We start from the raw sequence: 53,038 nt of genomic DNA on the forward strand, positions 1-53,038 counted from the left end.
GGCTTAAAAGTCCTGTCTTTGTCTTTATGTCTCTTTAACCCACAATTCTGTTCTTCTATACTACACAGAGTTTTCCATGCTTTGGTGTTAGATAGACGAGCAAAATGCTTCAGCGAAGCTTTAAAGAAATGGTCACATGATGCACTAAACTGATGGAAAGCTAGGCCTTTTTATGAAGCGGACAATTCAAAATTCAGCGGAGAATACTGGTGTCCAGCCGTCTTCCTGTGTTTTTCTCACAGTGTAAAAACAAGTCGTTTTCTTGAGTTTGTGGTCCCTGATTATAAAAACCCGGGACAGCTTCACGGGGAGCTTGCTGTACTCTGTGTGTAACATGTTAATGCTATTGGATTATAGCTTATTGTGTTTCCATTGTCTTTACAAGATGATAAATGGGGAATATTATCTCCCTTGCTTTTAAGGAAAGCAATAAAACCCTGGACTTTCCCCATTATTTATTTCACATATATACACCGTCCATCCACCGGTTATATGTTTGTTTGTGTGTGCGTCCAAATAGCAGGCCTGGGTTTTCCCAACAGTGTGGTCAGCATGTCTTGATTTATTCTAGATGGAAGAATAGTCACCTATCATTACCACTCAGCCCGTCTGCCTTCCTGTCGCACCTCCTCTGTGGTTTTGCTCTCTCTCTCTCCCTGTGTGCTGTGTGTGTGTATATGTGTGTGTGTGTGTATATGTATGTGTATATGTGTGTGCATGTGCCCGCACTGACAACACTTGTCTGTCCTACATCATCTTAAGTATCTTTGACAGCTCACCACAGGTCACTCACCATGAGCATAAGGTGTGTGTGTGTGTGTGCGTGTGTGCGTGTGTGTGTGTGTGTAGGTATGTGCAGCAGTTAAAGGGTGCTTTCAGAAGGCTCCAGCGGGAACAAGCCGGCTCTCATAACCTGTAATGGCAAATATTGATGTTACACGTGCTTTAACGTGCTTAAAAGACCACGCGGTGTGTTCTTGATTGACTTATATGGCATAAAGTGAGATGTCTGCAATCTGTTTTAAAGCAGAACAAAGTTTCAGTGCGGCCGACTGAACGCCTCAAAGTTACTGCAGAACAAACCATTACATCACAAATAAGAATCAAGTCTCTTTTTTTCTCTCTTTTTTTTTTTTTTTTTTGCTTTGCGCATTTTAAGAAGACACTTGTCAGATCAGTCACATACAAATTATAATCGTCAATAATAATCAATAGTCACTCTTTGGCTTCTCTATTAAATGGATTAATCTTGAAAGAGATGCAAAACTTTTCATATGTAACTCACAGAGGCTACGTTTTACTCACAGGCCCACAAGATAAAGATATTTCTATAACTTAATATCTAATATGATAAAAAGAAAATGAAACAAAGCCAATTGGAAATGTTTAATATTAACATTCAAAATCAGTTATTAAAATAAAGACATGTACTGTCCGTCTGTTTGGTGACACTTGTCACTGGCGCAGGAGCACTGCTCTAAAAAAAATGAGAGACTGTACATATACTGGACCTGTCATAAGCTTGTGCTTTTCTGTGCAAATGCTGCCTCACTGTGGTGCCAAGGGGGAAATTATATGTTTGCTACTGAGGGTGTGTACACTAGTCCAGAGCTTAAGCTTTAGGTAATTATCAGGTAATAAAACTAAATACAAAACTAAAAGAAGATGTTTGTTTTTTTTACCTAATTGAAATAAAAATACAATAAGAAAATGTGTGTTAAACAAAATTAAACAGATGGAATATACTGTATATAATAAAAATAATGACTCAATCAATCAATACATACATGTACAGGAAATGTCTACCAAAGCCACCTGTAGTTCCTTTGTCTGTCTTCCGTGGTTCACTGTGGCTTTGACAGAAATATAGATAAATTAAATTGTGTCACCTGTACAGAGCACAAGAATAAAGAACTCATTTCAAATGTTTTTAAATGGCCTATGTAACTATTACTGAGCTATCATGAATTTAAACAAATAAATTTACATTGCTTGTTTTGATTCCCAAAAACCACAAACACAAGTAAGAAGAGGAACAAGGAGAAGACCCATCATGGAAAGGCAGGTTTCTGCACGCACCACAGGCAGATAAAAGAAATGGATGGCATCCAGAAATCCTACCAGTGGCTGGACAAAGCTGGACTGAAAGACAGCACAGAGGCACTAATCATGGCAGCACAAGAACAAGCTCTGAGCACAAGATCCATAGAGGCTGGGGTCTATCACACCAGGCAAGACCCCAGGTGCAGGCTGTGTAAAGTTGCCTCTGAGCCAATCCAGCACATAACAGCAGGGTGCTAACAGGAAGGGCATACACGGAACGCCATAACCAAGTGGCTGACATAGTATACAGAAACATCTATGCCGAATATGGCCTGGAAGTCCCGAGGTTCTGGTGATGGCTTTCCAATGGACATAGTAGTGGTGGACAAGCAGAAGAAGACGGCCGTAGTGAGAGACGTAACGATACTGAATGACAGCAACATCAGGAAGAAGGAACACGAGCTGAAGAAGTACCAAGGGCTCAGAGAAGAGCTCAAGAAGATGTGGAGAATGAAGGTAACAGTGGTCCCAGTGGTAAACAGAGAGCTCAGTGCAGTGATTCCCGAGCTAGGCGATTGGCTCCAGCAGATCCCTGGAACAACATCCAAGAGCGCCGTCCTAGGATAAGCAAAGTTACTGTGCAAGAACCTTAAGCTCCCAGGTCTCTGGTAGAGGACCTGACCTTGAAGGATAAAGACCCCCCGCAGGGCAAGGGTGTAATTTGATATAAATATAGATTTCATAATCTCTATATAAAATATGACAAAATCACAAATCAGGGGAAAAAAACAACAACTGTGCTTTAGTTGGTTTAATTTCTTTAACAACCTTTGTTGAGTGATATCACCAAAAACCAGCTGTTAAGCCAGCCTTGTTCATGCCTATGTAAAGCCTGTGTAAATGCTTCTGCTTTGATGTGAGCACAGCGTGTATGTGTTAAGTCTGAAAAGTGAGTACTGACTGCAGAGATGAGGAACTGCTGCCATCTCTGCACTGAGATGAAAAGAAAACAGATTATCCACAGAAATATGCAACTAAGTGAGCAGACTAACCAGTGGATTTCCAGTGTGAAAAGTTTACAGGCCGAACCGTGAGCTGAAGTTGGGAGATTTTATGCTACACAGCAAGAAGTGCATCATCTTACTTCTAATATGAAATTCAGAACTGAAGTGTTGAAGCTCTGGATGACAGTGCAGCATTTTGGACTGAAGAGGAAGAAGTATCACACTGACTGGATGGCAATACACCTCAGCAGTTCAGCTAATGGGAGTTCTACTTTAGCTTAGAGTTGCTATGATTAAGTGCAGTTTAATATTTATGCAATCATCCATCAGTGTGTTATTTGTAACTCTGTGTGCGTGTGTGTAGTTTGCACTGTGTGCAGTATGTTTACAGTTTTCTGTAAAGAGTTGGTCAGTGCCTGAGGTCTTTATGTGGTCTAATCCCACAGCCTCTTTCTGGAAAACACGAGTAGCAGTGGAACCACTGACTCAAATTTTGGATCTCATTCTCATGACCAAGCAATTGTGTGAGTTTCAGAGCGCTCTGAAGCTATAAAAGAGGGCAATATGAGCACATACACGTTACATTATTGTAGATATTTCAAGGGAGGCTAAACAGTGAAGCACAGTCGGTCCCAAGATGGGCAGGGTGAGTAGAACAACATTTAGATCTGGCATGTAAAATCATTAATACCAGGTTATCACTCACATACAATCCCCGCCAGATCATCTTCTACGAGGACAAGAACTTCCAGGGTCGCAGGTACGAATGCGACAGCGACTGCACCGACTTCCACTCCTATCTGAGTTGCTGCAACTCGGCCCGTGTGGAGAGCGGGACCTGGGTCATCTATGAGAGACCAAACTACTTGGGTTACCAGTACGTCCTGAAGAGAGGGGAATACCCCAACTACCACAGCTGGAACGGCCTCAATGACAGAGTCAGCTCTTGCAAGATGATTCACTTTGTAAGCCATCTCAACACATCAGGTGCCTCGTACCAAGAGGTCAAAGACACTGTGGTTAGTGGGAAAGTGGCTGTGTAAGATCCTACACATCTCAGGGGACGTTGGGGAATTTTATAGCATTTTAAAAACGCCACTTCATTTTCACATAAATGAATCTTGAAATCTGGATCGGTGGAATAAATCCATGATAAGAAACAACGTATTTTGTAGTGACATCAATCAAACCTAGCTTCATTGTTTTCCCAACCCCCTCCCCTCTACCTACCATCTTCTTCTGTATCCCGCTTCACTCAGGCCCCTGGAGACCCCTACAAGATCCAGCTGTATGGCAAAGCCGATTTCTCCGGTCAGGTGTTTGAAGCGAGCGAGGACTGCGCCTCTGTGCTGGAGACGTTTCACTGGAGAGAGGTGCACTCCTGCAGGGTCCTGGGAGGCTGGTGGGTCTTCTACGAGCACCCCAACTACAAGGGCCGCCAGTACCTACTGGAGAAAGGCGAGTACTGCAGGCCTGTGGACTGGGGCGCTGTCTGCCCCACTGTGCAGTCGTTCAGACGGCTGACTGAGTAAAAGAATTCCAATTATTATTATTTTTTTAACCTTTTCTTTGGCTTTCGATTAGCTAATAATTTGCATCAATGCAGCTGCTAAATAGCTAAAATAAAAACTGGATGATGAGGCATTGCGCAGTTGTTTCATCCCTGTGTGTTAGTGTGGTGCTTTAAAGTGTGGAGATAAAAAAGTCTACCCTGTGTGACCACAGCTAAATTATTTAAAGCTGTATTAAAGAAGTTATTAAAAGGGACTCGGGGGTCTAGTTGAGGGGGTTGTGGGTGCTGTAACACCATTTAACGGATTTTATGTTCACAGATTTTCCCAAATTAAAAACATAAGGCACCACTTTGGTGTTTATGCAAAATTCAAGCTATTTTAAATCAGGGCTAAACTTGGCAAAGTATGCTCATGTCCTTTAGAAAGCTCCAATCATTGATTTTGCATGAGTTGTGTAAGAGCTGCATTCATTTTCAGTCAGTCTAACATTACTGCTGTGTGTTGCACACCTTTCAAATCATTTTACAGACTGGTATCCTAACAGAAACCAGTGCTAGCACAGTAAAAGGAGAAAAAACATGCTTTTAGTATACACTTAGAAGTCTTTCCTTTATATGATTGACTGTAAATAAATCAAATGAAACTGTAAAACAAACGTTTATTCTCAGATCTTCTTGAAGGTGCTCATGATAACAGTTTCCAACAGTTTAAAATCAACATATTTACATTGTAACCCGCATGCCAAACTTTGTCATGCAGTAGGATGTGTGGCATGCTGCTCCTGTCTCTTAGTCGAGTGTCCCAGTCTTCCTGTGTGCTCACATCGAGGACTGTCCCTCATCTACGAGGCTAAGCTGGGTGGTGTGCTCCCCCCACTCCACCCTCTGCAGGTCCAGGAGGGGCTCTCGGGAACGTGACGCCATGCTGGAGGTTTGGAGAGAAATCTGAGGCTGGATGTCAGACTGGGAAAGGGAATGAGGATAAGACTGGGACATGAAGTGGGTCTCTGACTGGAGGTGGGACTCAGAATGGGATTGGAGTGGGAAGTGGAGCCGAAGCCGTGATTGCGGCTCTGATAAATCCACCAGAAGGGGAGTGATGGATAATGGGTGGCTTGATGAAGAAAGAGAAGGGATGGAGGTGGAAGAGGAGGGATGTGGCACGATTGTGTGCTCGTGGGGAGAGCTGTTGAGCGAAGGGGGAGCCGAGCGGTGAGAGACCGGGGGAGTGGTACTGGTTTGGTGAGAGAATGGAGGACTATGGGGGGAAGGAGAAGAAGAAAGTGGATCGAACTCTCCTTGAAACACCTTGGTCATGCTCAGCTGTGGAGAGGGCGGTTCATGCATCATGGACGACGGAGGATTTTGATCATCAGGACAGTGCACAGGTGCATGCTGGGTATTGAGGTGTAGGGCCAGAGAGCAGCTGAGTGGGGACACGCTGGGCGAGGGAGTCACGGCACTGGGAGTCAGCAGTGTGGACGGGTTGTGAAAGAGAGGCCTGAGAAGTCGCGTCATTTCCTGCAGCTCCTGACTCACAATGGATACTTGATGGGAGAGGACAGACATCTAGAGGACGAGATGAAAGGATGTGAAAGCAAAAATAATATTACTGGTAATCCCATATAAATACAGCATTTCTCAGTAACACATAATTACAAGAAGCTTTTATCCCAGACACTCGTGTCGAGATAACCCTGCAGGGATTTGTGTCTCCTCCTTGAAGGGAACCGAGGATCTCATGCTCACTGGCCAAACGTGTAAGCTCCTCTAAAATGGCTTATAACTGTTTCTTAATATATTCATTGGTCAGTGTCACAAATAATTATGAAGAATGATGTCATTCATTCATTCATTTGTTCTTTCATTTGGTCTAATTAACTCCCTGCCCTAATGAGTCTTATTAAAACCAGTAGCAAGTGATTAATTTTTACTGTCATCATGCAACACAAGTTACACCAAATTATATACAGATGAAGTCTCTTTATGTCTCTAACAAATCATAAATAATAAAGCAAATAACAAATAAAAAGAGCTGATGAATTCCATCATCTCACCGCCCGAGAAAAGAAACTCTTCTCCAAATCCAAATCCACACTGTCAAAGTCTATTTATTTAAAATTGTGAAACAAATAATTAGGCAAACAGGAAAAAACCTTATGCCTCAAGCTTAAAAACAAGTACTGAAATATCCATATTCATACGTGTTTCACATTTTGAAATCCCTGAAGCGCACAAAGGTGCTTAAAGTAAGTAAAGTTGTAGAGCTAGCTTACTTTTTTTTAAACAAACCAATCTCAACCTGGGGCTATGGTAGGTATTTGGTGGGGTGGGGGTGGGGGAATGATTTGGCCCAGATTTTTGCTGGATGTACTCCCTCTAGGAGTACACTAGCTTGTGCCCCAGGGACCATTCACATGTCAGGGGACTGTGGTTTGATCACATAATGTAGTGTATTTAAAAATAACAAGGAAAAACGACACACATGCAGTGCATGAAATGTACCTTTCTAGCATTTGGAGTCATCGACTGGATTGATCCCTTTAATTATCACAGAACTGCTTCTTTGTTAAAGCCACAAAGAAACTGAATAAAGTTTTGATGGACAATTTTTTTTGCCCTGAAGTAATAAACAAAATCTCTTGACAAACAGCTACATCTTAGGCCCCTGAAGGTTCTTATCTACATCACGTTATGACATCATCACGTTGTTTGTCGACCACCTACCAACGACCTGTTCTTAACCTTTAAGCACCTAATATCTAATGAAAGAATTACATAACTTTCATGTAATGGCAGTCAAATCTGTTGAAGCTGAATTATACAAGATATATTATAATGTCACCATGTTACCTAGCAACTGCCTAGCAACAGGCTTAAATCATCAATTTTTAGGATTTGGTGCACCTAGAACACTTTATCGAAGAATTGCATTATTTTCATGGGGATGTACTACTACTACTACAACTACTACTACTACTACTTCTACTACTACTAATACTACTACTACTACTACTAATAATAATAATAATATTAATTACTAACTTCATGCAGTTCTTAGCATTAATAGATTCATATCTTAAAGTGTTGGCAAAGTCTGAACCTGAACCAACTGAGCCACTTTACATGCATTTTGTTGAGACTGTCCTTAGAAACAACAAGTTAGACAGAAAGTTAAACTCTTACAGCTGCACAACCGTGTTCTACATGGTTGTGTAATAAATCATTAGCTGCCACAAGTGCCCAGTAAAATAATGTGGATGTAACCACAGATTAAGAGCCTGCTGAAAAAAATGTTTTGTTTTTCATGACACTATAACAAGCCTTACCTCATATTTAAGCTTTGTAATGGTTTGCATGGTTTCATCGCGGGCCCCTGTGGACACACAGATATACACACTTACACACAATGCGTTAATTCTGAGTGAATCAGGACTTTGGAAGCTGGTATGAAGGATGATGTAAAAATGTGGCCTTCAGAAGTCTGATACCCACTGAGCTGGACACAATAACAAAAACATCCACCATATAAACGAATGTTGTTCAGTAGCAACATAATATTCACAAAGGCTCTATCCATCAAAAAACTTCAGTATTACTGTGCATTAGTTTTTACCGGCTCTTCCTGCTCTTTACCTGAGGTGGCTGAATCCGGGCCGGGCAGAAAGCTCTGGGTTGCACTGGGAGAAAAATCAAATCTCGGAATTGAACCGCTCTGGTTTTCTGTCTCGATCCCATCCACAAACCTGAGGGAAGACGGGGAGGCGGTGAGAGTGCATTTCACGCAAGACAACAAGATAACACAATAAAATTGGATTTACCATTTACAGATAATTGCCAGTTAGTATAATAAGAGACTCCAGAAAAAAAGGGGGCAGTTTGGGGAACTATTTTATCTGAATGTGGGAATTCAGCTATCAAAACCTGCTGGTTAATGACACAGAGACACCACATGGTGGCAGCAGACTCTGCCAACAAACTGCAATACTGGGTAAAAATGACACATTAAAAGCTGCAGTTATACATCCAGGCAGGTATACTGGAAATGACTTTTACTTGTTTAAGACAACATACGAGATCCCTCCTTCCTTATGTAAATTGACATTATACATAATGTAAATTTACATGAGCAAGTTCCAACAAAATAAATCATTCGTTGAGTCCAGAAAATCTTTTATTATATCACACAGAACTCCTTTAGAGTTTCCAGGAGTGTGATTAAGGCACTCCCCAAAACCTTTCAGTTATTTTATATTCTTAACAGCAAACACTTTCTTTTCAGAGTAGAGTAGTCGACAAGATTCATTAGCCTGGGAGGCACGAACCTGCTCAATAAAAAGTTGTTATTATTTTCCTATTAGGATCTAAAATATGCATGAAAGTGGTGCATGAGAAAAGATCGAGCTGTGCCCTGTCCTCTGAGGTGCGTGCATTTGCTCAGTGAATTTCAAAGTGAGTGGAACCTGGATGACAAACCAAAAATCCGTAGGCAGCATGCAAAAATAAGTATAAATGTAATAAGCGCCATCGATTTAAAGTCTATAGTTTTGTAGTTGAGTTCTTTTATGGGAAACTTACAACCAATCAAAAATGATCAAAGCGTCCTCGCTCCACACTGCTGTCTGTTCTGAGAGTGCTTCAGCTCTGAGAGGAAAGTCTCTCGGATCTATTATCTGCTAGACTCCTGCAGATCCCAGACCTCCATCTGCTTTCTACAAAGCCCGCAAAATTCACAGAGATGTCAAAGGCTCACCACGCCTCTCCAAGAACTCATCGTTATAAAGAGGGTTTATGGAAAGGCTGCCCAGCTGTCAACAGTCAGTGGGTCAAAGGTCGTGCTCAGTGTGAGCAGATGACGGAGAGAGGCTGCGCACCTGTGTACTAATTACACTCCTGCTCACGCACAATCATACACAGAGTGTGTGACTGTAAGCGCTCCCTCATTCACTCATCTGCTATTTACTCCTGCTAGGAATTTGAGTTTTTGGACGCTAATGAGTCACCACCGACAGATGTAGTATTGCATAACGCTAATGTGCGTGCCTATTATCTCACGAGGTAGGAGGAAAGTAGCGTTACATTGTGGGATCTTTAGCAAAATGAGGTGTAAGGTGAAACTTACTTTTTTTTTTAGGACTTTATGTAGAAATTGGACACAAACTACCAAAAACAGAAGCGTGGATTGAATCAAAATAAGGTTTTTTATGTGGATATAATGTAAGCAGTCCGAGAGCGCAAACCACCATGGTGGCTCATTCTCCGGGGTGTCATTTCCTAAATGTTGCCAATATAAACAAAGGCAGCAGAATTTTAAGTTTTAAAGATAAAAGACATATTACGTTTGACCTTATTTGACCTTGAAGAAGAGGTCAGAGTTTAAAAAATAACATGATATTTTAAACTATATACAGTACTTTGTATATGTTGACACACACCACACTTGCAAGAATCATAGTTTCTAAATTCCAAGTAATTCAATGATTTATTGGTCAATTTTTGACCAATAAATCATTGAGTTGACCTTGAAGACCTTGGTAGATGTGAACCAATTTTAATGGACTGTTAACACGACCCCGCTCTACACCCCTACAAAGTTTCATCAGAATTCATTCAAAAGCTTTCCAGCTATCACGGTTACAAACAGAAAGACATTCAAATGCTACCAAAAACATAACCTCCTCCTCGACAAGTTTGCGACAGTTGCTTAGACATGATCTTACTTCCTGTTCAACAGCTTCGTCCTTTCTATAAAAACCTCAAATCCATCTGCCAGCTTTTTGTGAGACATAGTCGAAAGATTAACAGCGCCCATTCTGGTGAAGATTAAAAAAAAAAAAAAACATCCTTTGAAGTAATTTGGTGAAGTTACATTGGACATGACACATCTCAGCTTTGGGACTTCCCATAGCATTACCAGACACTTCAGTCCCCAAATCCAATTACCATGTTCTTCCTCTAAGCATGTGGTGTTATTTATTCATCTAATTTTGGTGAGTTTCCCAGTTTTGAAGATATTGGCTGTAGAGATGTCTGCCTTCTCTTGAATATAATTAAACTAAACAGCGCTTAGATGGAATTGAAAGGATGAAAAAGGATGACTGGGAAAAAAAAATCAGCAGCAGCATCTCATTTCAGAAATCATGACCCACTTATTCAAAATAAAATATGCGAACTTTGTTGGGAGCAGTTTCATATAAGAACTATTCTCTTTGCTACGTCCATCAGTCATATTGCTCTGCAGTGCAGACCCGTGAAGAGAGCTGCGTGCTTGTAATAGGATGTATTAAAGGCAAGAATTGAAACCCGCCTCAGTTGGACTGTAATGTTAGGTAGAGTATATACGCCAAAACATAGAGAATTCCTCCAAAAAACAAGAGCACGCATAGAGAGATTGTGTGATTTCGTTCTTGGATAAGTCTCTACTTTATGAAAGCCATTTCTGAAACCACTCTGAGACTCTGCCTTTATATAAAACACAGAGGGACAACTAGACTTTTTCCTCTTCGATATTAAAAAAAAAAAATCTTCTGAAAGAAAGCATTTTGAGAATCTGCATACATTTAAAATTTGTAACATCACTTTAGCTACACACAAACGACTTTTAAAGCAGTAATATACAACACCACCGTAGCGTCACTGACAAAAGAGAGGGGGGAAATTTTTCAACCCCTTATTTTAAGAAACCCATATGAAATGAAGACAGAAACATTTTGAAAGGAAGTGCTTAGATGCAGAAAATGAACAAATGCAAGTATGTAGTGTAGCTCTAATGACAGCTGGGGTACCCCACCATCCTTTCTGTGGTCGGGATCCAACCACAAAATTTCATCAACATCACAAAGGATTTTATTCCCTCACCAGGCAGCATGGGAAATATGCCCTGGTGTGTCTAATCCAGCCTTGAATATCCTCTATGGAAGCATCCCTATCGGCCTCTTTCATGGAATTTAAGAGGTTTTCTATTGAGGGATTTCTGTCAGAAATCTTCCACTGCTATGATGAGAAAAATTCCACTACTCTGCAGTGAGGTGCAAAGGATGTGAGGGTCAGGGCAAAAAAGATTTGTCAATGTGAGGTGGTCATAGAACCAAGCAAAACCCGAGCAGACTGACGGAAACCAACATCTTAACACATGATAATGTACTTTTCACTGCTTTTGTCGTCTTCTATTTTCTTGACAGAAAGTGTGGACAGTCCATGGAACAGTGAAGGCACTTAAAGTGTAGATGCACTGTTTGTCCACCTTCCTCATTTTCTTTACTTCTTTCACTTTCAGTTTATTTATTTATACAGTTCCAAATCACAGCAACAGTCACCTCAAGTCGCTTAATATTGCAAGGTAGACCCTACAATAATACAACAGAGAAACCCCAACAATCATATGACCCCCTGTGAGCAAGCATTTTGGCAACAGTTGGAAGGAAAAACTCCCTTTTAACAGGAAGAAACCTCCAGCAGAACCAGGCTCAGGGAGAGGTGCACATCTTCTACTGGCAGACCTTCCTTCCTCATTCTCACTGGCCCATCATTCACCATCATCTGTTAACAAATGCCCCAATTTATAGGGATCTAATTCATGTGGCTTTTTTTTCACATGATTAAAGGTGAATTCTTTGACCTGTATACCATGTGTGCTTTCTGAAGGAACACAGGAGGATATGTTGCAGTGAATGATTTATCAAATTTTAAGTGGATAAAGCAGGATAATTAAGCCTTGCCAATGCCCCAAACTTATCCGTATTGAAAATTGATGCCTACCATCAATAAACTTTCAACCAAATTGTTAGTATGGAATGTATTAATATATATGAGGCTGTATGCATACTTTTGGCCCTGTTTGCATTGGAGAAAACCCCAAATAAATCCAAGCTCATGCACCGAATTCTTGTTTTTAAAGTCATTAAAGATGTATGCTGTGCAATCATTCCACCCAGGAAAAAAGAAAGGTTCAAAGAATTCATTAAAAGCCTTAATTTATCATGCTGTTCATGCAAACTTCTGACCACAACTGCATGTGTGCAAAAAGGGTTTAACACACAGAAACTAGTGAATATGTTTTGAAGTTTATAGAATGATGAACATCATTTGAGATGTGAGGTACGCCTAATAGCTTTTTAGCTTCTTGTACTGTGTTGGCCGTTTGGAAAAACTTACAAAAAATGTTGAAATTGTTCTTAAAACCACTGAATGCTTGTTGTGTTTGTACATCACTCCCTTGTATGTTCCCTGAAAATGGTTGAAAGTGTATTTACCATGTTTAACAAGTTTCAGTCGATCAAAAGTTGCTAAATTACAACTTCACTTCCTGTTCGGCAGCTTTACCGGTGGTTTGTCTTTAATGGACAAACACTGTTGAAAAAAAATATCTATAAGATAACCTTTGAAAGGCTTGATTTTAAGATTGGTAAGCAAGGCCGACAGGGTGCCTGACTGCTGCTCAAGCCAAAGTGCATTGAACCCCTATGGTGCTTTCTCCGAGTGGTAGACCTCATTTATGCTAGGCCTGGCTGGGCTCGAGAATGAGCAAAGGCCCAACCAAATGGAGCTCGTTCTCGAGCCCCTACCCAGGGCCTGGCTCCAGGATGAAGCTCCAGTGATTATGTCTTGGTCAGGGTGAACTATTCCCTTGATCTTGTCAGCATCTAAGGGGTTTTCTGAATCTCTCTTAATCTGGACCCTCACATAGGACCAATTTGTCCCGAATAAAGGGCCAAACTTCTCAGGCTGAATGGTTGCTATCCCAACATGGGCAAGCAAACCCCTCCACCATGGTAAGATAGCAATTCATGGAACAATGTCCTACTGGGAGACCGGGTGCACACTTCTGATATGCCAGAGCATGTCTGTGATCTGCCTGTCAGCCAGCATGGCAATACCTTTGTATCCACCCTGAAGAGCTGTAGGAGGTCTGGGTTTCTCAGCTTAGCCTGCCGACTAATCCAGACATGGATACGAAGTAGAAAATGGATTTAAGACTATTTTTACCAACTTTGGTGAACATTAGAAAAAAAATGTGTTGTTAAACAATTTTAACAGTTTCATTAAAAAAAAATCCAACAAGACAGTAATTCATATGTTTGTGTGCTTTGAACTCAACTTTATTGAAGAAATCTAACTGTGCCATTTTTTTTTTGAATGAAACGTGATTAAAAAGCCATGTGCCAAGAATCACCCTCCATCTGCGACCCAGTGCTGGCATTTGGGTATAAGGCATTAGATGAAGAAAAGGTAGAGACAGTGTGGGTGTCTGAGCTGCTTTACTGGTTGTGCCCAGTTTACTAAAACCAATCATTAAAGGTAGGTGACTTTTTTTTTCTTTTTTAAAAAATACAACTGTAATCCTGCTTTTACATGTTTTTTGTAAAACTGACACAGTGGCACAATTTATGCTCGTCTGCGCCCTCACACAGCTGAGCCAAAATAAATTGATTCCCCAAGCCCAGAGTCTGCTGCCACCTCTCTAGGGACTCCATGCAAATTAGCCTGTGGATGGTTTGTGTTTATGAATAATGTCACAAGTGACAAGCAATTCAGGCCAAATTCCCACTGAGGATTATTTACCAGTGAATGAACTCCTCCAGGCGAATCTAATGCTAAGTACCGAGTCAATAAATCCGTGAATGGCTCCCTACCGAGGGCTGAGGTCCGGCTGCAGGCAGCTGAAGCTCACAACAGGGATCTGCAGGCTGGAGGGCCGGACGGGATCACTTGCTGGCCGGAAGGGCCTCGGCGGCAGAAGCGGGGAGCGAAGAGGGGAGCGGAGGGGGGAACGCAGGCCGCGGCCCAGCCTGCCAAGGGATGACATCTTGGGCAGAGGGGAGCGTTCGCCCTCGGACCCTGAGCCCTCCTCATCTTCCTTAATGGAAGGAAGCTTTTTCATGATTCCTCCATTACTCTCACAGTCTCCCTGATGGGGCAGAAGTTAAGATAGGAGGTTAGAAAACATCATCAATTTTCAGCAAGACTGAAATAAATACTGAAATATTATTCTTTTTTTCCTGCAGACTACCTTTTTTAGTCTTTAAAGTGAAAACACAAAAAAATCTGAAAAGCTTTTTGAGAGAAATCAGGAATGGTGTCATGTCACTCGCTGATCAGTAGGGGGAGCTGCTGAGTTACTCAAAGCACTGATCAGAGTGAAGACTCGCCATTCACAACAGCTGCATCGGCTCTCATCTCCATTCATTTTATGAGCAGACCTGCAAAGAAGCATTCTCATTCAAAGCAAACGCTCCAGTCGCTGACAGTCAGTCTGTGTGAGGTGAACCAACTGAACTAAACAGAGAGTTTAATTCCTGCACTCAGCGTGTTGTAGGCGGTAGATGCATTGTATTAAAAGGTTGTTGGTTGTATATCCTGCGCTTTTTCTCTTTTTGCATTTATGCATTCTCACATGCTCCAGTTCAAAAGCTGATTAAAAAAGCTGGCATGCAACCCCATTTTCTCTTTCCCCTCTATTCTCCCTTGTCCTCAATTTTTGTTTCCCCCTGTCACCACCACCAACACCACCCTTCCCCTCCTCTCTCCTCTGCTTGTTGTCTTCTTCATCCAGTCTTGGGCTCACGTGCCTGCTTGGTATTTTTAGATCACAGAGGTTTAATTTTAGCAGAGGTTTGCCTGGAGGGAACTAAGCGGAGAAGGGACTGTTTGGAGTTTCAGTGTGTGTGGGTCTGTGTGTAGTATGTGAGCAGCACGTGCAGTCTTGATATGCAGCGTGCCACAAAAGGGCCACCGGGAAGTTATTAGTGTTGGGTTTGCAGGTGTGGAAAACGGTGTATGTATGAGCACTGGGCTGGAGTGTGACCAGTAACATGTTGTGTGTGTGAGTTTCTACATCTTTTAGCAAGTGCAAATATGTTGTGTTATGTTAGTCTGCATTGTGTTTGCAATGAGGGCATAAATGTGTTGACACAATCACATCACTGTGAAGTCTGGTTTGAGCCTCCAGGAAATGAATGAAAGTAATTGTCTTCAGTAGGTGATGGAAATATGACTGTGCGTGTGGATTTCTTTGTGTGTTGGCACGTGAATGCAAATATCAGCAAGGTTCTTCCTCCTTCTTCCCCTGCAGCTTCCCCTTCATCCTGATGTTTTCCTCGTCTCGTCTCCATCTGGATATCGCTCTATTTTTATCCATCTGGGGATGACCCTGCCCCTCCCACACACATCTGACAGCACTATTTTTAGTCCCACGCTGCGCCCACTTAAGGATGCACCGCTGCTTTCGCTGCACGTGCATATACATAAACTCCATATGTGGGTTTGTGACTGTAAGATGCTGACAAGTTTGGTGCAGTGAGCTTGAGATTCATTCTTATCCTTTCATGCTGGATCTGCATCCATCTTGATTCGAAACTGCCTGTTAATGCAAATACCTAATCAGCCAATCACATGACAGCAAGTCAGCGCATTTAGAATGGGGAAGAAAGGTGATTTAAGTGACTTGGAGCATGAATCTGCCCAAACAAGCATCTCTAGGTTTTCCAGAGAACAATCTTAAAAAAAGAGAGAAACTATCCAGTGAGTGGTTTTACTTCTTTCATTTGAGACCAGGAAACTGACACTACATTTCACAAAGGATCTCCATAACTGGAAAACAGAAGATAGGAAAAACATTTTCCAGTCTGGCGAGTCTGGATTTCTGGGTACGCAACACAAAAGCATAGCTCCATCATATCTTTTAATAGATCCCCCTGTTGGTTCTGTAATGGTGTGGAGGATATCTTTTTGACACATTTTGAGCCTCTTAAGTACCAGCTGAGCTACATTTAAACATCATGTGTGAATGTGTGTCTGAATGTGTGTGTGAACGGGTGGATGACTGGATGTGTAAAGCGCTTTGGGGTCCTTAGGGACTAGTAAAGCGCTATACAAATACAGACCATTTACCATTTACCACAACCTGTCTGAGTATTGTTGCTGACCATGTCCACGTGTACCATCTTCTGATGGCAGCACAAAGTTGGACAACTCACAAAGCTTAAATCATCTCAAACTGGTGTCTTTTCAATGCACCAATTTAATTATTCTTGTTGACAGAATTAAGCCCATATTTTTCCAAAACTGTTCTTGGCTTTGAAAACTTGTTTTGATACATCTTTCTAGTAAAATTCAGCTGGAACAGAGTTGAATTTTAACTGTGTTTGCTTAACCTGTTTGAAAACATGACCACATTTATCTTGTAAGGCTTAAAGATTTAATTTTATCTTCTAAATTATTAAATTTCAGAATTTGAAACTAGGTTATTTTCAGGCAGAATGAATTTAGCAATAAATGTTAAGTGAAATGTTTATGGCAAAATCTAATATTTAGTAAGAAATTGCTGCAATCATTTCATACCAGGTGAAATCTAACTTTATTATACTACACTTAAAAATGGGACAAGGTTAGGATTTCTAACAGCAGTGATGTTTTTATACAAGAACAACAACAAAAAACCATTATTTCGGTTTTATTTACATATTTTTCTGTCTTTTTTTGTTATACTATATGAATGTCAAACTCATTTTACATTGTGGACCACACAGGGCCCAGTTTACATGACTTTGGCCTTAAATTGTAAAACTGTAACATTACAGCCCACTGGTGAACCCACTGTAAAAATCATCAATTTTTACAGTAGATAGTGAAAAACCTGCAACCTTCTATCATCTAATTGTTTATCTATTACTTATTTACTGTGGTACAGATTGAATGGTTATGGGTGAGGTCTTTATCAATGGGAAACGCTGTAAAAAAAAAGTATTAAAATACAGTTAAAAATCTAAAATTCATGCCATTCTTTATGTTTTTCCAGGGGACCAGATTGGAGACTTTGGAGGGCTAATTATGGCCCCTGGGCCTTATGTTTGACTGTCTTTGCCCCCTTGATGGTTTCTCTTGCCTCTGTGCTCATTAGCAAGCTTACTCACAGTAAAAATGTGACTTATTTCTAGTGTAAGCTGGTTTTTCATGTGCATGCTACAGCCGAGATCCATCTGTAAAGCCCTGGCATGTGAATCCTCGTGTTTAGATCGTGTCTTTATCCGCTGGCTGTGTCTCAAGCAGAAGTCGCGGGTTCCTCCTCAGTCCCGGTCCAGATGGCTAATCCCTTTCAAGTGCAAAGCCATCGCCGTGGCATGGCGTAAAAAAAAAAAAAAAATGGGTGGAGGAGATCATTGCACAACTGAGACTAATCTAAGACACAGACAAACTATTTTCGTGGCTGTTACATTTAAAATGTATTATTAGCATGAGTCAGGTTTTACACTTGATCAAGGCAATGAAAACTAATTGAAATAACTAGAATTTGGTTCGTGATTAGGGGTACTTTAATCTTTTTTTTTTTAGCCAATTAGAGGAGGTGTGTATTGATATCAGTGGAAATGAGTTTTCGCCCTTTGTGAAGCAAAATAAGCTTGGTTAAGGAACACATGTCACAGGTGAATTGGTGACGCTTTTACTAATGCAGGTAATGACATAGCCGTAGTTCTGCACATAAGTTATGTGGAGTGACTATAAAATGAGTTTGCCATGACTTTGGATGTTTTTGTTAAGTAATTGTTCAGTTTTTAGTGATGTTTTATTTTGGCATTTGCGTTTCCTTCTGCGCCTCTTGTTGATTTACTTCCTGCCTTTGCCTTTTCCCCCTCAACTTTTATGATTTTTTCCGCCACCTTCATTTCTTTTGCCTTTTGTTCTGTGTTTAATTTTCCTGCTTTCTCCCTGTACCCTGTCCTTCCATCTTCTTGGTCACCTCTGCTCGTTCTCAGTGTTCCTCTCACTTTTTTCCTTATTCACATTTTTTGCCGTTTATTATTTCAGGGCTTCGTGTTTCTGGCTTGTTGCTTTTTCTTCTGCCTATTTCACATTGCATTGGGGTCCACATTTAAAAGAAAAAATAATAATAATAAATCTTAAAGCTAGGGTAAGAAGGACCCATAACATTCATAATGGCTCTCCAGTGGAAGGGTGTTTTTTTGGGGTGGCATCTGCTCTGTCCCTTAAATCAACCCAGAGCATAATGGAGGGATTATACATCCCATCTGGCTGTAAACATGTTGATAGGATATGTGGCTGTGGAGAACAATCCAAGTGCTTTACCTCCTTCTACCAACCACCAGTCACTGCTGGCACCTTGAGTTTATTTGTTCTTCCTCTTATTGCATTGAACATCACTGATAAAATATCACCACTGGATTTATAATGTGTGTTGCTTCAAAAATAATGTTTAGCCTGAAACTAAAATTAATGTGGTAAAATTGCTACAACAAAGGTAATGTAGTGATGTTTGGCAGTTGTTGTACCTCAGTGTTGTGCCCTTCTCGTAGATTGTACGTCAGATCGTTCCGGATTTCCGTGATGAACTTCTGAGCGTAATCGGGATAGAGGCAGAGCACCTCACGCAGCCCTTTGAGGCTGATGTACTGCAGATCACAGTAGGTTAATGCTTTCACACAGGCGTTGGTCTTTATAACTTCCTCCTGTGTCAGACAGTCAGAGCCAATCAAGTCACCGCGACCTGGAAAGCAGAGACACAATAGATAGTAAACAGTGTGTGTGAGGTGTTAAGAAGTAGCCCGGCACTTGATAGAGGACACCTTATCACATCTGGCATCTGTTTTTTTTTGTTTTTGTTTTTTTCATAAGATGATCAAAAAACCGAGCTATGGTTTAGACTTCTCTTGGCAAAAAATGGTGACTTAAAAATACTTTAAACTACAGCAGTGGCAATGTAAAAGGTTTGTAATAACAATGAATAACAAAATGAAACAAAAGAATGAAAGCCACCAAATGAAAATGGAGAGGATCCTTCTGGGAGTGAGAAAGAAAGAAAGAAAGAAAGAAAGAAAGAAAGAAAGAAAGAAAGAAAGAAAGAAAGAAAGAAAGAAAGAAAGAAAGAAAGAAAGAAAGAAAATCAAGTCAGTGCTGAGGGGATTAAGTAACAATAAAAAGTAATGCAAAATAAGTAACTGCTTCTAGTCAAGCCTTAACTGTGGGGGAGAGACACTTGACCAACACAACTTCCACTAGCATCACATTACTTCTTTTGACATTTAACATCAGTTAACTAAACTACCACAGCAGCCTGGTGAGTACAGCTCCTGGCTGTGATGTGACTGAGTTGAATGCACTTGGCTTGGGACTCATGCATCTAACTTGCTAGCATAGCTAGCTTGCTATGGTAGCTGGGAAGCTAGTAGTTAAATTTTAACACTTCACAAAAGTCAGTTTGCTCTTGGGCCTCGTTACCAGAGCATTAAATGCAAAGTAAACGTGGGTGTTACTAATGTCTACTTTAGTGGTTCAGCTCTTTTTGGATGTGAGCTTTTTGTGACTAGTTTCACCTGTGTTTACCCACTGTTTCATGTCATACTGTGGAAATTTTATTTTAGCAAAAGAAAAGCTCGACTTCAGATATGTTTTATTGTTACTAAGAAAAAAAAAATCTGTACTCAGATGAGTGAAATTCTAGTATTATTTTATGTCTGTGTTCGCACCAATCAGTGGGCATCAGTTAAAACAGTAGATAAAACTTGCTAACCAAACTAACTAGTCACATCTGGCTGTACTGACAAGTATGGCAGGATGGCCATATCAAGACAACCCGTTGGGTAATATCACAGTATGTTCACATCTGTTTATCTATGTTATGGTTCCCAGGAGAGGGCCTAAATCCCTAGGCTGGAAACTACTGAACTAAACTACCAAATAAAACTAAATAATTAAAACTAGCTTAATAAACTAGCTTGCACACTGAAGAGTCAATATCAACATTCTGATGTTATCATACATAACATCAAAAGCAAATATACATTTTGCCCTACAACCACCGTTTTCCTTTGATTCTCTAAATGTATTTAGCTGATTTATTGTGGACCATTCCCCAAAATACTAATATGCAAGAATTTGCCATGCTACAAGCAGCACATGCTGGCAGAGCTGGCAAAGTGCTCCCACTGGAAATAAACTCTGAGGTGAGAGCATGTGCCACGTATTTCAAGATAAGAACCCAAATGCAGACACAGAGAGATAGCCTGATAGCTTATCAGGAGGATGAGAGACAGCTGGTGAGACAAGGTACAGTTTAAACTAATTAATGAAAATTTGTCAAGTGAAGCAAAACTAGGGACTACCAAAATAAAACAGGAAGTAACTAGGAAAGCTAGCCTAAATAAATAACAAATCCAATATATGACTTTAGAAAACTGATAGAAACTCGAGTTCTAAAACACCAAGAAACTCATAAAACTAGAATAATCATGGAAATGCACAGAAATCAAGATATGCCTCAGAAAACTATGAACAAAGAAACAACCATAAAATCACAGAAGCCTTTCCAATATTTATAGACACTGTGCGCTGTCGATATTACGTGCTGCACAATAATGTTTAATATTTAGTATTTGCTGTTATATTCCCATATATCATCGTGATGTTGTTTACTATATTGCTCTTGTTTTCTTCTGCTTGTTTTCTTTTTTCTTTCTCAACAGGTGATCCAGATGATTGATATATGTATGTTTTTTGTCTGCTCATTTAGTTGGTTTTTGTTTTTTTGCCCTTTATCCCCGTCCCTCTTCTCCGCTGTTTTTCCCGCCTCTTCCTTTCTCCCTTTTCTTTTCCTCATTCAAGTCTGTCCCGTATCTAGCAAGTGAAAATAAATAAAATAAACAATAAAAGGTGAATCAAATAGATCATTACGGCAAGGCTGGGATGGTCAGTTTGGTAAAGTAAATTGGGCATCTTTCTTCGCCTTTAGACAATAATTCTGATGGCAAAAGAACCAAACGGGACAGGCAAAAAAAAGAAAAGAAAAAACAATATTTATAGAAATAAGGAAAACCTTAGAACACCTACAACAAGACTCACAGACCATGACAAGGTGACATGTATTGTTAGACTGTGAAGTACAAATAAACAGCTATGAATTGGAATAGAAGGTCAGCATTTCCTTCTTCTGCTTCCCCTCTTTACCACACTGTCGTCTCCTGAGCTGTAAATCCAAAGTGGCAATGCCACACCAATTTGTGCGCATGTGTGTGTGAGAGAAAGAGCAGACAGGAATACTGTGATAAGAAAAAAAGCACTGTTTGCTCACCTCTATATGTATAAGAAAGCAAGAAATGCATGCTTTTAGGCCTGCATGTGTGCACCCAATAACACATGCAGGTCAGACATACTAACAAGTTTGCTGTCTCTCCTCTGTAGGCAGCAGTCACTTTATTATTTACACCAGTTAGCTCATTAAAATGAAAAACATTGTTGCTAATTTGCTACCTCCACTTCATGTGGACCTGAACTGATTCCAGTGCTGTTTGCGAGTGTGCTTATGATTCTGTATTCTGTTTTATCCACGTCGGAATGGAAAGCGTGTCGATGTACGTGTTGTAGGACAAGACCCTGGAGAGGCTCTTATTGTGGCAGTATGACATTGACCCAGGTTGGTGATTTCAGCTGTTTAACAAGCTGCTTGCGGTGCAATTTAAAGGTGAAACTGCAGGAATATTCTCAGTGGTGGTTTGATGTTGTTAGCCATTACCCGCTCTCAAGTGAAGCTGCTGTCTCTGTGCTTCTTTTTTGCATTGAAATTGGCTCAAACATCCTGAACCCACAGATTATCTCCCATATCCCAGAGCTTTTTAGCCTCTTTTTTTCTTTCAGACAAACAGCCCTCACTTCAATAAAATACTTGCGGTATAGGACGAGTCTCGCTCCGCAACAGCTGGATGTCTGACACTGTTTACGTATAGTGCAAAGTGTCTGACAGCATGTCAACATGTCTACAACTTGTTCCACCACAGCTAAGTGGAGAAATGAATAATTCATTAATTCACACATTAATGTTGTTTATAGGTTTGCTTTAGGGGTTATGGGTGTTCCCAAACGGTCTCATCAATCCCTGGGTCACACTCCATCTTCCATCTGATGGGGTGTTTATTGTTGCCCACAGGGACGGTTTAATATGGCTGCAGTTTTATAAGCTCTGGGCCGCTCTTCTTAATTATGTTCGTCTCCATAAAAGCCGGCTATTAAATCTTGAAAACCTAATAACGACCTTAGTGTTAAACAGCCTTTTTCCATCTTTGCACACAGCACTGAGACCAGACAAAACATATTTGCTTGCAAGCAGATGAGATTAAAAAGGAAGATTCCTTATCTTCTATTTTGTCTTCCTGTCGTTGATTTCCCGTGTGTTTTAAAAGCAACCTTATATGCCACCATCACAACTCTAGAAATAATTTTTCCAGCATTTTGAAATATTATTACTTCATAGGGGCAACCCTACATTTGTGCTTGTGCACAAATGTCATACCGGAGCTGGCAAAGTGCTGCCACTGTTTAACTAACAGCTGACGTAAGCTTCTGCAACTAAACTGTTAGTTTCACCTGGATCACCTTTGGGTCATCTTTCTGTGCAAACATTTCACTCAATTTCCAATTCTCACTGCAGCACAAAGAGAGACCGTGCAACGGTAATGGCCACGAATGAAGAGCGGAAAGAGGTTTCGATGACTCGACTCGAGAGCAAACCTCCCATGACGGCTATCTGGCACTCAACGAAGGCAATAATGACAGCGCTCTTTTCCTCTGAAGCTCACTGAACTCTATTAATCATACAAAGAAATGACTGTAGGCCTCTTTAGCTCCATCCTCGTGCACTCTCAGATAAATGCTGGTTTTTAAGCCTGTTTCCTGCCAAAATCAAGGAGAGCTTCTATGGTCTAGAGCACAGGTGTCGAGGGCTGGTGTCCTGCAGGTTTTAGATGTGTCCTTGATCCAACACGGTTTATCTAAATGGCTAAATGGCCTCTTATGCCTATATTTAACTCTTTCATTCTTGGACTCTTGGACATTAAAGACTTTGCATATGACTGGGTAGCATTAGCTGTTTATTGCCAATCGCCTGTGCCATTTATGTTCTTTTTTGCAGACATTTCAAGGAAATACATCACTTTTTGATCAGATTAGTATTTTGATAAGAGTTTGATTATTGGGTGGCCCCATTGGATTGCCTGGTTCTTAAGGGTCTTGCAGACTTTTTGACTTTGGGAATGGGTGCACTACATAAAGAACTGTCAGTACTCCTTTAGTCTCTCACAAACAGGGGGTCTGAACAGCAGGTGGGCAGACTGGGCTGTATGCTTGAGGTGACCATATTAAAAATCACCCTTCTCTATGACTTAAGACAGAGCCAAGGGTATAAACGTAAGCTTTTGGGTCACAGGGATAACTTGTGCGGACACCGACCTCATGGTTTAAAATTTTGGTCATGTTTAATATGAGCGTCTCTCATAGTAACAGTGTATATATGACAGAAAATAAGGAAACGTAATTTATGATTGAACTGTTTGGGTTTGTAGTCAAAATGAGCTGATTTTGTTTTTCTTTACCTAAAATGGCCAGCACAGTGTTGTCCTTCAGGACTTCCATGGAGCCGGAGCATACAAAGTAGATAGCCTGGAGCGCGTCACCCTGGCGGATGAGGAACTCCCCCGGAGCGCAAAAGGAGGTCTTGATGATCAGGGAGAGGGAGCGCAGACACCCCCTGCTGGCCGATTCAAAGAGCGACAGCTGCAGCAGCTCTTTATTCAAGTGCATCGCGATGTCGGCTCTGAGCTCATCCGGGAAGTCCTTCAGCAGCTGAAGACGGAACGAGAACATGGCTCAATCTCTGCCTCAACTTCTGCTGCTGTTAGAGGCTTCTCAACTTTCTCTACCATCCTCTGAATGTAATGTGTGGGAAGGTGAAGGTAACAGCCAAAATAAAACCTTTTCACCTTCCCACATAGTCACAAGCAGCTGATACATGCATGTTCAGCAAGAGGTTTAAAGGCTTAAAATGTTTTTGCATATTTACTCACTCGCACGATCTCGCTGGTTTCTAAAGGGAAAGGCCTAATGTGGAAAAGGGGAAAACTTTGCAAGGAGGAAAGTTGCTGGTAGTCATGTCAAAAGTAAGAGCGTCTGTCCTCCATGATGTTATTTCTTAAAAAAAAAGACAGGATTATCTAGATTTAAAACCAACTGGTGGCAAAACACACCAGGAGTGAGTTTAGAGTCTGTGAGGCCATTAATCCGTTAAATTAAGATGGCTGCTCCAGCGTGAGAGAAACCAAACAAAAACCAAATCCTCTCAATGACTGGGAGCCGTGTTTTTTTTTATATATATATTTATTTATTTTCTAGTCTGCCTGGAGGACAAGTCACCTCATCTGCACTTTCACTCCACTTTATCCCATTGTGGCTAATCCATGCTACAGAGGCCACATGTCCGTTTGAGAACGTTAAAGGATCAGTCTCACATTTGTTTCCATCTAGAATTCACTGAATTGGATGCACAAACACTCCTATGAGTTTTACTTTTGCCTCAGGGCAGCAGTACCTGAGATCTATCTTAGATTCCTGCACTATCAAGACCAAATGTCATCCTTCCTACCTCACTGACATCAATACCGTTGTTGACAGACCAGGTTGTCTGGAAACACTCCATCATGCGTTGCTCCAGCACCTTGGGTAACCTGTGCACACGAATAAAGTCCTTCAGGTCCTTGGTGCGGGTGTGGTAGAGGGAGCGACGTGAGTACATCCTCTGGATGATGGCGGTCACGTTACCAAAAACCACAGCATGCATTAATGCTGCAGAGGAGACAGAAAAACAGGTAAGAACACCTGAAAAGCTGCTCAGTGTGATGTTTTTTGCTGTACTTGAGGTACTTGTGTGAGTTCGCTTAACGTCCAGCATGAAATGTGCAGTGTGAGGTTTAAATAACTTGGGATTACTGGGCAAAAGTGGTATAAGGGGAAATTTATATATATATATATATATATAAATTTCCCCTTGTGGGACTAATAAAGGTATATCATATCATATGATATATATATATATTTGTTTTAACAGATTTTTTTTCCATATTTTGAAAACCAAGCATTAAATTTTACCACTTACACAGTTACTCATTTGCATAAAAAAGCAAAAAACAAACAAACAATGAGGTTTTGTATTTTAACGGAAAATTTTTTCCTACATAATATTTTTGGTTGTTGAAAAAACCCAACAGACAGACAGACAGACAGATATTTTTTATGGCTCAGGCTGTAAAGGGTTAAGAACATCTGATTTTGATGTTGAGGTTTTGCCCACCTCCGATCAGCATGGTGCAGATGGAGAAGATCTTCTCAGAGTCCGTGTTGGCCGAAACGTTGCCAAAGCCCACACTGGTCAGACTGCTCAGGGCAAAGTAGAGTGATGTCACGTAGGAGCTCCTGACAGACGGTCCGCCGCTCACTGTCATCCCTGAGCCATTCGGTGCCCTCACTCTGGTCTTGCTGCCATTCCACTGGCCTGAATCCAACACGCTCGCCCCGTTCAGTGGCTCCAAACTAGAGCCGTTCCACTGGCTGTAATTGCTTAGTCCTGCTGTCACAGTGTCTTGAGGCGATTCAGAGACTCCCAGCAGGGAGGTCAGCGGTGCCATAAAGTATGGCGTTCCCAAGCGTTTGGCCAGTTCATGGAGCCAGCCTGGTGGGGGAAGTGGGACAGTCCAGAAGAGTTTGTCAGTTTAATGAGAGTGCAACCGTGTTTGTTTGATGACCTTTACTAGAAGGCTTCATTAGCGGCGGTAACAAGCCTGGAAGGGTAGAGTCATTCCTTCAGCTTTGGTGTATGTGCATTTGGGAGTACACGTCTGACACAGCATGCAAGCATTTTAATGTCAGATTGTATTTATGCACAGTGCAAATAATAAGTCTCATTATCTGTCAGCTTGTGGCTGTTTTAACATTTTGACAGGAAGTCAAAGTCTCTTAGAAATTACTTACATCACAAGGGACTTCTCATATTTGCTTCACACTACTACTTAATCAACCACAGTAACGGGCATCACTTATATAAGCAGAGGTCATTCCTTGAACCCTAAATGGCTTTAAAATGATTAGGCATCCTAGTGGCGCACAATACCGATATAACATACTCTTATAATGCTTAAAAAAGTTCAACTATTATCTAGTCATATATTCATTTCACAAAACAGAAAACAGATGCAAAAATGGACAAAAACCTATGACTAGATCTGGAACAGGCTGTTCTTTAGTAGCCAAAGATACAATTTAAAATGCGTTCTTTGCTAAGTTGTCTGTTATGTGTAGACACAACATCATCCCTATCCATCAGAAGATGGATGAGTACAGGGACTGTACAAAGCAGCCAAATAAGACTTTGAAAGACCTTCAGAAACCCTGGAGAACTATTGCTCAAGACCAATTTAAACAAAACACATAACGTCCGTCTCCATGGACGCAAAATACAGAGACTTTTGTGCATTATTGTCTGCTCCCTTGTCTTCTTTCCTGCTGAGTCTCTATCAGAATATTGTAATTTCAAGAGTAAAACACAGCTTTTTGTCTGTAAACCCGGAGCTGACTTGTGTAGTGTTACATAAATAAACTGGTAAGAGAGCTTTTAAACCTCGTGTGCACAACTCTCATTAAGCCTGACTAGTGGAGAACAAGCCTGCTCATTGGAAGCAATTTGTGCAAGCTCAATTACCAACCCTATGATAAACGGCTGACCCACTTCTCCACCTTAGCCCACCCCACGTGTACATTTACATCCACGTGCATCTACAAATCAGAGAAAACCATATATCTTTAACCGCTGCTCACCATCGTCCTCCCTCTCTACTCTTTTGTCTCATTGCGCTTTGTTGCGTTAAATCGCTCAAACAGGATAAGCACCAGCACCACATGCACCTCGCAGTATTGTTGTTGTTTGGCACCGGTGAGCGCAGTAGGAGGGGAAACAGATCACCATAATTAGAAGTGTTTTCGCAGTGAAAGGACACACATACAAGCTGCACGTAGAAGAGTATCTTCATGCTTTGCTTCGGAGCATTTAAAATGACACGCACAATCTTTGATTGGGTCTGTCTCCCTGTCTCTTTTGCTCCCCCATCTAATGAATCCCCGTAAATCTTTAAATGAAACCACAATACAGACACACAGACACGAACCTATATCCCAAGAGGTGAGGCTATTACTTTCGATCTCGCTGCGCCCAATGAAGTACCACACGCAGGCCATCCAGTGGGCCAGCAGTGCAAAGGTGGACATGAGCAGCGTGAGGACCACAGCGCTGTACTGGGAGTAACGATCCAGCTTCTGCAGGAGGCGTAAAAGGCGTAGCAGGCGCACCGTCTTCAGCATGTGAACGCCGAAGTTCTGGGAGTCAGAGACAGAAGGGAAGGCGAAAACTTGTAACGGGAAATATGACAAGTGGAGCTCATTAGGATGGGATTAGTTACTCTCAGATAGGTAGGGTAGAACATTTACCGTGACTTGAATTAGAAATAGTCAGGTTTAATCTTTTTCACATCTGGAGCTGGGGAAGGTTTGTAATTAGAAGTACTGGTGGACACTGACAGTCTTAATCAGTCACCTTGATAGTGAGCTATGTTACTGAGGGACCTGGTGCACAAACCTATTTACAGCACAGACAAACAGCAAAAACATGTTTCAGTATCCTTACAACACAGACGGAATTAAAATAGCCCAAGAATATAAATTCAGAGCTGGTTCAAATTCAGTTGTAGCAGGCAGAGGAAGTCACTGATGTTATCATACTTTAGTGAAAACAGTCCTGATGCTCCCTCTTACCTCCTCAAACATGCTCACAATATTGATTTTTCTCATTCTGTGCAATTCCTTGCTCATTTCTGTGTCCAATTAGTAGCCTGTTCACTGGTTTCCACACATGCAAGATGGATTACACCACACAGAGACAAGAATTAATTCCAGAAACCTGGATGTGATTAAGAATCGGCAAAGAAGAAACAGGTGTGTGATTGCTCTGCTTTGCTCCTGTTTTAATCACAGGGGGGGGGAAGTTACAAAAATATGATGATGATAATCTAAAAAATAAATGATTAGAAAACAAACCAAAAAACCCCAACTCAGTGTCATGCTAATCACACACTGTACAGATCTGTCTTTAGTTGCATGGTTGTGTTGCACAAAAAAAATCTGAAAAAAGTTAATTTTTTAAACAGGCACCTGTTATTATGATTTCCAGCTCCTCAGTTTTATTCTGGGACTTCACTAAAGTGGTGTTTGAATACCACATTTTTCTAATTTTGGTTCTGTATGTTACCACAATGAATTTTAAATGAAACAACTCAGATGCAGCTGAGGTGCAGACTTTCAGCTTTAATTTAGGAGGTTGAAAAAAAGGATTGCATAAAAGTCTAACACAATCCCATCATTTCAGGGGCTCAAAAGTAACCAGACAAATGAAATAACTGAAAATAGAGTCTTCATTTCTATGCGATGACAGCCTGAGGTCTTGAACTCATGGAAATCACCAGATGCTGGCTTTCCTCCTTTTTAATGCTATGCTAGGTCTTCACTGCAGCGGCTGTCAGTTGCTGTTTGTTTGTGAGGCTTTCTGTCTGAAGTCTAGTCTTCAACAAGTGACATGCATGCTCAATAGGGTTCAGATCAGGTGACTGACTTGACTGAGTAAGAATATTCCACTTCGTTGCTTTAATAAATCTCTGGGGGGTTTTTGGAGGACATACACTCTTCGATCTTTTGGGTCATCGCCCATCTGTATTATAAAATTTTAACTGCATTTTAGCTGAAAAAATACAGTATATACACTCCACTTGTCACATCAGTACTTTAATTTTCTGTTTATAACATCAAGTGGTTAAGGATGCAACCAGGAAGCCTTAAAGAAGTGCCAGAAGTCTGGTCCTCCTTATCTAGAGTCCCACAGCCTTTTGGACTTGCAACCCCTGAAAGTACAGACATATCTCTTTATTAGAAACAGCACAATGGGGACATGAGCTGTAAATGCTCTATAAAAAAGTAGTAAAACAAAATAAATATTAGACCAAAGTAAAAAGTGTAGTGTAGCCTCATGTGCCAGTCGCAATGTTTTCTGCATGAACAGCTATCAGGATCTGCACTGAACATCATCTGGCTAATCTACTTGTCTCAAACGGTAATTTGTCCTCAGCGTACTCATTTATCAACTTAATTACCAGTTACCTAATAATGAGTTCTGGTTGATACTAACCCTCTCAGCTTTCCTCCTTTTTGAAGCCACTCTTGCAACAAATTTGCACAGGAAGAGCAACGTTTCAACAAAATATGGAACAAAAAGTTGTCAGTCACTTTTCAGTTCAGGTTTCTGTGAGTTTAAGTGCAGGCGTTGTCGTCTCGGTGACCACTGAGCATGTTCAGTTTAATTGCCTTATTAACCCTTGTATGGTGTTCGGGTCTGTGAGACCCGTGTTCAGTTTTTTTCAAAAGAAAAATTAAACAATTAATTATTTTTTCACGTGTAAATGTGTTGTGTCTTTCCACTCACTCCACTTGATTATAACTGATTTATTTATAACATTTTATATAAAAGAAAAACGAGAAGCACATTAATTCATAAATGTGATCTAAAAAAAGGTAAAGGGAAAAAATTAACCATGTTTGCTGTTCATATGTCTTGTAATTGGGATGAAGTAAACATCTGTTGAGTAATTTAACATAAAATTGTTTGATAGTGTTAATTTGGAAAGCCAAAACTCTAGCGGGTCCACCAGACCCATGAACACTGGCTGAGTAACAAAAATACGAACACCACACAAGGGTTAAATGAGCAGTGAAAGAGTTGAGCAGCAGGAGAGTGCTACTGATAAAAGAATGAGGTCTATGACCGCCAGCGGGGCCCTTAGAGCCACTACCTTCATGTCACGTGCACAAAAATGGATAAAAATCATAACTAAAGGATCACAAAAGCATAAGCAACAGTCAAGCAAGCAGGATTTATGCACCATGCCTCTATTCCAACCCTTGTGTAACCAACTAAAAGTCATTGCTGCAGACTCACCACACTGATATTGAAGGCATAGAGCAGGTCAAAGGGCAAGGCGGCAATCAGATCCACAGACAGCCAGGACGTGACGTAGTGAATATATATAGAACGGGCGTCGTAGACCACCTGACCCGACGTGCTCACGTAAGTTGTTCGGAAGTTCAACACGATATCTAGAACGAAGCACACGAAAGGCATCATTAAATCTGGAGATGACCCAGTTGGATGACCAAGACCAACCCAACTTCTATTGAAATAGAACTGGCTAGCAAAAAAAAAGGAACTCCACCTTCACCACAGACAAAACAAGAAAGAAAAAGAATGACATCACAAATGTAGGCTGAAATGCTTTAGCAGTGTGCCAAAACCTTAAAGTCTAATTGACTCTCCTTCTTGTGATTAATCAGTCACTTTCTTACCTAAAGCAACACTGTGTCAGTTTGGTAACTTTTACTTGCATTTTTTATGAGCAGTAGATGAGAAACTTGATACTGCAGCCATGCCTGTAGCATAAATATGAGGCTAAAGCCAGCAGCCAGTTACTCCGCAGAACCACAGGGACTGAGCTAGCACAACCAGTACCTGTAAATCAAACATGTATTGTGTTTGCTAAACCAGGGTTGTCAAACATAAGTCTCAGGGGCCAGAATCAACCCGCTTTTCTAAAGTCATTTGACGGCTATGGAAGGAAGCGCATGAAACTTAAATTATTTTAAAAATTATTTTTTGAAGGGTGGCATAAATTTTACTTTTATCTGTGTTTTCATAACTTAAAGGACCTTCTCCACGTTCATTCAAAATTCACCAGTAAATAAGTATAAGATAAACCATTAGATGACAGAAAGTTCCTGTTTTTTCACTGTTTAATTTTGAAATTTACAAAAAAAAAAAAAGAAAAAGAGGAGTTTCTGCCAATTTTCCATTTGATAATTACAGGACAGTGTGTGCAATGAGCTAACAGAACTTTTTCTGTAAGTTTATAGATTTATTTCTTAAGCCCATCATGCAGAAAAACTGAGATGTGTTGTTAAAATTTTCGGCAAAACTTACATTTTAACTACTGATTTTATCTACTGTTTTTTTTAATCGATTTTAAATCATGCTTTTTATTTGTTTTTGTTTTTTAATGTCTCTGTAAAGCACTTTGAATCACCTTGTTGTTGAATTGTTCTATATAAATAAACTTGCCTTGCCACAGTGGGCTGTACTTGGCCTACGATGTAAACTGAGTTTGACATTGCCGCTCTAAACAAAGCCAAATGGAAAAAAAAAAGAAAAAAGAAAACCCTGTCTTGCTTGTTTGTTTTTTCACTTTAACTTTTAAACAGGGCAAAACTTGCTGTTTCTTCCTGTTTAAAGTGTTTATGCTAACCAGCTGCTGGCAGCAGTTGTGCACTAGTTTCCTCAGTTTTAATGTTGCTCTCCCCAAAAAAAAGTCTGTATAAAAGAGATAAATGACACAGCTGCCTACACGAGTGACTAATGTGAGCTCCTGGTGGCTTTTAAAGCAGTCTGATCTTACAAGTTCCACTTCCAGACTGAACCAGATTACCTAAACACAAACTGTATTCATGTTTTGGTACAAATGGAACAAAACACAGGCCTGGGTGACCTGGTTAGTGCAGCTGCAATGGGAGATGTAGAGTCACATGGACACTAACAGCCGCTTTTGACTGAAGGGACTTTTCGAGAGGTCAGGAGAGTGGGTATCATTTGTCTCACAGACTGTTTAACGCAAACTTTTATGGGATTTGGGCCTTTGTAAATACTTTTGTGTGACTTCTATATGGATCCTTGATCATTTCAGGCTCATATTATATTCACCATTCATAGATGTTTCCACCAGAAAAAAAAGGTGCTCATTTTTAAGTATGGTTCATAAAATTGGATAGAAAATGATAGGAGTTAAAAGAGAAATGACTGGCAGAGAGAGGGGAAGCATCTTAAAACGGGCTTACCAATGATAAAAAGTATCTCCACCAAGATATCGCTGACACTCGGTGGGTTTCGCGCTGCCGAGCCGCCGTCCTCTCGTATTTCCACAGCTGTGAAGCAAACGTTATAGGGAACTGTGATGGCCACGTAGAAAGTGGCCAACAAGATCAGCCAATCCCAGCCGGCCTTGAATGCACCGTAGTGAAGGAGGATGAAACGGGATTTTTGGACATCGGCCACCTTATACTCGGGGACAGGGTTCGCATTGGCTCCGAGAACGCTCTTGATGTGTAGCATGGAAAAACACACATGAGAATTAATGGGCATAAATTAACAGTATTAGCATTATATATCTGCCAAGTTAACAATGGGGAGTGGCTTTTCATCTCCATTAAATATTTCATCTTTAGCACTAGATGTGAAGGTATAATTTATGGTTCCACTGGATTGGCGTGATTGAGACTTATATCGCCATCAAATCTAAATAAAATTGGCCAAGCTGAAGACAAATGGCTATTCCGACTGCTCCTCGCATGTTGGAGGCAGTTTGGCAGTCTTTATGTCATTAAAGGTTGCTTAAATTTACAAGCCTTCATCTTTTTGAATTGATATGCAGATCACAATCACAAGCAAAGCTCTTGAAACCATGACAACCCTCTTAATCAGTAAAGCCAGTAAACCCCTGACACCTTATATGGCGCTTCAGTTGCACTCTCCTGGAGGCTGCAGCTTTCCCTACAGACAAAACATGCTGATGACACTGCGACTTTTGGCCTTACTAAAGGCTTAGTCAGGGTTTGAAAGTCTGTGACGGGGTATTTATATTTAAAATGGCGCATCCTCTGTGCATATTTTATTGATACTTAGCAAAGGAGAATTGTGACTGTAGAGTAAAAGTCAGAGGTCACTGAACTTTAAAAAAAAGGCATTGGCTGTGAATAATTTAAACCACCAAACACAGCACATCTCACATTGTTGATCTTCAGCTTGCTCTTGGTTTTGTCCTGTTTCTGCAGGTGTCCCGACAGCTGATAGAGGACAGCCCGACTGCGCCGGCGCTCCATGTTACAGCCTGAGGGGCAGCTGATCTGGCGAATCTCCAGACCAGTTTCCTCATCTGAGAGCAAGGGCACACAATAGGAGAACAAAGCACTAATGTGGCAGAAACTCTCACCGTGCTAACCTGCACATGCCTATAACTGAATCTAAAAGGAGGCAAATGAGAGATAGCTTGAGGACGACTGTTGTCTGGTTTAATTGAGCAAGATTATGAACATTGTAGTAGTTTGGCTCCACCGAGATCTGTAATCTAAAGCTAATATGTTTCACTTTAGGTCATGGCTGTTCACCATAGCTATGGAGAGCCATAATCTAAATGTCTGAGGTCGTGTAAAACACTACACTAATACGTGAGGTGATGACAGCATTAGATTAGTGGAGCGATGCTGTACATTTACTCCCTGCTGCTGTGGAGCTGGTTGTTATGTCTTTACATCCCTCAACCACACATACAGAAAAGTTTTCAGCACATGGCAAATCCCCTCCAGTTGAAACAAAACAGAAAAACTGGCGATGAATTCACTGTAAAGTAGGTCTGTCTGATATTCCCATGTTGGTGTTCGTCAGCGTTGCAACTGACCAGTCACGCTGTTGTGATGTCATAGCTTTGGAATATGGAGGAAAAGGAAAAACCAAATGCCTTTGTTTATATAAAACTCAGCATTTCAGGTGTTTTCTTTAAGAATTCATACAATATAATAAATATTTTATCAAGTCAGGTTTCTCACGTTGGGTTCCTCGTGACAGTAAGCTAACGTCTTGGCTAACGCTAACTGAATGCATCTGAATGCTAAGACAGTGTAAACAAGTCAGCTGCGATGCTGATTTTGGACCAACGTTGTCACCGACATAGGAATATTAGACCATGTGAAAATGTAAGTGTCCACTTTGGATATTTTCAGATAAACAGTCAAAGTGGCACAGAGGAATCTCGATATGTGCTTTAAGTATTTGATGTTAACAGTAAGTTTGCCCAAAATTTACTGCTTGGGAAAGCAGGAGAATCGACTTGTTTGTGTTCTGTGATAAGCTGCACTGATTCATTCATAAAGCTCCATCAGACCTTTAGATAGACAGCTGCAGCAGCTCTGCGTTTGCTCGAACCACTAGCATTATTTACAGCTCATCATGTGCAACGCGTTCACATGTCACTGTATGCTCACATCATGTTCTTTAAAGGCAAAGTGTATTTGTTCAGTGAATATGTGCTGGCGCATTCATGCACAGCACTGTGCTTATGTGTTTTCTAAGTCCATGCACAATAGTCCAAAGGATGTTGTTTTTATTTGACCCCTTCTCTCTAAAGGAATCATATGAACTGATCGGCTCTTTGCCATCTTTCTCGACAGAACTGACAGCAGGTACGTGAAGTAGGTAGTTTGACTGATTCTCGTTAATGCCTTGCTCATTTCACGTGAATTGGACAGGGAGTGGATGGTGCTCACCAATGTCAGATTCATTGTCACGGTCCTGGTCCTTGTTTTCTGTGATGTCCTTATGTGAGACCAGGAACAGAACCACCTCGCCCTTCTCGTTCTTGATGGGAACAATGTCCAACAGACACCAGAACTTAGAGCCTTTTCAAGGAAAAGAGATCAGAACACAGACACATATTGGTTTGGAAAAAAGAAATACTGCACTAAACACTATTTAACTTGTCAGTCTGCTCCAGCAGCCGAGTCTTACCGCTCTTCTTGTACAGAATGATTTCAGTCTTGAACTCCCGGCGTTCATCCAGAGCTTTTTGCATCTGTGTGGTGAGAGGGTTGCTGGTCTCACTCCCGTACAGAAAGTGACACATGCAGCTCTTCTGCATCAGCTCGCCGCGGGCAAAGCCGGTCAGTTCGCAGAAGCCATCGGAGCAGTAGACAATGGGATAGAGAGACTGGACCTGAGCATTCCCCAGGACGAAGTTGCTGTCTGAGCGGAAGGAAGATGGGAAAGTGATGGAGCAAAGTCACAAGGGAGGAAAAAGGAGAAACATAATCAAGGTAAGAGTGTAAGAAAACTGGAGAGCAGTTAGAGGACAAAAGAACAAAACCAGAAAGCTCAAGTCGTTCTCTCTTGTTGTTAAATGCTGATAAAATACTTAATTACCACCAAACAACAGCTTAAACCAGCTGAGGCTGGGAGCTGTGCCTTTAAGGATTTGTTTTGCTGTGCATCCTGTCACATTTATGCACCACGTTGTGGGGTCAGCACCTACAGGTTCACCAAGATTATTCAAAAGATATCGCATTAAAATTTCATCCACGGCTGTCTTTTCTTTTTTTCTTTCAGTACTCACTCTCGCTGCGTGTTTGGCTCTAAAAGGCTTCTTCTCACTTTGAAGAGCTGTCCTCAAGGAGAATTTAACATGCTTGCTGCTTTTCAATGAACTTCAAAAAAAATAATCATCTCCTTTACTTTGTTCGTCTTCTGCACCTCCCGTGCATTATCATTTTTTTCTTATTATCTTCAGCTGTTTTTTTGTTTTGTTTTTAATCACATATTTTATGATTTGGGGCCACATCAATTTATCCTTACTTAACCTTTAAATAGTTTCAGACTGAAATTAGCAACAGTATTTTCTTCTTTGTGTCGGCTTTGGCCAGTAGTTAACATTGTTAAGATTTTTATATTACTCTGTTAATTTGAAATCATCTCTTTGCAGGTTTCTATATTCATTATAATTTTTTTTGAATCGTCATGTGGCTACAACATTCTACTCTGAGAAAATTTACATTGCACAGTCTTATTATGTGCCTGCCCTCCACCATTTATATGCTATCGTTGGGAGGTTTCAGTGATTTATTTATTTAATTTCTTTTCCCAAAAGTAGACATTTTGAGATTTTAAAGTAAGCTTTAGCTGTTATAATATCATAAAAACTAGTTACATAACACCTAACCATTTAGCTATTATATAAATACTGACATATCCAATTTTTAAAGCTATATAATATATTAATAGTTAGCCATAGCTCAGTTACTAAACTAAAATTAATTCTGTGTGATACATTTTTCTATAATTTCTTTTAATATATGCTCATATGAATTACTATGAGGAATTTAGACTGACTTGGATAAAGTCTACAGCTAGATAACATAAAACCACAGACTGTATATAAGTGATGGATGCAGTGGTGTCTTTGATTAAAATCCTATTTAATGGCCAGCAGGAAGTGACTCCAAAAAGATCCCAGAGATGCTGAGCACTTGTTGGCCCTTTTGCCTTCACTCTGTGGTCCATCTCATCCCAAACCATCTTGATTGGGTTTAGGTCAGGTGACTGTGGAGGCCAGCACTCACTCCCCTCATTGGTCAAATAGCCCTTACACACTTGACGTGTGTTTGGGGTCATTGTCCTGTTAAAAAATAAACAATGGCCCAACTAAACGCAAACTTGTTGGGATGGCATGTCGTTGCAGGATGCTGTGGTAGCCATGCTGGTTCAGTGTGCCTTCAGTTTTTAATAAATCACCAGCAAAGCACCCCCACACCTCCTCCTCCATGCTTCACGGTGGGAACCATGCATGTAGAGACCATCAGTTCACCTTTTCTGCATCGCATAAGACATGCCAGGTGGAAACAAAGATCTCAAATTTGGACTCATTAGGCCAAAGCAAAGATTTCCACTGGTCTAATCTCCATTCCTTGTGTTTCTCGTGACCAAACAAATCTCTTCTGCTTGTTGCTTTTCCTTAGTAGTTTTTTCTGACCACAAAGGCCTGATTTGTGTGAATCAGGCCTTTGTGGTCAAATGTGGTCTCCTCTGAACAGTGGATGTAGAGATGTGTCTGCTACTGGACCACTGTGTGGCATTTACAGTGGCTTGCAAAAGTATTCGGCCCCCTTGAACTTTTCCACATTTTGTCACATTACAGCCATAAACATGAATCAATTTTATTGGAATTCCACGTGAAAGACCAACACAAAGTGGTGCACACGTGAGAAGTGGAACGAAAATCATACATGATTCCAAACATTTTTTATAAATAAATAACTGCAAAGTGGGGTGTGCGTAATTATTCAGCCCCCTGAGTCAATACTTTGTAGAACCACCTTTTGCTGCAATTACAGCTGCCAGTCTTTTAAGGTCTGTCTCTACCAGCTTTGCACATCTACAGACTGAAATCTTTGCCCATTCTTCTTAGCAAAACAGCTCCAGCTCAGTCAGATTAGATGGGCAGCGTTTGTGAACAGCAGTTTTCAGATCTTGCCACAGAGTCTCGATTGGATTTAGATCTGGACTTTGACTGGGCCATTCTAACACATGGATATGTTTGCTTTTAATCCGTTCCATTGTTGCCCTGGCTTTATGTTCAGTGTCGTTGTCCTGCTGGAAGGTGAACCTCCGCCCCAGTCTCAAGTCTTTTGCAGACTCCAAGAGGTTTTCTTCCAAGATTGCCCTGTATTTGGCTCCATCCATCTTCCCATCAACTCTGACCAGCTTCCCTGTCCCTGCTGAAGAGAAGCACCCCCAGAGCATGATGCTGCCACCACCATATTTGACAGTGGGGATGGTGTGTTCAGACTGATGTGCAGTGTTAGTTTTCCACACATAGCGTTTTGCATTTTGGCCAAAAAGTTCCAATTTGGTCTCATCTGACCAGAGCAGCTTGTTCACGTTTGCTGTGTTCCCCACATGGCTTGTGGCAAACTGCAAACGGGACTTCTTATGGTTTTCTGTTAACAATGGCTTTCTTCTTGCCACTCTTCCATAAAGACCAACTTTGTGCAGTGCACGACTAATAGTTGTCCTATGGACAGATTCCCCCACCTGAGCTGTAGATCTCTGCAGCTCGTCCAGAGTCACCATGGGCCTCTTGGCTGCATTTCTGATCAGCGCTCTCCTTGTTCGGCCTGTGAGTTTAGGTGGACGGCCTTGTCTTGGTAGGTTTACAGTTGTGCCATACTCCTTCAATTTCTGAATGATGGCTTGATCAGTGCTCCGTGGGATGTTCAAGGCTTGGGAAATCTTTTTGTAGCCTAAGCCTGCTTTAAATTTCTCAATAACTTTATCCCTGACCTGTCTGGTGTGCTCTTTGGACTTCATGGTGTTGTTGCTCCCAATATTCTCTTAGACAACCTCTGAGGCCGTCACAGAGCAGCTGTATTTGTACTGACATTAGATTACACACAGGTACACTCCATTTAGTCATTAGCACTCATCAGGCAATGTCTATGTGCAACTGACTGCACTCAGACCAAAGGGGGCTGAATAATTACACACACCCCACTTTGCAGTTATTTATTTGTAAAAAATGTTTGGAATCATGTATGATTTTTGTTCCACTTCTCACGTGTACACCACTTTGTGTTGGTCTTTCACCTGGAATTCCAATAACATTGATTCATGTTTGTGGCTGTAATGTGACAAAATGTGGAAAAGTTCAAGGGGGCCGAATACTTTTGCAAGCCACTGTATCTGGGCTCTAATCTGAGGTCCTGTTAACTTGTGATTTCTGAGGCTGGTGACTCGGATGAATTTATCCTCAGCAGCAGAGGTGACTCTTGGTCTTCCTTTCCTGGGCCGGTCCTCATGTGAGCCAGTTTCATTGTAGCACTTGTAGCACCTGGTTTTTGCGACTGCACTTGAGGACACATTGAAAGTTTTAGCAATTTTCCAGACTGACTGAGCTTCAGCTCTTAAAGTAATGATGAACTGTTGTTTCTCTTTACTTAGCTGATTGGTTCTTAAGAAAGGCACACCTGTAAAGCGAAAACCATTTCAGGTGACTACATCATGAAGCTCATTGAGAGAAGGTCAAGGGTTTGCAGCGCTGTCAACAAAGCAAAGGGCTTTGTTGACAGCGCTACTTTGAGGAATCTAAAATATAAAACATATTTAGAGTTATTTATCAATTTTTATTTGCTACATAATTCCATATATCTTGCTTCATATATTTGATGTCTTCAGTGAGTATCTACAATGTGTGTCCAAACTTTTGACTGCTAGTGTGTGTGTATGTAAGCATACGTAACTTGACGAGCAGGCTATGATATAAGCCAGAGCTATGACAAATCTTTTGACAGCTTAAGTTATGCAGCCAGCCTTGAATAATTCATTATCAGACATTGGGTTAGGTATGATAACTGACTCACACTCTTAAGGCATTCATTCCATTGAGATCATTAAAGTCCATGCATGCATGAATCTGGGGGACTGGAGCAACCACTTTGAAGAATGTGAGCAATACAGGATGAGAGAGCCAATGATTGAATGAGATGAGCAGGAATAGATGGATCAATAGATGCATATAAAGGGAGATTGCTTAAATAACTGGGGACAATGACATTTTATAATTTGCACATTAATAAAGCATGCCCAATGTAAATGCTCTTGCCAGACCTTGAAGCACTACTCAGACATAAATACAAACTGCCTCTCAGTGCTAGAGGCTCATGGAAAGTCACATACTTCTCCGAGGCAGTACACTGAAGTTGTAAATCAGAATAATTAACTGACAAAAAATATTTTTGTGCATATTGTGTCATCATTAAATATATGGCTCAATAAAATCTCATTTATTGTGACACAGACATGTGAAAAATAAAGTTTTCATAACATAATAAAAGAATAGCAGCCAAATGCTACTAATCAACTGCGTTTGATTGGCTGATAACCAGCCAGTGTGAGCATCTCTTAAAAAAAACTAAAGTTTTGGCAGTTTGCTGGTCTGGAGCATTCAGGTGTGTTAACACAATGTCTCAGTCTCCTCAGGCGTGGATACCCAGTCAATTCCACCAAAGGTCAGGCTATGCAATGCTCAGAGAAACTACAAAAACAAAACAAAGAGCTACAGCTACAGTTAGCATGTTAAATGTTAAAGTTCATGACAGTACAATTAGAAAAAAATGGTGCCAGGAGAAAGTTTCTTCTCTTCAAAAAGTTCATGCCATTATGGCTTAAGCTTATAAAACTGCATCTGAACAAGCCAAAAGACCTCTGGAACAATGTCCTCTGGAGAGATGAGATCAAAGTGAAGATGCCTGGTCATAACAGAGAAAACTAAACATATCAGCACAAACCCTTGATCGAAACTGTTGAGCACGGTGGTGGCGTAGTGATGAGTTGACCTTGTTGGAGCCACAGGACCTTTACACCTTGCAGTCACTGAGTCAACCATGAACTCCTCTGCATACGAAAGTATTCTAGAGTCAAATGTGAGGCTAAATGTGGGGACAGTTAAAGTCTGACCCAAACTAGAACGTGCAACAGGACAATGATCCCTAAACACAGCAACAATGGCCGAAAAAGAAAAGAATCAAGGTGTTTCCTGTGATCCAGTCAAAGTCGAGACCTCAACTCAAATCCTGAGGCAGTTGTCAGCACACACCGCACACCCATTCTTCATAAAAGAATGAAGATAAAAACACTGTAAATAAACATTGAACGGCATTGCAAGATGGTTGCAAAGAGGAGTGGCAATAACAACAAAATAAAGAAAGCAATAACAATTGCTGACAAGGTGGTTCTAAAAGCCACTAAATCGTGGGGTGTTCTTAGCTTTTCGGATGCAATGAGTCCTGTGAAAACTTTTTTTTTCACTTTGCTGTACGAGAAAGCCACAATTTCTGCGAGTTAGATGAGAAGATGAATGCTGCTTTACTTTTTTGCACCCTAAGTCGTGCAGCTACACAGCAAAACGCTGACTAAAGGGAGGATAATAAGGTGATAACGTCAAGTTGTATTATTTATTGGTCTCCTGGAATACACCATGCACAGCAAAGGAACTATACTCTTATAAAAATGGAGCTTCCTGTTCAGAAAAAGTGTTACAAATTATTTCCAAATTTAATTTAATTTAAATGAGGATGTTCTGGGTTAGCTGGGAGCTGAGTCCAAACCGGCTACAGCACTGAATTAGAGAAAGGGAAGAAAATGGATGGACTTCCAGCAACTGTTAAAAGACTTTATGATATATAAAAGTTTAATTTGCTTGCTGCTGGTAGTGGGGAAACACATTTCTTCCTAGCAACCTGTAATTGTCACGTGGTTGCCGACCTGTCTCGAGGCCTGAGTCACCTGGGATTCAATAGTATCAAACTTCTGATCTAACTGATGGCAAAACAGTGATGTTTATTTCCCCAAATGCTGGCAATTCTTTTAAAGAGCTTGTTTCTTTTATTTTTTATGATTGCTGGGAGGCAAAACTGTAAATATAAGCTTTGGTTATTGGCTGAAAGAAAAAGTTGCTGAGTGAAGTCGTGCATTCATTTCTTTCACTCCAAATTTAGTTCGCCGCCACCTACAAACAAACATTGTAAGTAAATCAGTTCAAACATTATTTTCACTCACCCATCCATCATGGCCATTATGTTTCCACAATATGTAGGAGGAAATGTATGTTTCTGTATAAAGGCCATATGGTGCTGCTGACTGCAGAAGGGCATATCAATCAGTGAAGTGTAATTTTGTGGCTGTGCTTAGCTAAAGGCAGCTGCGAAGCCGGCGAAAGCATGTTTTTGCTGACTATGAGCTCAGAAAAGCCCAGCATGACAGACTCATGTTCCCAGCAGCTGTTTTTTTCTGCGTTTGTTTTTTTCTCTCCTAATGTACAGCTTTATGAACAACGGACCACAGTGAAGCTTGAGATGTAACAAGTGTGAAGCCGCGTTACTCATACAAAGCCGGGTAGACGGGCACTGACAGCAGCCACGCTGGTGCTGTCTCCTTCTTGTCAGTTTTTACCAGGTGTGCTGCCGTAGAAACCAGCTGTAATAACACCTGATCATTCAAGCTGGTCTGTCAGGCAGCAGGAGAGGGAGGAGCTCAATAATTTCACATGTAAGAATCCGGCGATTCTGAAGAGTGTGACAGAATATAATGGGATTTGATGAATCACTTCACCCAGAAAAATAGCCTTGTACATTTGAAATGATTAAATGGAAGAATGAAGGAAAGAATATATTAATATTTAATAGCAGTGAGCCTATTTTGAAAAAGAACAAAGGTAGGGTTTCAAATGAGGCTACATTAGGAGATTTTACTGGGACTCTTAAACTTTCAGGGTGATGTGATAGAAAAATCCCACAATGGGTATTTTTGGAAAATGAAATAACAAAAATGGTTACCACATTTGTAATTACTGACAATGATGTTTTAAAACAAAGCAATCCAAATATCTGTTTGGATACAGCGCTGGTATTGACACCAGTGCTGGTATTGGTATCAGATCGATACTAACCCGATAGGATCAATATTTCTTTCTGTCCTCTAAGCTTAGTAAGTAAGCTCAGTCCTGTATTTACGTGGTATTGGACCAAAACTAAAATTTGCAGTATCGCTTAGCACTAAATAAAGGCACCCTGACAATTTTTATTCAAGCCTAGCAGTTCTTCTGTAGTGTTCTTCCAAGTTTAGCTCCTGTAAACTGTCAGTAGGAATGTGTAGGACTGTGTAGCATGTATGCATGAATGCATCTGAGTCCAAAGCAGCAACACCCAAGAGCTAAAAGATGGCACACTAGGGACAACAGGAGTTGGAGACCCAGGCATAACCACATGCATTTATTGCAACTGTGCGCCTTTGACATGGTTGCTTTGAAGATGGGTTAGGGTCCACAGCCACTCCCAGCCAGTTGTCATTGTCAAAGTGCCTTTGGCGCATCAAGGTGGAAATAAAACGACAACAAGATTCAGTCTGCTGTCCGTTTGAGATTGAGTGGAGTTAAGTTGGCAATTGCATGCAATCTGTTTGTGATAATGCAGCAGTTAACTGTGAAAAGTCAGCAACAATCTGCTGCTGTCTATGATTCACATTAACTAACTTCCATTCCCAGTCCAGCCAGAACCTCATAGATTTAAAACAGAAATTAAGAAAGTCATCCACAAATAGTGAGGTAGCTGCTGCAAAATGACCAAATCACTTTGCAACCCTGCGTTTATATAGGAATAACCAGAATGCAACAAGTTGGCAACTAGCTGAGTCGAGTCATCTATTGCAAAGAGATGCATCACAGACAAACTGTGCTTGAGTAATGCTTTAATGAATGTGTTGTTTATTCTAGGTTTTATATAAAAGATGGATATAGCCACCATTATGTGGTGTTGGCAGTCTCTCTGCATTTATCAACTGGATGGAAAGTATTTGTGAGACTGCAATCAGTTGGATTGCAGAGTCAAACTTGTGATTGAAAGTCTTCACCCAGAAGTTTAGGGTGTTGCACACTGAATCTCTGGGTAGCCAACTAGTTGTGCAACTACTTACATTTGACCTCCAATGGCTAAAAAGTATCAAAACTAAATTCAGCCCAGTCAGCTGATCATATGGGCAGCCACTAATCTTTCCTTGTTACAGCAGTTTGCTGTCTTATTTTACTCTAGTGTGACTGAGCTTCAAAATAAGTTAGTTTCCATAGTCTTCCATGCTAAAAGCATAAAGATACACCTTGCTAACATAGCAAGCTTGCTAGCATTAGCTGATAACTCTACCTTCTCTTCCAAATTTGCTCACTAATGGCTCTAAACACAAACTAAACAAACAAACAAAAAAATGTAACCAAAAAGCTAAATTTGATAAGTGACATGATGGTGGCTTTATCCATCTTTTATACACAACCTAGAGTAAGTAACATGTTGAAATGTGCAATTCACTTGTATTTTTATTTTTTATTCCTATTTATTCTATTTATCCCCTTTGTATATTTTATTTATATTTGTCTCTGTATTTATATATGTGTGTGTGTGTGTGTGTATATATATATATATATATATATATATATATATATATATATATATATACATAACAATTCTGTAACTGTAACTTCGGTCGTTGCTGTGCTTTTTGGAAGTCGAATTTCCCAGAGGAACCCACCCGAGGGATTAATAAAGTTCTATCTTATCTTATCTTATCTTATGTTCATAAAAGCATTCCTCCAAAGCACTACTACTCGGTCAAAAACTCCACAGGGAACCCGTGGAGCATTTTAACAAAGAAAACAATGTATTAATTCAAGCGTTATTTCTTTGAGAACCCTGACAGCACATTATCTTCAGCCTTGGTTCTTGATTTTTTTGTAAGCATTTTTCTGTCTCTCGTTGTTATGGATGCAGTCATTTTCTAGAAGATGACATCCACATTCTTAATCCCACATCCAAAGCTGTGATTAGCTTGGTTGTTACCGAGCCAAGGAACCAGCATTCAGACTTCTCCTTAATGGGAACAAAAGAGCTTAATCCAAGCCATGGAAATACACCCTCACCAAATGTACAGAATGCTTGCGGACAATTTTACCCCACGCTGTACTCATCATTTTTTTGAAATACTGGGAATAGATATATTTTTGCGCTGTTAATACAAAGCAAAAGAGTAGTTGCACAAAACCAAAATATCACTGAGCCTCTTTGCACTTTTAATCTCATGAAAACATAAAAGAATGGAGTAGAAAGAGTTTCCTGCAAATGCTGAATCACATCTTTGCACCTAAACGTGCGATGCTTTCTGCTTCTGCACTGTGTGCAAGGTTACAGAGCTCATTACACACACATGCGGCGGTCGGCCTCATAGTTACATGGACACTTTCCCTCAGAGACGTGATCTGCTTACAGAGGAAACGGTTTCCTGTGCCCCTCCATTTTCCTTTTGGCCTTATGCCGTGATAGTATTCTGTTTTTGTTTTATTTTCTGCTCATTCCCCAGGCGCTAGGCAGGCCTGTCACATCCCCACCACAATCCAGGTGTAATAACGTGTGAACTGCACAACAAAACCGCTCAGACTCAGCCCCTGAGCGGCTTAGGGAACCCCGATAAACCCTGCTACTGATAACACTGACAGCGACAGCCTGCCACAGCACATTCACGCACAATGTAAGTCTAACACACGCACACAGGCCGCAAACATTACATGTTTGTTTGCAGCACCCGTTTGGAGGCGTCTACTGAACCATAATTATTATAGTTCTAATATTATATAAGAATATAAAACAATCTCTCCTTTTTACCCTTTTAAATGTTTTCTCATATAATTTAAGTATCGTGTGTGACTTTGCCTCATATAGTAACACCTTTTTTTTTGTGCAACTGACATTTAGCCAATCACAACCCAGCACACAGCACAACATGTTTGCTGAAGTCACTTTTGAAATACTGATAATTTTGAAGCATCAAGTGCAGAAACTGTAGACACACTGTTGACCAAAATTATTAATATGCGTTTAATCTGGCTTCCATTTATAGCTGAATTTGTCTGTGCGAGAGCCAATGAAATGAAAAGGGAACAAGCAAATAAAGACACGAGCACTGACAGCTGGACGATAGCAGTCGTTAAAGCCGCTCTCTGACGCGTTTCCTCGACTGTAACTGAAAACACGTTTTCATCTTCATCTTCTTTTCACCTTCAAAACTATTTAGCCCACAGCTTTACGTATGACGAAGCTCCAGTAACGCAAAGCAAGCAGATGTGTGAGCTAACTCAAAGCTACTGCATGGCCAACATTAATGCAAAGCAAACACTTAATTCTTACATATGTTGATAGTTGGACAAAATGTGCTCAATGTTCTCTGCTCTGGTGAAGGGACTTCCATATTTGCTCAGTTAAAATGTTTTCCTGCTGTCATTGGGCAGTACTTGTGTGTGGGTTTTATAATGTTAGTCATTAAAGTGTCATTTTGAGTCTGAACTATTTTACTATCTGGGTTTTGGTCTTTTATCAACAGCGTGACCTGCAGTGTACCCCTAAAATATCACCTGTTATTAACATCTGATCTGTATCTGACACATCGTCTGGATGCTGACAGCCGACGCATACATTTACATATATTCCCGCAGCTTTTGTTGGCCTCTCTGTTGACCTTTCAGCTGATGTTATTTATTCAGAACGTGATCACGCTGCGAGCCTCAGGTGTCACAATAATGATGTATTGATGATAACTGTGATATTTAAAAAATGAGGCATCCATAAATTAAAAATGCACGTGTCATGGATAACTGTGTTAATTGTCTCGGTCTGCCAAGCACTTTTACATTTTGATTTTGTAAATTTTTGATAAATCTTCTATAAATTCTGAAATCAGACCAGCTTTAAATACTGCAGTTACACCAAGCTAAGAACCAAAAGCAAAGTGCTCCTGACTGTTGTTGGCCTCATTTACATCCACAATTGCTGTGACTTGTTTGAACCTTTCCCTACAAGTTATTTAAACAGAAATCTAAAGCTGTTACAAGACATGCACTCATCTGTCACTACCTGTTGAACTAATCAGCCAGTTACATGGCAGCAACCCAATCCCAGTTTAGGTGTGTATACATGGTCAAAACAACCTGCTGACATTTAAAGTGATCATCAGAGTAGGGATGGGAAAATATCCCGTGAGCCATAGCTCTCTGGATGAAAATGTTTTGTTGCTTTGAGAGGTCAGCAGGTATTTAAGAGACTATTTAGAGCTAATACGAAGGCAACAGTAAGTCAAACGTTCTTCTGTGTACCTAGAGTATAATGAGGTATGCAGAAGAGCATTTCTAAATGCACAAAATGTTGAAGCTGGACAGCAGCAGAAGACCACACTGGGTGCCACTTCTGTCAGCTAAGAAACTAAGGCTACAATTCACACAGGTTCACCAAAACAAGCCAATAAAAGATTTGAACAACAGATCTTATCTGATGAGGCTTGAGTTCTGCTGCTACATTTGAACAATAGGGTCAGAATTCAGCCTAAGCAACATAAAAGCAACAAGCAATCCCACCTTGTACCAGTGGTTCAGGCTGGTGGTGTAACGGTACATAGGATATTTTCTGGGACCCCTTAGTACCACTTGTGCATTGTTGGTAATGCCACAGCGTATGTTCTTCTAGCACCTTGTTGAATTAGTTCTTCAAAGAGTTAAGAAAGATCTGAAGGCAAAAGAAGGTCCAACAACCTTGTCCGGGTATGTTAAAGTGTCCATTATTTCAAACTAGCAGACCTTCGTCAGAGCATCACACATACTGAACTCACTCCCAGCCAAAAGTTAAGACTGAATGAGGAGTCTATACTACATTTTCTAAAGTCAGAAACCATGAAATTAAAAAATACTGTTGAACAAAAGCCTAATTGTTAAAAATCTGTCGCCACAAAGCTGACAGCTACCTTCAACATTTTCCGAGATTTGCTATCAAACTGTTATTAAACGGCTGACTTTGTACGTTTAAATATGCATGATGTGGACTGAGGTATCTCTGGGTTAAAAGAGAGTTGATTTTGCATTTTAAGCTTTCTCCTAAAATGAACGAAAGGAAATCAAGAAATTCCCTGGAGTCTCCCTGCTTCGTCTTGCTCCATTAATGTTGTATGAAAAAAAGACAAGACGATCCAACCTAAAAATACTCTTCTGCTCGGCTGGTAACGGGCATTTGAGGAGTCACTGTGAGTCACAAAGAACAGGTCCCCTGTTCTGTCACCGAGCATAGGTAATGACAAATAAAACCAGTGAAGTGTGTGAAGATCACTGACATCTGAAGCAGCTTCACAAAGACGGACAAGTTCGCTCAAAGTTACCGAAGTCTCTAAATTCCTACCCTTTGACAGTTTCTTGACAGCACCCCCATTGACAGCATTGTACAGTTATACTGTTGTATGGTTGGAGAAGCCCCTCTTTAAAATTCCACCTCTGTGGTTTTACCAATGGCCTGTTAAAGGTTAGGAGCAGAGGGGAATTCATGAATGAGAAAGTCAACATTACCATCATCCCAGACATCATTCACATGCGGCTGTTCAAGCATGAAGAGCTTCTGCTTATCAAAAGTCAACATTCATCCAATCTATTCACGCGTTTATCCCCCGTATCTGATTCCGTTTATGATTAATGCTTACACGTGTTTAATCAGGCCTCATTGAAGCCACTTATTGAAATTCTGTCACTGTGATCTGCTCTTATTATCAGCTTTTTGTAGCAAGGAGCATCATTTTAGGTTGGTTCGAGTCAGTGTTAAATATATGCAACTCAAAGAATGGATAGATAAATGTGATAAGTCAAAAGTGGAATTATCACACACAGTATTTTTTTACATCAGTTATTTCCTGTTTAACTTCTGCACCAACACACATATTTATTTTACTTTTGTTGTAAATGTTTTTTCCGCTTGTGTTTGAATGTACGCCACACTCGTCTTATTTCACGCAGATTCTAATATTAAACAAACTCTGGAGTTTCCTCCTTTTTTGTTACTTTATGCATTATTTGTGCAGGATTAAAGTACGCAGAATCTCTCGAGAGCATGGGAGTTGAATAAATCTGTATAAATAAATCATCAGTTGGTTCATGATAGTCAGTGTTCACTATTTGTAATGCTCCTTTCTGTGGTATCAAAACTGATTTGTGTGTGTGTTGTTCCTCCAAACCTCAAGACAGTAGCTTATGTATATAAGGAAGGGAATACTAAAGGAAAAAAATTTGAATTTCCAATAACCTTTCCTGCAATAGTACAGCAGATATGTTTATATGTTTTACAGCAGTTTCCAGCCAATAACAGCGCCTCAAAATGTACTTGCATAAGTTGTTCCTAGGATTCTTTTTTTCCAGTAAACATGTCCAGTATCATTGCAAGTATGTAATTTTGATCATCACTGCTAATGTTTTGCATGCAAGATCAGATGGAATCAGTTTGGAAGTGAGAGTGAATTTTTTCAAGACTGATATTGAAAAAGAAGCAAAAACTTTAAGCTGAGGAGAGAAAGGCATGGCACACTGTCCACCCCTGCTATAATTTGAGTAAATATATGAAATCAAAGGATTATTTATTCAAATAATCATTAAGGAAAATGTCCTTGGTATAAAATGAATATGTACCTATTGAGTACATTTTGTTTGGCCTTTTGGATCCCTCCTCCTGATGAAACACCAGGAGACACTGCATGCTTTCATGTGATGGTTACATGTGGAGGCAGCCTGTGGTTTATGTCCTAGAGTCTCAGACTGTCCACCAAACACCAGAAATGAACGGCGAACAGCAGACTAGCTCTTTAGGTCTGTGGTGATACATGCTGGAGGGCTAATGGAAGCTTTCCTGGTGCTCTGTGGACTCTGTCCCCCTGTGGCATCTTTTTGATGGGTACTAAAGCTGCTGCCTCGGACCTTCTGATTCCTGGATGATCCAAACTTTAATTCTGCAGAAAGCACAGATGCATACCCTTTCTTGTTAGCTGGGTTAAATAATTTTGAAATCCAGGGCCAGTTCCTAATGAAGGGTAAGCTTTATATTTCTTTTGATAAGAAAAGCAGGTGGACAACTCCTCAAGTCTTAATGAAGTGGGTGAAATCCCTGCTTACTCAAACAGTGTGTCTAATGGATTTCCTCCTGCCAGCCTGCGCACTGGGACCGCCGGGCGACTGGAAGAAGTGATCAGAAACAATCTGCTCTGCTCTCACTTTAGAGTTGAACTGATTGCTGTTGACACAAAATGAAAAAAAAAATCTAATTGAATCAGTGCTATCTCATGAGACTTCAACTGCACGGGCCTCGCAGAAAACACTGCATACTGAATATTATTAGACTTTTGAGTTTTCCGTAGCACTTTGCAGCAGGAAACAAAAATCGACACAAATGACATTTATTTTGTGTATTTATTCAACTTAGAGCTCAGAAAACAGATCTTGCGGTTACAGTGCATCGGCTCTCAGTCCAGGCTTTTAATTTACACCTTCAGGTCTGTGTTATGTAACTCTCTTAAGCAACTGTATGTGCTGATTGACAGCAATATTTGTGAGCCTAATGCACAGTGCAGCAATTTTGCAGTGAATGTGAGAACAGGTGAATAATAATAAAAGGCTGGGTTTTAATTGGTTTGACAGTCCCAGTAAAACACTCTGACTGAATGTGCTTATTTTCTTTTAAAACAGTGTTACTCTGAAGATGTTTAGTTTAAAGGAAAATCGCATGTCAGAGCATTTTGAATGAGTTCAGGTGGCACCATTACTTTATGAATAGATCTATGGTGACTTTTATAGCTGATCTAACAATTTGAAATGTTTTTCTCGCAGAGCAAGATGTCAAGGCTCATTTCGAGAGGCAAAAACTCGAGATGGCCAAAATCTCCAGTATGAACAAACAAAAAAAGCATTAGCTGGGCAATACACTGGCTGCCTGTCCAGGTCCTTTCACCCTATAACTACTGGATAGGCTCCAACCCTTGTGAATCTGAATAAGATAAAGAGAGGAAAATGGACTGTTGGTTGGACTCAATATGTCCATCAAGATTGAAAATTCCCTCCACAGGTCCCAGATCCAGAAGGATATGATTTCACATTTCAAGTTTATTTGTGACATAACATGTCGAAACTGTTCCAAAAAGTCCCAGCTCTAGATCAGGATTGACTCTAAACTTTAATCACTTGTGAGTTGGGCTAAGCCTCATCTCTGCTAAAAAGTTTTCATGCCAATCCATGTGCAACTTTTTAAGTGATCCTGTTTACAAACAAACAAGCCGGGCCAGTCACATAACCTCCTTGGCAAATGTAAGAAGGATTTTAAATCAAGTCCTGATTTCCAAGACCTTCATAATTAGGTTATACACTCATAAATTTTAAAAACAACAACAACAATAACAACACAGCAAGCTAGCTGAGAAAAGATAAAAACATTGCACTGAGAGTGGAAGGACCAGGACGTTAAACGGGGTTTGACAGCATGTTTTTTGCCCCTCTGGGCTCCATCCGTCCATTTTCTTAACCGCTTATCCAAGTTGGGATCATGAAGATTATCCCAGCTATCATAGGGCCCAAGGCAGGGTACACCCTGGACAGGTCGCCAGTCCATCAGGGAGCTAACACAGAGAGACAGACAACCACACACTCTTACATCAACAGCCAATTTAGAATCCCCAAGCATGGTCTGTGGACTGTGGGAGGAAGCCGGAACAATCCAAACTGCACACAGAAAGGCCGGCTGACTGCGCAGCACCACTGTGCTGCCTGGAGTCCATTAGCAAGTTAATTCAACCGTGCTTGAATGAGATGACTGATAAAGGGTGTGGCATGGTAAACTGAAGCATTTTGAGCAGACTGACATGTATCAGATACAACCTTTCAAGTACTTACAACACATTATCTATATCTATTAGACATAGAAACTCTGGTGTGTTATATGAGGAATCAGTGCTGTAAAGCTCAACTTATCATGGATACAGTGATGTAATAATAAATTGGCACCGGGAAAGCTATGATCCAATACGACTAATTTGGGTTTTAATGCATTGTAAACTTACAATAAGAGCCATGTACTCAGTGCATTAAACTCCTTTGGCCAAGTCTGAATTATCAAGTAGCCTATGCAAAATTATCTCTATATGCTGGCGTCTCAGGTAGGCGCTTGATGAATTTTTCATATGTTAAACAATAGTCTGGGCTTTGTTTCATTCATCATTACTCATTCATTAAAGAATCGGCAAGCTTCAAGTGTCCTAGATCTCCATCAAGCACTTTGCATGTCCCCGGAGGAGCACTCTGTACAGTTTGGATATTTTAATCTTTTATTTTAAAAAATGTTTTCATAGATCCGAGTAAGTAAATAAGTCAGTGATATATAAAGTGCTGTAAATGTCCATTGCGCACAATAAAATTTAGAGGCTTCGGGGAAGACATGTACTCACGGGTGCCATCAAAACGAGTGGCGATAGTATCCAAAAAGGTGTTCTGTGGCGCGATCAGACCCCGCATCACGGGCATCCGGGAGCGGGTCGAGCCTCGTCTTTCCCGGCGCTCTGAGCCATGGCTCTCGCTGGCGGTTGACACGAAGCCCGGCAGAAACCTCGAGGATGCCCCCGGCGCTCCTCCTAACCCCTGGAGGAGGGCGCCGAGCCGAGAAACCCGGGACTCCACGGTCCAAAGCTGACCACCGACCACCGAGCAGGTGATCCGGGCTTATAGGAGGAGAGAGGAGCCGCTGGAGGCTACAGGGGTGAGGACGGAGGGATGAAGGGGGGATGGAAGGACCACGGCGCGGATGGTCACATTTACGCACGGATGTACTGCATAGCCATCCCTCTTTCCTCCTCCCCTTCCCGCTCGCTCTTTCTCTCTGCCTCTCTAACAGAAACACTTTATTCCTTTCCAGACACTCTCCTCTCAGGCTAAATGACCATTTCCACTCACAGTTTTCTTTTTTTCACCCAATTTTTGCCCCTCTACCATCGCACCCCTCCCTTTACCTCCTGTCTTTGAAATTCTATCAATCTGTCTTCACCTTCCCTGCTTTGATGTTCTGATGGAGTGTCTATTTAAAGCTGGTAAATTAAAGTGTCATATTGTCCTTACTGTTTACACTGCGTGATTAACTATTACCAGCATTGTCTGCCACGTTTCACACTTGAAGCTGCAACATTTGTCACTCAAAGAACAAATGAATAATTTAGTCAGGATGGACACGAAAACTGTTAAAAACTCCCATCAGTATGATTATATATATTAGAATCCACAATCCACTCAAATATACAAAAGCCATGTGCTTATGTGTGCAGTTAGATCAGTGGGAACACATTATACTTCTCCGTATTTTCTGTCATTTGCATACTTTTACAATAATAGATGCTAAGGTTAAACATGGCATGAGGTCTATTATGTTTGGTTTGCTAGTTGTTTGTTTATTTGGTTGGTTGTTGACATGGAAGGGAGGAGATATACCTAATATGGTCATTTCATGCAGCAGCTTTAGCTGTGAGCACAAAGTCCCACCCATC

At 40.7% G+C, this 53,038-nt stretch overlaps 2 protein-coding genes across 3 annotated transcripts; one reads left to right on the forward strand and one right to left on the reverse strand.

Annotated features, from left to right (window-relative positions):
* Positions 1–3,556: 3,556 nt before the first annotated feature.
* LOC113016009 (gamma-crystallin S-like) lies at positions 3,557–4,694 on the forward strand. Of its 2 annotated transcripts, none has more exons than XM_026158449.2 (3): positions 3,557–3,693; positions 3,770–4,066; positions 4,307–4,694. In XM_026158449.2, exons 1-3 carry the CDS (start codon positions 3,685–3,687, stop codon positions 4,577–4,579), a joined length of 579 nt encoding a protein of 192 aa, XP_026014234.2. In that variant the 5' UTR covers positions 3,557–3,684; the 3' UTR covers positions 4,580–4,694. The 2 variants fall into 2 exon arrangements, with proteins under 2 accessions (XP_026014234.2, XP_026014235.2); XM_026158450.2 differs by having other exon boundaries at positions 3,770–4,012.
* A 511-nt stretch (positions 4,695–5,205) lies between these two features.
* On the reverse strand, positions 5,206–52,370 carry LOC113015985 (voltage-gated delayed rectifier potassium channel KCNH8-like). Its single transcript, XM_026158404.2, has 15 exons — positions 51,953–52,370; positions 35,090–35,323; positions 34,849–34,980; positions 33,316–33,461; positions 32,368–32,626; positions 30,425–30,582; positions 27,552–27,759; positions 25,685–26,062; positions 24,980–25,179; positions 23,934–24,183; positions 18,846–19,060; positions 14,193–14,467; positions 8,197–8,306; positions 7,890–7,936; positions 5,206–6,129 (listed from the first exon to the last, which is right to left on the reverse strand). The coding sequence occupies exons 1-15, from the start codon at positions 52,026–52,028 to the stop codon at positions 5,380–5,382; spliced, it is 3,438 nt and encodes a 1,145-aa protein (XP_026014189.2). The 5' UTR covers positions 52,029–52,370; the 3' UTR covers positions 5,206–5,379.
* Positions 52,371–53,038: the final 668 nt, after the last annotated feature.

This window comes from Astatotilapia calliptera, chromosome 23 (assembly GCF_964374335.1).
Source record: "Astatotilapia calliptera chromosome 23, fAstCal68.1, whole genome shotgun sequence".
NCBI classification, from domain to species: domain Eukaryota; kingdom Metazoa; phylum Chordata; class Actinopteri; order Cichliformes; family Cichlidae; genus Astatotilapia; species Astatotilapia calliptera.

What these genes read in the sequence shown, in the direction of transcription:
- LOC113016009 (XM_026158449.2), top strand. An exon ending in AAGAGGTCAAAGACACTGTG is followed by an intron (nt 4,067 to 4,306) that starts GTTAGTGGGAAA and finishes CGCTTCACTCAG; the next exon opens with GCCCCTGGAGACCCCTACAA.
- LOC113015985 (XM_026158404.2), bottom strand. Translation starts at nt 52,028, where the DNA reads ATGCCCGTGATGCGGGGTCTGATCGCGCCACAGAACACCTTTTTGGAT. An exon ending in CACTGTGCTGGCCATTTTAG is followed by an intron (nt 19,061 to 23,933) that starts GTAAAGAAAAAC and finishes TCTGCTTTCCAG; the next exon opens with GTCGCGGTGACTTGATTGGC. An exon ending in CAGCCGGACCTCAGCCCTCG is followed by an intron (nt 8,307 to 14,192) that starts GTAGGGAGCCAT and finishes GTCTTCCCTCAG; the next exon opens with GTTTGTGGATGGGATCGAGA.